Source organism: Mustelus asterias, chromosome 16, assembly GCF_964213995.1.
Source record: "Mustelus asterias chromosome 16, sMusAst1.hap1.1, whole genome shotgun sequence".
Lineage (NCBI taxonomy): Eukaryota > Metazoa > Chordata > Chondrichthyes > Carcharhiniformes > Triakidae > Mustelus > Mustelus asterias.
The window spans coordinates 31,509,908-31,581,996 of record NC_135816.1 but is presented as its reverse complement, the minus strand read 5'-3'; positions in this window follow the sequence as shown (position 1 = coordinate 31,581,996).

The following is a 72,089-nucleotide window of genomic DNA, read 5'->3' as shown; positions in this document are numbered from 1 at the left end:
GTTGATGGAGGAGAACCGGTGGATGCGGTGTTTTTGGATTTCCAAAAGGCGTTTGATAAGGTGCCCCATAAAAGGCTGCTGAAGAAGATTAGGGCACACGGAGTTGGGGGTAGTGTGTTAAAGTGGATTGGGGACTGGCTATCCGACAGGAAGCAAAGAGTCGGAATAAATGGGTGTTTTTCCGGTTGGAGGAAGGTAACTAGTGGCGTGCCGCAGGGATCGGTACTCGGGCCGCAACTATTTACCATTTATATAGATGATCTGGAGGAGGGGACGGAGTGTAGGGTAACGAAGTTTGCAGACGACACAAAGATAAGTGGAAAAGTGAATCGTGTGGAGGACGGAGAAGATCTGCAGAGAGATTTGGACAGGCTGAGTGAGTGGGCGAGGATATGGCAAATGGAGTATAACGTTGATAAATGCGAGGTTATACACTTTGGAGGAAATAATAACAAATGGGATTACTATCTCAATGGAAACAAATTAAACCATGCTACCGTGCAAAGGGACCTGGGGGTCCTTGTGCATGAGACGCAAAAGCCCAGTCTGCAGGTACAACAGGTGATCAAGAAGGCAAATGGGATGTTGGCCTACATTGCGAGGGGGATAGAATATAAAAGCAGGGATGTCTTGATGCACCTGTACAGGGCATTGGTGAGGCCGCAGCTGGAATACTGTGTGCAGTATTGGTCCCCTTATATGAGGAAGGATATATTGGCATTGGAGGGAGTGCAGAGAAGGTTCACCAGGTTGATACCGGAGATGAGGGGTTTGGATTATGAGGAGAGGCTGAGGAGATTGGGTTTGTACTCGTTGGAGTTTAGAAGGATGAAGGGGGATCTTATGGAGACTTCTAAGATAATGCGGGGGCTGGATAGGGTGGAGGCGGAGAGATTCTTTCCACTTAGTAAGGAAGTTAACACTAGAGGACACAGCCTCAAAATAAAGGGGGGTTGGTTTAAGACAGAGTTGAGGAGGAACTTCTTCTCCCAGAGGGTGGTGAATCTCTGGAATTCTCTGCCCACTGAGGTGGTGGAGGCTACCTCGCTGAATATGTTTAAAGCGCTGATGGATGGATTCCTGATCGGTAAGGGAATTAAGGGTTATGGGGATCAGGCGGGTAAGTGGTACTGATCCACGTCAGATCAGCCATGATCTTATTGAATGGCGGGGCAGGCTCGAGGGGCTAGATGGCCTACTCCTGCTCCTATTTCTTATGTTCTTATGTTCTTATGCATATCACAGGACGTTGTGGGAGGCTAGGGAGGAAATTGCGGGTCCCCTAGCCGAGATATTTGAATCATCGATAGCCACGGGTGAGGTGCCTGAAGATTGGAGAGTGGCAAGTGTTGTGCCTTTGTTTAAAAAGGGCTGCAGGGAAAAGCCTGGGAACTACAGGCCAGTGAGCCTCACATCTGTGGTGGGTAAATTGTTGGAAGGTGTTTTGAGAGACAGGATCTACAGGCATTTAGAGATGCAAGGACTGATTAGGGACAGTCAGCATGGCTTTGTGAGTGGAAAATCATGTCTCACAAATTTAATTGAGTTTTTTGCAGGGGTAACCAAGAAGGTAGATGAGGGCAGTGCAGTTGATGTTGTCTACATGGACTTTGACAAGGTACCGCATGATAGCTTGTTGAATAAAGTTAAATCTCATGGGATCCACGCTGAGGTATCTAAATGGATACAAAGTTGGCTTCTTGACAGAAGCCACAGGTTGGTTGTCAAGAATTGTTTTTCAAACTGGAGGCCTGTGACCAGCGGTGTGCCTCAGGGATCGGTGCTGGGCCCACTGTTATTTGTCATTTATATTAATGATTTGGATGAGAATATAGGGGGCATGGTTAGTAAGTTTGCAGATGACACCAAGATTGGTGGCATAGTGGACAGTGAAGAAAGTTATCTCCAATTGCAACGGGATCTTGATCAATTGGGCCAGTGGGCTGACGAATGGCAGATGGAGTTTAATTTAGACAAATGCGAGGTAATGCATTTTGGTAGATTGAAGCAGGGCAGGACTTACTCAGTTAATGGTAGGGCGTTGGGGAGAGTTACAGAACAAAGAGATCTAGGGGTACATGTTCATTGCTCCTTGAAAGTGGAGTCACAAGTGGACAGAGTGATGAAGAAGGCATTCGGCATGCTTGGTTTCATCAGTCAGAACATTGAATACAGGAGTTGGGACATCTTGTTGAAGTTGTACAAGTCATTAGTAAGGCTACACTTGGAATACTGTGTGCAATTCTGGTCACCCTATTATAGAAAGGATATTATTAAACTAGAAAGAGTGCAGAAAAAATTTACTGGGATGCTACCGGGACTTGATGGATTGTGTTATAAGGAGAGTTATTGTGTTATAAGGTTCGATTCCCGGCTTGGGTCACTGTCTGTGTGGAGTTTGCACATTCTCCTCGTGTCTGCGTGGGTTTCCTCCGGGTGCTCCGGTTTCCTCCCACAGTCCAAAGATGTGCGGGTTAGGTTGATTGACCAAGCTAAAATTGCCCTTAATGTCCTGGGATGCGTAGGTTAGAGGGATTAGTGGGTAAATATGTGGGGATGTGGGGGTAGGGCCTGGGTGGGATTGTGGTCGGTGCAGACTCGATGGGCCGAATGGCCTCTTTCTGTGCTGTAGGGATTCTAAGATTCTAGGAGAGGCTGAATAGACTGGGGCTTGTTTCTCTGGAGCATAGGAGGCTGAGGGATGACCTTATAGAGGTCTATAAAATAATGAGGGGCATAGACAGGGTAGATAGTCAATATCTTTTCCCAAAGGTAGGGGAGGCTAAAACTAGAGGGCTTAGGTTTAAGCTAGAGGGCTGATAGCCAAGTTCCGCACACACGAGGACGGCCTCAACCGGGATATTGGGTTCATGTCACACTATTTGTAACCCCCACAGAGTTTCACTGGCTGTCTTGTCTGGAGACAATACACATCTTTTTAGCCTGTCTTGATGCTCTCTCCACTCACGTTGTTTTGTTTCTTAAAGACTTGATTAGTTGTAAGTATTCGCATTCCAACAATTATTCATGTAAATTGAGTTTGTGTCTTTATATGCTCTGTTTGTGAACAGAATTCCCACTCACCTGAAGAAGGGGCTTGCAGCTCCGAAAGCTTGTGTGGCTTTTGCTACCAAATAAACCTGTTGGACTTTAACCTGGTGTTGTTAAACTTCTTACTGTGTAGAACCCACACTGAGCATTGGTGAATAGATTATTACTGACATCTTCTGTCACTCTGCTGATGATCAAGGGTAGACTGATGGGGCAGAAATTGCCTGGATTGGATTTGTCCTGCTTTTTGTGAACAGAAATTCCTGCCCACATTGTTGGGTAGATTTTCTAAAATACATTTGTGGAAGATGGGTGTCGCTGGCTGGCCAACATTTATTGCCCATATCTAGTTCCCCTTGACTGAGTGGCTTGCTAGGCCATTTCAGAGAGCAGTTAAGAGTCAACCACATTGCTGTGGGATCTGGAGTCACATGTAGGACAGACAAGGAAGGATGGCAGATTTCTTTCCCTAAAGGACATTAGTATACCAGATGAGTTTTTCTGACAATGAACCACGGTTTCACTATCATCAATAGATTCTTAATTCCAGATATTTTTTGTTGAATTCAAATTCTACCAGCTGCCGTGGCGGGATTGAAAACCAGGCCCCCAGAATATTAGTTGAGTTTCTGGATTAATTATCTGGCAATAATACCACTGGGCCACTGCCTCCCCTATTAATGCCAGATGCCAGTATTGGGGCTGAATGGTCTATTCCTTTTATGATTTTCCTAAGAAATGGACCCCACATGTTGGCCCAGGTCTAGGGTATGGTTTGGACTCTCCAAGACAGATCTTTTAGGGTTGCTGCCCAAGGATTTTCAGCCCTTTCTCCCGGATATTGCCTGGCCACCACCTCTCCTGTCTCTTCTCCAATTCTACTCATGGATTCAGTCAAGAAACTTGTTCCATGTTGCAGTTGGGATCAGAGTTCTTTTTCCATACATAATAAAGATCCCATCATATTATTAAGAAGAAAAGCAGTGGCTTTTTCTGAAAACACATTTGCCCATTGTCATATAATGATTCTGAGACTGTGCTGTATGCAAATTGGATGCCGTGTTTCCTACATTACAACAGTGGTACTTCAAAAATAATTAATTTGTAAAGTATCTCAGGGTGTCTTAAGACGCTGCCATTAAAGTTCTCTCTTTATTTCTTTTAATTTGTTGATGGGATGTGAGCATCATTGGAAAGGCCAGCATTGATTGTCTATATGTAATTGCCCTTGAGGAGGTGATGGCGAGCTGCCTTCTTGAGCTGCTGCAGTTCATGGGATCCACTCACGGTGTTGTTAGGGAGGGAGTTCCAGGATATTGACCCAGAAACGATGAACAAAGAACAGTACAGCACAGGAAACAGGCCCTTCGGCCCTCCAAGCCTGTGCCGCTCCTTGGTCCAACTAGACCAATCGTTTGTATCCCTCCATTCCCAGGCTGCTCATGTGACTATCCAGGTAAGTCTTAAACGATGTCAGCGTGCCTGCCTCCACCACCCTACTTGGCAGCGCATTCCAGGCCCCCACCACCCTCTGTGTAAAAAACATCCCTCTAATATCTGAGTTATACTTCGCCCCTCTCACCTTGAGCCTGTGACCCCTCGTGAACGTCACTTCTGATCTGGGAAAAAGCTTCCCACCGTTCACCCTTTAATCGCATATTTCCATGGATGGGTTGGAGGGGAACTTGGTGTTCCCATGCATCTTTACCCTTTTGTGTCCTGCAGGTAGCGATTGCAGGTTTGGAGGTTATTCTGGAGGAAGTTTTGGGGAGTTTCTGCATTTCAGCTTGTAGATGTTATATGCAGCTGCTATGGTACACCAGGGGTGGAGGGACTGAATGTTTAAGATGGTAGATGGGGTACTGATCAAGTGGACTGCTTTGCCCTGGATTGTGTCAAGCTTCTTGAGTGTTGTTGGAGCCACATTCATCCAGGCGAGTGGAGAGTATTCCATCACACTTCTGACCTTATGGATGGTGGACAGGCTTTGGGGAGTCAGGAGATAACTTATTTGCCACAGAATTTCCAGCTTTTGACTTGTTCTTGTAGCCACAGTATTTATATGGCTGGTCCAGTTGAGACTCTGGTCAGCGATGACCCCCATGATGTTGATGGTGGGAAATTCAATGATAGTAATGTCATGGATAAAAGTCATGGGGTGGTGGTAAAATTCTCTCTTGTTGGATATGGTCATTGCTTGACATTTGTCAGGCATGACTGTTACTCAGCGCTTACCAGTTCAAAGCTGAATGTTGTCCAGGTCCTGCAGCATACAAGCACAGACTTCTTCATTATCTGAGGAGTTTAGAATGGAACGGAACATTGTAATGTCATCTTTGAACATCCCCACTTCTGACCTAATAATGGAGGGAAGATAACGAAGCAGCTGCAGATGGTTGAGACGAGGACACTATCCTGAAAAACTTCTGCAGTGTTCTGGGACTGGGATAATTGGACTCTAAAAATGACACGGTTTTTCCTTTGTGCTATTATATGATTTCAACCAGTGAAGAGTTTTTTCTCTGCTTTTCTTTGTCTTCAATTTTACTGGAGTTCGTTGATGTCACACTTGGTCAAATGCTGCTAGCTGTCAAAGGCAGTCACTCTCATCTCTCACCTCTGGAATAGAATTCTTTTGTTCGTGTTCGTACCAAGGCTGCAATGAGTTCTGGAACTCAAGGATCCTGGCATGACCCAAACCTGGCATCAGTGGGTAGGTTATTGATGAGTAATGATGGAGGGTGTCTTCAATGTGAAGACAGGATGTTGTCTGCACAAGGACCGTGCAGTTGTCATTCTGCCTTTGCTGTCATGGACAGCATGGACAGGTGTGGCTTTTGCTACCAAATAAACCTGTTGGACTTTAACCTGGTGTTGTTAAACTTCTTACTGTGTTTACCCCAGTCCAACGCCGGCATCTCCACATCATGGACAGCTGCACCAGAGCAGGCAGATTAATGATGACACGGTGAAGTAGGTCTTTACATTGTGTTGACTCTTTCACACCTACTGTGAGCGTAGTCCAGGAGATCTGTCCCTCAAGGATCAACCAGCTCAGTCAGTACTGATGTGACTGGGCCATTCCAGACGATGGACACTGAAGACCCCAACACAGAGTACATTCTGTGTCCTTGCTATCTTCAGCGTTTCTTCCAAGTGGTGTTAAACATGAGGGAGTACCAATTTATCAGCTGAGGAAGCACGATTGATGGTAATCAGCAGGAGCTTTCCTTGCCATGAGACTTCATGAGGTGCTGCCTCAATATTGAGGACTCCTATGGCCACTCCCTATTGATTGCCTATCACTGTGCCATCACCTCTGGTGGATCTGTCCTGCTGATGGGGTAGGCAAATCCAGTATTGGTTGTGGAGCAGTGTGGAACATTGACAGAGAGGTATGATTCAGTGAGTCTGACTTAGACAGACTGTTGCGTGACCAATATGTGGAACTGCTCTCCCAATTTAGATAAAAGTCCCCAGATACAAATGAGGAGGACTTTTTCGGGTTGACTGGTCTGGTTGAGGTTTTGTCATGTCCTGTGCTGGGTCATGAGCATCATATTATTCTTCTTGGACTTCTGTATATCAGTCTGATAGTTTGGTGGGCCATTTCAGAGGGCACTTCGAAGAGCGTCTGGAGTCAGATGTAGACCAGACAGAGTAAGGATGGTAGATTTTATTCCTAAATGACATTAGTAAACCAGGTGGGTTTTTGATGATATTCCAGTATTAGGCCACTCATCTGCAATTGAAGACGAACAGTTGAACTTTGCTATCTGTTTTTATTAATTCACTTATGAAGAAAGCATGGACTCACCCCATTCTCAGTATTTGATCCATCTAAATCTTGAATTACATTTCTGGAGAGCCACAATTAATTCTTTCTTGGAACATTATCTCCTTCTACAGTTGTTATCACTGGTGATCATCAGTCTATCAAGTTAGCAATTTCCTCAAATGATATCATAATGTTGCAACTCTTTGACATTTGTTGCATCTTAGATGACAGGTTAGATAGCTATCTTCTTCACTGTGGCTGCATTTGCACTATACACAGATACTATCTGGTTCAGTGAAATTCTCTCCTTGTGAGATTACTTCAATTCTCTCCTACCCAAGACTTTGACAAAATGTCTTACACATTGTTAGCTTGTCTCTGCTTGTTGCTTGACATTTTATCACCACCAAGTGGCCTCCCATTTGGAGGGTTGTATCAAGGGCCCATCTGATTCAATTTGCAGTTTTTGTAACAGCAATACCAGGCCTAATCCAGATCTCAGGGCCACGTTATTCTCCTGACACAAGTTCACAAGTTAAGTTCAGTCACCAACTTTTGCACAAACAATCCCATAGTTTCTGCCGTTATCTGACTGGTGAAAAAGAGTGGTTGAGAAATGTTTGCATCACTGGGCTATATTGCTCCCATCAAAGCTCTGCAATCCTGTCACACCCAGTCATGAAGGGTGGTGGACAATTAAACAACTCACTGGAGGAAGAGGCTGCACAATATCTGCATCCCAAACAATAGGCATGCCCAGTCCATTAGTCAAAAAAGAAAAGGCTGAAGCACCTACTAGCAGTTTATCCAGAAGTGCCAAAGGTTCATCCATCTTGGCCTTCTCTTGAGGACCCCAGCATCAGAGATGTCAGTCTTCAGCCAATTTGATTCGCTCCACGTGGTATCAAGAAATGGCTGAAGGCACTAGCTACTAAAAAGCTCTGGACCCCGAAAACATTCCAGCAATAGTACCGAAGGTTTGTGCTCCAGAACTAGCTGTTCCCTGAGCCAAGCTGTTCCAGTACAGCTACAATACTGACATCTACCTGGCAATGTGGAAAATTGCCCAGGTACATCTTGTCCACAAAAAAAGGACAAATCCAACTCAGCCAATTACCTGCTCCATCAGTCTATTGTCAATCATCAGCAAAGTGATGGAAAGTGCTGTCAAACAGCATTGACTGAGCAATAACCTGCAGTATGTCCAGTCAGGGTTCTACCAAGGCCCTCAGCTCCTGACCTCATTACAGCTTTGATCCAAACATGGTCAAAAGAGCTGAACTCCAGAGCTGAGGTGAGAGTATCTGCCCTTAACATCAAGGTAGCATTTGACCAAGTGCAGCATAAAGGATCCCGAGCAAATTTGATGTAATGGGAAACCTCCCTCCGTTACCATGGACCCTATTACAATCCACCTCCACATGCCTTCCCTCCTCTCTGAGCCAACTGTCCCCATGCCCACCTTAACCCTGTCCCTTCCCGTTATCCGAGTCACCTGTCCTGTCTCCCTCTATGACCCACCCGGATGAAACCTTCACTTACCGGATTCTTACCCTGAACCAGTCCCCTTACCACTTCCCACCCTCACCGTCTGACTGTGACAGTTTCCACTTGTCATCGGTAACCTGAGTTCACCCCCCCCCCCCAAAGATTCCATACCATCCTCTCAGTAGAATGTCCAGGAGGGATGCGGGGGCGAGGGGGGGGGGTGGGGGTGGTGCACCATGGCTTCTGTGTCAAAGGAGCCCTGTTGTTGAACAGTGTTTGCCAGGTTGTCTGCTTCCCTTGCTGCTTTCACCCAGCACTCTTCATGGCTGCTTTCCCAGAGTAACAAAGAGGTCTCGCATCCGTACCACCATCTTTAACCAGGTGTGGATTAGAAGGCATTGGATCAGCAAACGCTGCTGATAAAACTAGAACCTCCCCATTAAATTGCAGTGAGCACCATGTGAATTCATGGTAAGTGCCTGATTAGTGATTCTAATTGAAGTCCTGTCACATCTTGGTGACAAAACCAACTTGGAATTTTCCCTTCCCTGATAAAATTGGATTCATTAAGAGTTTTAACAACACCAGGTTAAAGTCCAACAGGTTTATTTTGCAAACGGGAGGCGCTCCAAATGGGAGGCCACTTGGTGGTGATAAAATGTCAAGCAACAAGCAGAGACAAGCAAACAATGTGTAAGACGTTTTGTCAAAGTCTTGGGTAGGAGAGAATTGAAGTAATCTCACAAGGAGAGAATTTCACTGAACCAGATAGTATCTGTGTATAGTGCAAATGCAGCCACAGTGAAGAAGATAGCTATCCAACCTGTCATCTAAGATGCAACAAATGTCAAAGAGTCGCAACATTATATAATTTGAGCAGATATCCACTCCATCTGACGAAGGGGCAGCGCTCCGAAAGCTAATGGCATCTGCTACCAAATAAACCTGTTGGACTTTAACCTGGTGTTGTTAAAACTCTTACTGTGTTTACCCCAGTCCAACGCCGTCATCTCCACATCAAAATTGGATTCAACAGGTTTCCGGGAAAGCTCATCCCACCGCTGCCATTTCTTCCCCAATGTCTCCCAACTTGCTTGTTTGGGCTTCATGAAATTCAGTCCAATATCTGCAATCTATATAACTTGTACCTGTGTATGAGAATAAGGGGAGGTCACGTGGTGCAGTGGGTCCCTGTCTCTGAGCCAGAGGCTGCAGGTTCCACCCCAGGACTTGGTGGCCGAGTAAGGTGCATTTGTAATGGGGCAAAACAGGTTAATCATCAACCTGCAAAATCCTTCCAATGGCAGGCGGTAAGAGTAGTAGAGATTCCTGGTCAGCCATGTGATGGAAAGAAAGTTAGAGCCTCATAGCTCCAGGTTACAATATGTATGTAAAAAGTGTATGTTGCCACATCAACTTCCTGAGTCAACTGCAACATATAGGAATGTATGTAGGGATGTACGGTGGCACTGTGGTTAGCACTGCTGCCTCACAGCTCCAGAGACCTGGGTTCGATTCCCGGCTTGGGTCACTGTCTGTGCGGAGTCTGCACGTTCTCCCCGTATCTGCGTGGGTTTGCTCTGGTTTTCTCCCACACTCCAACGATGTTCAGGTTAGGTTGATTGGCCAAGCTTAATTGCCCCTTAGTGCCCTGGGATGTATAGGTTAGACGGATTAGCAGGGTAAATATGTGCGGTTGTGGGGATAGGGCCTGGGGTAGGATTGTTGTCGATGCAGACTCGATGGGCCGAATGGCCTCCTTCTGCACTGTAGGGGTTGTATGATTCTATTGGAATGTAACCATTACACCTTTGGAGCTAATCAGAAATGTTATTTGTTAAAAACAAGCCTATTGATGTTAGAATACAAAGGATACTTGGATTATTTTTTACTGTATTTATTTATTTTAATGTTCCAAATGTTGTTGGGGGTGTCATTTATTCATGATCGGTACTGGATGGAGAAAATTGCAGAATAATCCCACTCAGAAATAAAGCAGCTTGCTGAAGCAGGGCTGGAATGATGATTCAGAAGAAGTTAACAATCTGAACCCACAGCAGACGATCTGACAGGTTACTTGATGCAACCATATTTGAAGATGGTTTCTCCATCCAGTCAGGAATGGACAGAGTCTAAGAAAAATGGGACAAGAGGAATCACGGGTATCTATTAGAAGGGATCTAGCTCTACCAAACCTTTCCGAAGAAAACTGATTTGATTTAGAATGACAGCTATGACTTGAGGGCGTTGGATCTTCACAACAGATGGGGGTTGCCGACAGCCTTAGTGTAACTAGGCAGAGCAACCTTAAGATCACTCCTTAATTTCAAAATGCTTTGTACATCCATAAGAAAAGGAGTATGAAACGAGGCAATTTTATCAGCTTTTCAGTAAATGTTCCAGCTGATCTCCATTTGCTGGATTTAGTTTTACTTTGTTGCACAAGGTTATTCTGCCCTGGTGGCATAATTACTCAACCAAAGATTGAGATAGGCAGCAATTAATCTTGCAACCTTTGCAAATTCCCAAGGAACAGAAAGTTAACATAACACTACCAATGCTGATATTTGCACTGATCCCTGGTGTTTCAAGCAATTGTTCATCTAACGTAGCGAAAGAAATGTTATCAGCCAGAAGTGAAGATTGTCTCAGCATTTACTGTACATAAGAACATTTTCATACCGATTTACCATTTGGTTTCTCTAATCATTCACAGAGTCATCATAGAGGAGGCCATTCAACCCATTGAATCTGTGCTGGCTCTCCGGGTGACTAAGCCAGTTATATGGATGCTGGGCGGCACGGTAGCACAGTGGTTAGCACTGCCTCACCGCACCAGGGACCCAGATTCAATTCTGGTCTCGGGTGACTGTCTGTGTGGGTTTTCTCCGGGTGCTCCGGTTTCCTCCCACAGTCCAAAGATATGCGGGTTAGGTGGATTGGCCATGCTAAATTGACCCTAGTGTCGGGGGGGTGTTAGCAGGGTAAATAAGTGGGGTTACGGGAATTGGAGGGGGATTGTGGCCAGTGCAGACTCGATGGGCTGAAGGGCCTCATTCGCATTGTAGGGATTCTATGATACCCACCCTCCCGTTCTTCCCCTCTAGATCCTGGTCCAGGTTTTCCTCTTTCAGGTGTTTAACCGGTTCTGTTCTAAAAGTTATTTTTGAATCTGTATCCACCATCACTTCGTGCAGTGTTGAGTAAAGATGTTGTTTTTTATTCGTGTCGCCTCTGGTTCATCTGCCAGTTGCTATAATTCTGTGCCCAGCACTCATCAACCTTTCAGCCATTGTAAGCAACAGGCAGGATAATCAGGCTCCACCGGGATCAGGAATGGAGGTGGACGGGGCCCTAGAATACTGCACTGGGCCACATGCCCGTTTTCCTCACCCCATTTCCAATGCTGCTCATTTTAAGCAAAAGGCAGGTTCAGGACTCAGCAAAAGCTGCCCGTCCCCACAAGGCAGGCAGTCACTTAGGACTGTAAGAGTTAACGGTACATGATTTAGGCTAACTATGATTTTCCAGTTAGCCTCCAGTTTCCCGACATGATGAGGGGCAGCTCAACTCTCACAGAATCGCAGAATCCCTACAGTGCAGAAGGAGGCTATTCGGCCCATCGAGCCTGCACCAACTCTCCGACAGAGCCATCTTACCCAGGCTCCCCACCTTATCCCCATAACCTTATACATTTACCCCATGAATCCCCCTAACCTACACATCTTGGGACACTAAGGGGCAATTTAGCATGGCCAATCAACCTAGCCTGTGCATCTTTGCACTGTGGGAGGAAACTGGAACATCTGGAGGAAATCCACGGAGACACAGGAAAACGTGCAAACTCCAGACAGACCGTGACCCAAGGCCGGATTTGAACCCGGGTCCCTGGTGCTGTGTGGCAGCAGTGCTAGCCACTGTGACATCAGTGTTTATGGACTGTTTCTCAGAAATACAGTTTATTCATAAAATTCATGAAGGTACACTACATGACTGTTCAAATTGCACAAGATACAAGTACTGTATGTTATTAATGTTGGAACCATGTTTCAATGGAGCGCATGCTTTAAGGTTGTAATTGAGAGCAGCTGCCAACAATTAGGGAAAGATTAGGGAATTATTTCAAGTGTATAAAAATTAGTTTGGGGGAATTGAGAAGAATCTGTGTCTTTACTCCGTAGTCTTGGGAATAAACCTGGATTAAGGAAAAGCCTGGCTTCAGTTGCATCCTTTGCTCAATTTATGGACAATGGCTTTAACACTATTCCCTATGTTGATAAGTAGAGTTACTTTTTTGCAAAATTTGTGACATATCAAACAAATAGCCTGAGGGGTTGTACCCAGTTTCCAGCCCCTTGGTGTACTATGGCTGAAAAGCCTTTCCCCATTGGGCTTTTGTGGTGCCTGCCCCAAGCTTTAATGCATCCTTCAGCCTGTCGTCCTGGACCTTGGAATGTGCCAGTTTGCCTGGTTGTGGGCAACTCATTGCACTGGAAGGTCTGCAGGCTTCATGCAGACCAACAAGCGACTTTGGAGTTGAGGGTCTTCCAGCCACAGATGATATGGGGAGATGATGGCACAATGATGATGTCACTGGAGTAGCAATCCAGAAGATCAGGATCATGCTCGGAAGGGCACAGAGGATCCCAAAAGGAGGAAAGGAGGTTAAACCCCTGCCCTTTCCAACACCAGCCCATGCAGCTAAAGCTACTCTCTTTGCTCCTCCTATTTCTCTTTTCACATGCCTTCTGTATCATAATATTCAGCCTGATTTCTCCCTGGTGTTATCCTTGACTGATTGCCATTGACTTTGGGAGAGTAACAAAAATTGAATATCGATGTCCCTAATTTAAAAATTTCTCTCCGTGTTGTGTTTCTTTAGTTCAGTTGTCCTGGTCCCTCCATGCCAACACTACAGTTAAGAAATAAAAGCAAATTACTGCGGATGCTGGAATCTGAAACCAAAAGAGAAAACGTTGGAAAATCTCAGCAGGTCTGGCAGCATCTGTAAGGAGAGAAAAGAGCTGACGTTTTGAGTCCAGATGACCCTTCATCAAAGCTTTGACAAAGGATCATCTGGACTCAAAACGTCAGCTCTTTTCTCTCTTTACAGATGCTGCCAGACCTGCTGAGATTTTCCAGCGTTTTCTCTTTTGGCTATAGTTAAGAAAGCCCACCAATGCCCCAACTTTCTCAGAAGACTAAGGAAATTTGGCATGTCAGCTACGACTCTCGCCAACCTTTACAGATGCACGATAGAAAGCATCCTTTCTGGTTGTATCACAGCTTGGTATGGTTCCTGCTCTGTCCAAGACCACAAGGAACTACAAAAGGTCGTGAATGTAGCTCAATCCATCACGCAAACCAGCCTCCCATCCATTGCCTCTGTCCACACTTCCCGCTGCCTCGGCAAAGCAGCCAGCATAATTAAGGACCCCAAGCACCCCGGACATTCTCTCTTCCACCTTCTTCCGTTGGGAAAAAGATACAAAAATCTGAGGTCACGTACCAATCGACTCAAGAACAGCTTCTTCCCTGCTGCCATTAGATTTTTGAATGGACCTACCTCGCATTAAGTTGATCTTTCTCTACACCCTAGCTATGACTGTAACACTACATTCTGCACTCTCTAGTTTCCTTCTCTATGAATGATATGCTCTGTCTGTATAGCACGCAAGAAACAATACTTTTCACTGTATACTAATACATATAACAATAATAAATCAAATCAAAATTCATTCTTTTAAGAAAGGTGTCCTGACACTAGCATCTGCAACTGCATCCCGGGAATACAGAAAATAAAGCCATTTAAGAGAATGCATCAGGATAGCAACATACGTAAGCATCTAGGAAAACAGTCACCAAGGTTTGGAAATGATTAACCCATATACAGTAACCCATATACAGTAACTAGGCGATTAATCAATGATAGTAACTGATGGGTGACATGGGTTAGAACTGCTGCCTCACAGCACCAGAGACCCAGGTTCAATTACGGACTTGAGTGACTGTGGAGTTTGCATGTTCTCCTTGTGTCTGCGTGGGTTTCCTCCGGGTGCTCTGGTTTCCTCCCACACTCCAAAGATGTGCAGGCTAGGCTGATTGGCCATGCTAAATTGCTCCTTAGTGTCAGGGGGACTAGCAGGGTAAATACATGGGGATGGCAGCTGGGTGGGATTGTTGTCGGTGCAAGCTCAATGGGCCGAATGGCCTCTTTCTGCACTGTAGGGTTCTATGATATAAAACACTTCTGATGTGCTGGCCGTGATTTGGCCTAACTGTCATTAGCCTGGTGACAAGTTGCATTCCATCCTAGACCTACCAAATTCTGAGAAAGACTCAGGAGCAGGGAGTGACTTTGTTTTAAAGAATGGCTGCATCAATATTTTCTAATGACAGGGTCGGCTTAGAAAGTCAACGAGGGGAATAGAATTGTTTACCTCTTTCTTGAACTAGATCAAAGCTGCTGTATTTTTGATTGTTTTTAGCAATGATCTGTTACTGCTTGCTTGAGCAAATGGCTCAATCTGTGAAGAGATGTGTGATAGATTTTATACAATGGAAGTGGCTGATTTTAATGTTTTCTGAAGTAACAGGGGTATGTAGTTGGAAATCATACACGTTAATTTAGAGACAATAAACAGGTCAATAGTTTGACCTGGGTTCGCTATCCTGGGTTACTTTGCACATACATAGAACATAGAACAGTACAGCACAGAACAGGCCCTTCGGCCCACGATGTTGTGCCGAGCTTTATCTGAAACCAAGATCAAGCTATCTCACTCCCTATCATCCTGGTGTGCTCCATGTGCCTATCCAATAACCGCTTAAATGTTCCTAAAGTGTCTGACTCCACTATCACTGCAGGCAGTCCATTCCACATCCCAACCACTCTCTGCGTAAAGAACCTACCTCTGATATCCTTCCTATATCTCCCACCACGAACCCTATAGTTATGCCCCCTTGTAATAGCTCCATCCACCTGAGGAAATAGTCTTTGAACATTCACTCTATTTATCCCCTTCATCATTTTATAAACCTCTATTAAGTCTCCCCTCAGCCTCCTCTGCTCCAGAGAGAACAGCCCTAGCTCCCTCAACGTTTCCTCATAAGACCTACCCTCCAAACCAGGCAGCATCCTGGTAAATCTCCTCTGCACTCTTTCCAGCGCTTCCACATCCTTCTTATAGTGAGGTGACCAGAACTGCACACAATATTCCAAATGTGGTCTCACCAAGGTCCTTTACAGTTGCAGCATAACCCCACGGCTCTTAAACTCCAACCCCCTGTTAATAAAAGCTAACACACTATAGGCCTTCTTCACAGCTCTATCCACTTGAGTGGCAACCTTTAGAGATCTGTGGATATGGATCCCAAGATCTCTCTGTTCCTCCACAGTCTTCAGAACCCTACCTTTGACCCCGTAATCCACATTTAAATTAGTCCTACCAAAATGAATCGCCTCACATTTATCAGGGTTAAACTCCATTTGCCATTTTTCAGCCCAGCTTTGCATCCTATCTATGTCTCTTTGCAGCTTACAACAGCCCTCCACCTCATCCACTACTCCACCAACATACAAAGGCCAATTTTTCTCCCTGATAAAATACCCCTTATTTTGGGCACAAAGTTCAATAAAAGGGACAGAGGCCTGATTCACCAGCTCCATGTCCCTTTTTATATAATGCTAATGTTCCCCGGGTTTCCTTGTGTGGGGCAGGGGTGAGCTTAGCCTGCTTGGTAATAGGGTACAGAGCTGCTGGACAATGTCAGTGAGGTGGAAAGGATGTTTCCGTCTCCCTCATTCTCCAGTAAGAATGCTTGCTGGCCAACCCAATGTAAGGTAACCCAGAAAGCAGGGAGCTGCTTCCTGCTCTTCCAGGAGTAGGTCAAGGACTTCAAGGTATGTCAACTTGTACGATCTCCCAGCCAAACTGGGAGCTTCTGGCTGCAGAACTCCCATCAGCAGCACAAGTCAACAACTCCTCACACACTGCTTATTGTGTTGCTAAGTTTGTTTGAAAGCTCTGTTACAATTGTACACAGGGTGGCACGGTGGCACAGTGGTTAGCACTGCTGCCTCACAGCACCAAGGACCCGGGTTCAATTCCGGCCTTTGGAGACTGTCTGTGCGGAGCTTGCATGCGCCTGCGTGGGATTCCTCCGGGTGCTCTGGTTTCCTCCCACAGTCCAAAGATATGCAGATTAGGTGGATTGGCCATGCTAAATTGCCCCTTAGTGTCAGGAGGATTAGCGAGTTAAATATGTGGAGTTATGGGGATAGGGCCTTGGTGAGAGTTGTTGCAGGCTCGACAGACTGAATGGCCTCCTTCTGCACTGTAGAGATTCTATCATTAAAATCATAATTTATGATGCTTTTTTGCCACATTTTTAAAATTCATTTCTCCCAATAGATCTCTTTCATTGCCCAGTTGGGAAGGTGAATACTAGTGAGCTGCTTCACAGATTTGCCAGTGTCAGTCTTTAGTTCACTTTTCCAACTATCTTCTTGGCTTTTTCTCTGGATCTCCTGCTGATACTTTACAGCTGAGATAATGGCACTTAAATTGTCACACCTTCCTAAAGATATTGCTGTTATTTTTTAAATCACCTGTCATTAGCTGGTGATTTTTATTTTACTTTTTCACATGACGCCAATGTCGATGGCCAGGCCACCATTTGTTGCCCATCCCTAATTGCCCTTCAGAAGGTGATGGTGAGCTGCCCCCTTCAACTGCTGTAGTTAATGTGTTGTAGGTACACCCACAGTGCTGTTAGGGAGGGAGGGAGTGCCAGGATTTTGGCCCAGCGACAGTGAAGGAACGGAAATCTATTTCCAAGTCAGGATGTTGTGTGGCTTGAGGAGACCTTGGATGTGGTGGTGTTCTCATGTCCAAAGTCCAAAGATGTGGAGGTTAGGTGGGTTGGCCATGCTAAATTGATCGTTAGTGTCAGGGGGATTAGCTGGGCAGATAAGTGGGGTTACGGGGATAAGGCCTGGGTGGGATTGTGGTTGGTGCAGACTCGATGGGCTAAATAGCTTCTTTCTGCACTGTAGGGATTCTATGATTTTATGATGTGTTGGCTACCCTTGTCCTTCTAGGTGGTAGAGATTGTGAGTTTGGAAGGTGTAGTTGAAGGCCCGTTGGTGAATTACAGCAGCAGATTGCATATATAATATAAACTGCTGTCACTGTGCTTCAATGATAGTAGGAGTGAATGTTTAAGGTGTTGATTGGGCTGCGGCGGAGGGGGGAGCGGGTGGGGAGTGGGAGGTGGTGTGCAGTCAAATGGACTGCTTTGTCCTGGATGATGTTGAGCTTCTTGTGTGTTGTTTGATCTGCACTCTTCCAGGCAAGTGGAGTGTATTCCGCCACATTCCTGACTTGTGCCTTGTAGATGGTGAACAGGCTTTGGGGAGTTAGGAGGTCAGTTACTCGCTGCAGTATTCCAAGCCTCTGACCTGCTCTTATAGCCACTGTGTTTATGTGGTAAGTCCAGTTGAGTTTCTGGTCAATGGTAACCCCAAGGATGTTGACAGTGGGGGATTCAGCCTCTGACCTGCTCTTGTAGCAGCGGCCAATTAAGTGGCTGGTGCTGCTGTCCAATGAAGGACGTCAGCCTGCTGCTAAGAGCTGCTGGCCCAATCAGAGAATTGGCTGCACATCCGACTGGAGAAGCCTCAGTGTTAGCGATGGCTATTGCTGAGCAGTGGTTGCAGAGAGAGGGTGCCTCACTGGCCACGCACCTTCAAAGAGGGATAAGATGTGTTCGGAGATGCTGGAGCTTTGCAGGCAAGCCCTGGTGTTTGGGATGGGGTGGGAGGAGGCTTGCATTACATCTATGATGAGGTTGCCATGGGGGCAGATATTGCAGCCGGGAAGGCGCTTCATGGACATTAACTTTCCTGAAAAGAAGGTCTCCCCCTTCACCCCCCCCCCAGTGCCTGCTGGAAGGCCGCCAAGTTTCAGTGGACCATGTGGCACGAGGCCATTCCTGGTGCGGGAAAATGCTATTGGTCATGTCTGCTGAACAGCTGAGCAGCCAATTTGGCAACTTTCTCACTGCTGGCAAAATGGCACAGCACCAGAAGACCACGGGCATCCCCCCAGCCGCCAAATGTATTCCTGCACCATTTTACCAGCCTTCCTGCCTTGCAGCCTGTCCTCGTAAGGCCCTAGAAATTTCTGGATAATTGTTGCCTGAATAAGTGCTGCCCACCATGCCACCTCCAGAAGTTGTGTTAAGTAAGTAAGTTAAAGAATTCTACCATGCTGTTAGTGGGACCGCAAAATTGTTCAAAGCGGGTGGAGCCAACTGCTATATAATGAAAAGAAACTGGGCTAGCACGTGCAAATATCAATGCAATTATATCAAATGTTACGCTCTTGCAAACAGAAGCAGTGCCACTTTCCATCTCTCCCTTCTCATGAGCTCAATTTTTTCTTCCAATGCAGAATTTTCTTTTAAACTTCTGTTCGTTCAGGAACTCATTACTTTATTTATTCCTGAAATAGTTGATCAAAATATTTGCAATCCAAGCCCAGACAACTTTGTCTGGTTCTCATTTATCAGTGTTTAACATGGCATTGGGGCTTGATTCCCTGTGAAGTTAATGAATATTCTTCTGGCTGTATTGCCAGAAGAGTAGGGCGTCATGATGGCATAGTGGTTAACACTGCTGCCTCACAGTGTGTGAAGGATCCGGGTTCGATTCCTGTCTTGGGTCACTGTCTGTGTGGAGCTTGCACATTCTCCCCACGTTTGCGTGGGTTTCCTCCAGGTGCTCTGGTTTCCTCCCACAGTCCAAAGAGGTGCGGGTTAGATGGATTGGCCATGCTAAATTGCTCCTTAGTGTCGGGGGACTAGCAGGGTAAATACAAGGTGTTATGGGGATAGGGCCTGGGTGGGTGTGTGGTCTGTGCAGACTCGGTGGGCCAAATGGCCTCCTTCTGCACTGTAGGGATTCTATGTTTCTCCTTTTCACGTGCCTGATGCCATGACAGGCGGGGGAGGCACTCTCTGGAAGAGAGAGATCTTTATAAGCTTTGTGACACTGCCCACAAATGGTGCTTACATTACAGTAACATGTCCAGCGGGTTACAGGTTGCCATCAGCATACATCCGAATGGAGTTTGAGCAGCAGTAGTATTGTGCTGGATTATTTTCCTGATATTTGAATAATAGCCAAATATTTTAGAAGGACTATCCTCCAGTCTGTGAAGTGAGAAATATTGAAGAAGTAGGGAGATGATGGAAACCTCAAGCCACAAATGAGAAACGTCACAAGACCTGTAAAGTAAATGAAAAGGGGGGAAGATAATCAGATTGACTGGCAGAGGCGAAGCAAACCTGGCTTAGTGTGGCATAAAAATGAATGAAGAATAAGCAGGAAAAAAGAATGGCGGCAAGGGGAAAGTACTGTAATGAAGAGGAGGGATGCGGCTCAGTTAAGATTAAATCTTAGAGGGCTTAGAGATCAAATTGAGGCATACAAGATGATAAAAGGTATGGACGTGGAGTGGATACTTCCTCTTCTGGGGGATTCTAGGACGAGAGGTCAGAGTCTTAGGATAAGGGGTAACAAATTTAAAACAGAGTTGAGGAGAAACTACTTCTCCTGAAGGGTTGTGAATCTGTGGAATTCACTATCCCAAAGCGCGGTGGATGTTGGGACAGTGAGTAAATTTAAGGAGGAGTTAGACAGATTTTTAATTGGTAATGGGTTGAAGGGTTATGGGGAGAAGGCAGGAAAATGGGGATGAGGAACATGTCAGCCATGATCGAATGACGGTGTGGACTCGATGGGCCGAATGTCCTAATTCTGCTCCTATATCTTATCAACTTATGCACAGTATGTGATAGAAATGACGAAAATAGAAAGAGTGAAAAATGGAAGCGAGGAGAGATACAGAGCAAAACAATCTTTATAGAAACAGCTTTGACGTATTCAAATTATATCGGATAAATTTCATACAAAACATTATTTTGTACCTGCAAAGATCATAAAAATTCAGCCTTGGTTCAGGATTACTCTGACATTCACAGCAACAGATAGGAGGAGATGGCATTTTATCAGCGCAGAAGGGAAATAAAGGGCTATAAACATGATGTTTTTCCTTTGAGGTTAGTGGGGTGCTTTATAAGCATAAGCATGGGGGCGGCACAGTGGCATAGTGGCTAGCACTGCTGTCTCACAGCGCCAGGGAGCTGGGTTCGATTCCTGGCTTGGGTTACTGTCTGTGTGGAGTTTGCACATTCTCCCCATGTCTGTGTGGGTTTCCTCGGGGTGATCTGGTTTCCTCCCACAGTCCAAAGATGTGCGGGTTATGCGGATTGGCCGTGCTAAATGGCCCCTTAGTGTCCAGGGGACTAGCTAGGGTAAATGCATGGAGTTATCGGGATAGGGCCTGGGTGGGATTGTGGTCGGTGCAGATTCGATGGGCCAAATGGCCTCCTTCTACACGATGGGATTCTATGATTGGCATCACCAATCAGCGTGTAGCTATATGTGGAAATGGATTGCGGAAAGTCAGCTACCTTTTGGGAATTCTGTCGTCAATTATTCATTCTGGATCAGGAGAAACAAAGAGACACTTTATTAGTTTGAAAATTTGTGCACAAATGCTTCAGCAGCTTGGTTGGGCAGTCAGATTCTCCGTGCATTTAGTGGCTGCAATTCAACAGTGTGATTGCACTAAGCAATGTGCATTAACCTGAGAAATATAATCCAACAGTCTCCTTTTTACATGAGTTATTTAGTCAAGTGATTCCTTTTTCATCCTGTATCATGCAGTGTTCTCTGTCTGTAGCGCAGATATGCAACTTGGTCATTTTGCCAGTCTGCTCTTGAGATGGAGGAATGTGGCCAGTGGTGACTCAAGTTGTGAGTCCACTATCTTTTACCCGCCTAGTAACAGAGTAGGTGAGCTTGTGCTTAATCGTAAGACTGAACCTGTGTCCACAGTACATTGTGCTGGGATACCAATATTGCACCTTCTGAACCTCAGGCGGGTAATTCCATAATGTAGGTCAATGACAGGTATTGGGTCCATTCATTCCTTTGAACAGACGAGGGGACAGCACTGATATGGGGTTTTAAATGAATTTCTTTTATTTAATAGAAGTTAATAAAATTACCATGACAGAAGCGAAAAGGAAAAGCTCTTAAGCAAGCCAGTCCCTGTACTGTACTGGACTGAACAGGGTCTTGAAACTGAACACTGAAAACTCACACTAATATCCACAATATATCTCAACCTTTATCTCATTATTGTAAGTGTCCTTCGCAGGTTGTCTCTGTCTCGAAAAACAATTCTTGCAGCTGCTATTGTTTGCCTGCTGTTGGTTGTGTACCCTTCAGGAATGCAGTCAATGTTTGGCTAACCCAGCATGCCTTCTGAGTTTTAAAATGTAGTCAAGTTAGTAGTGTTAGTTGACCCTTACAGTCTAACATTCAAATGTAATTGCATAGGCAGCAATATCTTAAAATGAAGTCTGCATAGATGAAGTCTTGTAAGAAGTCTCACAACACCAGGTTAAAGTCCATGGAGATGCCGGCGTTGGACTGGGGTAAGCACAGTAAGAAGTCTCACAACACCAGGTTAAAGTCCATGGAGATGCCGGCATTGGACTGGGGTAAGCACAGTAAGAAGTCTCACAACACCAGGTTAAAGTCCATTAATAAAGTTGTTGTGAGACTTCTTACTGTGCTTACCCCAGTCCAACGCCGGCATCTCCACTAGATGAAGTCTTTGCATAGACTGAAGCAAACACGGCTAAGCATACATAGGATTTCTCAACAGGATACCAGGTTTGCAAATCAAGTTGGAAGATAATGTGAGGTCATTGAAAATTCAATTAGAACAAACAAATTTATTGAAAGTTCAAGCAAAAGTGAAAATTCCATTCCATTTCTTTTCCCATAGCTAGTAATTCCTGGAACAGGTCACTAGTCTGTCGGCGGAGGCTTATCACTTGAGGTGTGCCACTCCCACATCAAGCGTGGCTGTCTAGGAGTCTCTCCCACTCTTACCGCCAGCCATTGGCGTGTTTGGAAAGATTTGCAGGTTGACACTCAACCTGTTTGGCCACATTATGAACGCACCTTCCTTGACCATCAAGTCCTGGGGTGGGACCTGGCTTCAGAAGCAGGGACGCTACACGTCGCACCACAAGGCCCCCTAGAAACTAAAATAGAAACCCCCCAAATGCACTGAAAAAAATTATTAGGGAAGATATGAGGTAAGTATACTTGAAGAACATTTTAATGACGGCAAAATGCTTTGATACATGCTGAAGTTGTGAAAGATATTATATAAATAAAGATATTTTATTTGTGGTGCAATGCACAATTCTCTGGAGACCAACCTGGCTGCATTTGAACAGTTTTCAAAACCCACGGGTCCCTATTTTAAAGTAGTGGGTGGACACCATACATCTGATCCCTGGGGAATCTGGCGATACTAAAGCCAGGTCGATCTTCATCTGAGTTCTGTCTGAACCTAACCCAAGTACACAAACTTGGCTTTTTCCACCTCAAGGCTAGCTGTAGTTGTGCTGAGATGGTGATGGGTAGTGTATTGTGGGATGGTGTTGAAGAGGCAGCGACGGGGTGGGAAAAACAAACCTCAACGGAGTCCTCCTCCTGACTGAGTGCCTTGAATATGACCTCGTCATAGCAAACATCTTGTTCCGCCAGAGGAGCAAGTACAAGGTCTCATGGCAACACCCCCGCCCCAAGCATTGGCACTAAGAGACAATGTCTATGCCCGAGTGAGGGAACCACAAAGATGTTCACACCACCCATGCCATGACTGGAGCCAACAACTGCTGGACCAACCACCAACTAATTTGCTCTACTGTCTCCATTGATCTGGCCCCAAACCGGCAGAGGAAGGGAAAACTCTGCCACAGTCGTATCAATAACACGGGAGTTATTGATCTGAGAAGAAAGATCTACTCAACCGCGCCTCATAACTAACCTGGTGATGACCAATGAGCCAGAGCGCCACAGTGCCTGGTCCGCACGAAATGCCACCATAATCAGCACCTGCGTGGAGGTTATTGCTTACATAACATGGTGCTACACAAATGTAAGTTGTAGCTGTTGTTTGCTAAACCTGTTTGTGTTGGGTATAGTGTGAAGAACAAGAGCCAAATGCGATGTATCATGTAAGTGGCAGAACAATGTATTTCAATCTTCCTCTTGCCATCAAATTAGATACTTGTAAACAAACAACAATTGTTTGATAAATACTTTTATGAAGGTGGTGTCCTTGTCAGATTATAATCATTGTCATTGATCTTTTTATAGAAAAGGAAGTGGTTAAATTAACCCCTGAGAGTTTGAATTTCGTTTGCGAGCAAAACAACATAACAATGATGGGGGAACATATGGATGACACGGCACGTTGGCGTACTACTGACTTGAATCACAGAGTGGTTGCACCCGGCTTTGGGCCCACGGTTCCTGATCTCAGCTGGGCTGGGGAACTGAGTCCCGGTGTGAGAAGGGACCAATCAGAGGTTGAGTGCACCAGCAGTGGACGTGACACGTCTCCTTCCATTGCTGCCACCCTGAGATTGTACAGCGGCTCAGGCAGAGGTGTGTGGACAAGATTACCTTCCTGTCTTTCAGCTGATGAGTGACACAGTTTGGAAGGATAGTCTAAGTTTAAGTGAGAAAGAGAAAAGAAACTTCATTGAAAGAAAACTATCCACGCGTAAAATTTGAATTGTGTTCAAAGTAGAGTGTGATGTACTGGACTGCTCTCTGCTGCATTTCTTCGCAGTTTTCCTAGAATTGTGGAATCCCTGCAGTGCAGAAAGACGCCATTTGGCCCATCGAGTCTGTACCGACCACAATCCCACCCAGGCCTTATTCCCGTAACCCCAGGTATTTACCCTGCTAAACCCCCTGACACTAGGGTCAATTGACAATGGCCAATCAACCTAACCCGCACAACTTGGGACTGTGGGAGGAAACCAGAGCACCCGGAGGAAACCCACGCAGACACGGGGAGAACGTGCAAACTCCATACAAACAGTGACCCGAGACCAGAATTGAACCTGGCTCCCTGGCACTGTGTGGCAGCAGTGCCAACAACTGTGCCACCAACATTATTTTTAATCATTTGTTTATTTAATTATTTATTTTCCCTGCAAAGCTGGCTGGTGATTTTGATGCAATTTTGAGGGCTCAGTAGAATTATTGTGGTCATTACGGGCAGATGACTGACCCGCACGTAGGAGGGAGGCTGGTCACGGGTCAAGAACCTATTTTTAGTTGATGCCAGCTGTGGCTCTTAACTCAAGCTCAACATCAGTATTCTGCTTCTGTGTTCCCCAGCGGTTTAGAGAGGGGGGGGGGGGGGGAGGTGGGAGGTGGGGGGATGGGGTGTGGGAGGTGAGGGGGGGGGGGTAGAAGGGATGATACGCCAAATCTGTCAAAGGAAGGATTTCTATTTAAAGGCATCCTGAAGCATCCACAAAAATAGAAAAGAGACCTGGGACACTCAGACTCTGGAGGCCCTATCACAGGATCTGAGGGACTGAACTCAGGTGATTTTTGAGAAGAATGGGAGGAGGAGGAGGCGAGGCTTAAGCAGGGGTGGATAGACAGATGACGAAGGAATAGTGAGTCCCTCAAACCTGGTGACAGAACCATAGAAACCCTACAGTGCAGAAGGCGGCCATTCGACCCATCGAGTCTGCACCAACTACAATCCCACCCAAGCCCTATTTCTGTAACCCCACATATTTACTCTGTTAATCCCCCTGACACTAGGGTCAATTTAGAATGGCCAATCAACATAACCCGTGCATCTTTGGACCGTGGGAGGAAACCGGAGCACTGGAGGAAACCCACGCAGACACAGGGAGAATGTGCAAACTCCACACAGACAGTGACCCAAGCCAGGAATTGAACCCAGATCCCTGACGCTGTGAGGCAGCCATGCTAACCACTGTGCCAACGTGCCGCCCATGCACCATACACTTTCTGGAAACCTATGCACTGGTTGTTAAAGCCAGAAATCTGGATTTAATCCAGAGTTAATGGAGAATTTAAATCTTTTAAGTACTTAAATTCCACCTTTCATCTTGACTGTAAACCCACCAGGGTTAAACCTGGAAGTGGACAGGATCAAATTTGATTCCCAACCTGAAGTCACTTCTTGGGACTTTTAAGCTCTGGCTGCCCCAACCTGCAGTGGTGAAAATGCCTTTTATATAACTTGCATTCTAATATATTTGTAAAAGAATGTGTTTATGGCGACACAATACGTAGCAATCTTTGTTCTATGAAATGTAAAAGTAATGGGTTATGGATGGAGAAAGAATGGCTACAACAATAATTTAACAACAATATTGGCAATAGTGGCTTTAAAATGGCTATTCTGGCTGAGAGCTAAGCATGCTGGGAATTTTGGTCAATTTATAGATTAAAACCAGATGCAGGTTGTAAAGTTGCTCTGATCTGGGAGCTGTGATCTGAAGCTTCCTGTGTTGGCTCAGATAAGGGAAGTTGTTTACATTAACTGAGACAGTGTGGCTTTGATTTTTATGGCTGCTATGTATGGAACATGTCAAATGAACTAAGTGCAATGTCATCATTCAAAAATAATTTCACTGGATGTTCGAGCCATGTGATCGATTTCTGGTTACACAATTGGCTGGATGACAGAAAATCTTCCGGAAGCGAGTGGAGAATTGTGGATAAAGAGACATGCAGTCCTTTGTTTGGCAGCGATAATTTGAAGAGACCAACCATCGCAACAAGACCTGTACCCTGAAGGATGCTTCAGAGAATAAGAAGATAGATTCTTCATCGAGGATATTTCTTGGCCAAGGTTTTCCTAAACTCGGTAGTATTTATTTTCAGTTAAATAGTTAAAGTTGATGTTTAGTTAAAGTTGATGTTCAGTTAAAGTGCAGTTTAAGAGTTAAAGTCCAGTTGAAAGTTGATGTTCAGTTAAAGTTCAGTAAAGAGTTAATGAGTGGCAACTGCTTATGCTTGAGATGGTACTGGAAGTGTTAAATAAAGGAATTCTTGAATTACTGTCTTTGTTTGTCTCATGAAACTGGAATGCTTGGAAGGTGTTTAAATTAAAGCTGTGGAACAGGAGGGCTGAGGTGGGCAAGGACTGAGGATAGCAAAGAAGAGAAAGACAGGAGAGGAAAATGAAAAAAATGGCAGAGGAGAAGAAGAGAAATACAAACACTGCAAGAAGGAAAAAGCAGTCAGAACCAAAAAGCAGCAGTACGTAGGTGAGTGAATCTGGGGAGAAGCAATGTGGGAATGAGTTCCCCTTACACAGCCAAAGACCTTCCATCTAATTCTGTTGATCTTTTGCTGGGCCTGAGGCCGGGTTGAATGGAAGTTTTCTCGGAGTTTGGGCCTGCTACCTCACTGGGCTGAATTCTCAGGGCCCTCCGAAGGCAGCAATGGAAGTGGGAGGGTCGCCTGAAAATATCGGAGCCAGTGGTGTGTCAGGCTCAAGACACTGTTCCCAATGCCAGCAATAATCATCAGGGCTCGGGGGAGGGTGGGGCGGTAATCCTCTACTTCTCCCAATTGAGGCCAATTAAATCACCAAGAAAGCTTTGTTAAGAGCTGGTTTTTCGGCCGACAGGTCAAAAGAATATAAAAACAAAGAGAGGCCTAGGCCATTCAGCCTCTCGAACCTGCTCTGCCATTTAATAACATCATGGCTGATCTGACAGCTTCAAATCTGCATCCCGCCTACCCCCAATAACCTATCACTCCCTTAATACAAGCAGGAGCGTGTCAGCACACCCCTGGCATTGCTCAGACAGAGGATCAGAGGGTAAGGCAACAGAGACAAAACATATGTCAAAGAACAAAGAACAATACAGCACAGGAACAGGCCCTTCAGCCCTCCAAGCCTGCACCGATCATGTGTTCCTAACTGGACCATCCGTTTGTATCCCTCTATTCCCAGTCTGTTCATGTGGCTATCTAGATAAGTCTTAAATGATCCTAGCATGTCTGCCTCAACCACCTTGCTTGGTAGTGTATTCCAGGCCCCCACCACCCTCTGTGTAAAAAATGTCCCCCGCATATCTGTATTGAACCTTGCCCCCCTTACCTTGAACTTGTGACCCCTTGTGTTTGTCATTTCTAACCTGGGAAAAAGCTTCCAACTGTTCACCCTATCTATGCCCTTCATAATTTTATAAACTTCTATTAGGTTGCCCCTCAACCTCCGTCTTTCCAGGGAGAACAACCCTAGTTTACTCAATCTCTCCTCATAGCTAATACCCTCCATACCAGGCAACATCCTGGTAAAGCTTTTCTGCACTCTCTCCAAAGCCTCCACGTCCTTCTGGTAGTGTGGCGACCAGAACTGGACGCAGTATTCCAAATGTGGCCGAACCAACGTTCTATATAACTGCAACATCATATGCCATCATATACTCTATGCCCCGTCCAATAAAGGCAAGCATGCCATATGCCTTCTTCACAACCTTTTCCACCTGTGCTGCCACCTTTAAGGATCTGTGTACTTGCACACCCAGATCCCTCTATGTGTCTATACTCCTGATGGTTCTGCCATTTATTGTATAGCACCCCCCTGCATTAGATCTACCAAAATGCATCACTTCACATTTATCTGGATTAAATTCCATCTGCCATTTCTCCGCCCAATTTTCCAGCCTATCTATATCCTGCTGTATTCTCTGACAATGTTCATCACTATCCGCAACTCCAGCAATCTTTGTGTCATCCGCAAACTTACTAATCAGACCAGCTATGTCTTCTTCCAAATCATTTATATATATCACAACAGCAGAGGTCCCAGTACAGAGCCCTGCGGAACACCACTAGTCACAGACCTCCAATCAGAAAAAAACCCCTCCACTGCTACCCTCTGTCTTCTATGGCCAAGCCAGTTCTGTACCCATCTAGCTAATTCACCTTTGATCCCGTGAGATTTAACCTTTTGCACCAGCCTGCCATGAGGGACCTTGTCAAATGCTTTACTAAAATCCATGTAGATGACATCCATGGCCCTTCCCTCGTCAATCATTTTTGTCACCTCCTCAAAAAACTCAACCAAATTTGTGAGGCATGACCTCCCTCATACAAAACCATGTTGTCTATTGCTAATGAGATTATTCAGTTCTAAATGTGTATAGATCCTATCTCTAAGAATCTTCTCCCACAATTTCCCTACCATGGACGTCAAGCTCACTGGCCTATAATTATCCGGGTTATCCTTGCTACCCTTCTTAAATAATGGGACCACATTTGCTATCCTCCAATCCTCTGGGATCTCACCTGTGTCCAATGAAGAAACAAAGATTTCTGTTACAGTCCCAGCAATTTCATCTCTTGTCTCTCTCAGTAATTTTCCTCTCCTTGTCTACCTTAATGCTTCCTAAAACACCTAACACTTCCTCCCTTGTAATTGAGATTTGTTCTAACGGGTCTACACATCCCTCTTAGACACTACCAATCAACATGTCCCTCTCCTTTGTGAATACTGATGCAAAGTATTCATTTAGGATCTCACCTACTTCCTTGGGTTCTAAGCATAATTCCCCTCCTTTGTTCTTAAGAGGTCCTTGTTGAACCGTTGGAGAAAATCTCCATTACAAAGGAGGAAGTGTTAGGTTTGTTAGAGAATATAAAGACTGACAAATCCCCAGGGCCTGATGGAATCTATCCAAGGCTGCTCAGGGAGACGAGAGGTGAAATCGTTGGGCCTCTGACGCAAATCTTTGTCTCGTCACTGGACACAGGTGAGGTCCCAGAGGATTGGAGGATAGCCAATGTGGTCCCGTTATTTAAGAAGGGTAGGAAGGATAACCCGGGTAATTATAGGCCGGTGAGCTTGACGTCCGTGGTGGGGAAGTTGTTGGAGAAGATTCTTAAAGATAGGATGTATGCGCATTTAGAAAGGAATAAACTCATTAACGATAGTCAACATGGTTTTGTGAGAGGGAGGTCATGCCTCACTAACCTGGTGGTGTTTTTTGAAGAAGTGACCAAAATGGTTGACGAAGGAAGGGCCGTGGATGTTGTCTATATGGACTTTAGTAAAGCATTTGACAAAGTCCCTCATGGTAGGCTAGTGAAAAAGGTTGGATCCCATGGGATAAAGGGGGAGGTGGCTAGATGGGTGGAGAACTGGCTTGGTCATAGAAGACAGAGGGTGGTAGTGGAAGGGTCTTTTTCCCGCTGGAGGCCTGTGACTAGTGGTGTACCGCAGGGCTCTCTATTGGGACCTCTGCTGTTTGTGATTTATATAAATGATCTGGAAGAAGGAGTAACTGGGGTGATCAGTAAGTTTGCGGACGACACAAAACTGGCAGGACTTGCAGATAGTGAGGAACATTGTCAGAGGCTACAGAAGGATATAGATAGGCTGGAAATTTGGGCAAGGAAATGGCAGATGGAGTTCAATCCTGATAAATGCGAAGTGATGCATTTTGGTGGGAATAATGTAGGGAGGAGCTACACGATAAATGGAAGAACCATAAAGGGTGTAGAGACGCAGAGGGACCTGGGTGTGCAAGTCCACAGATCTTTGAAGGTGACGTCACAGGTGGAGAAGGTGGTGAAGAAGGCATATGGCATGCTTGCCTTTATAGGACGGGGCATAGAGTATAAAAGTTGGGGTCTGATGTTGCAGATGTATAGAACGTTGGTTCGGCCGCATTTGGAATACTGCGTCCAGTTCTGGTCGCCACACTACCAGAAGCACGTGGAGGCTTTGGAGAGAGTACAGAGGAGGTTTACCAGGATGTTGCCTGGTATGGAGGGGCTTGGTTATGAGGAGAGATTGGGGAAACTGGGGTTGTTCTCCTTGGAAAGACGGAGGATGAGGGGAGACTTAATAGAGGTGTATAAAATTATGAAAGGCATAGATAGGGTGAACGGTGGGAAGCTTTTCCCCGGGTCGGTGGTGACGTTCACGAGGGGTCATAGGTTCAAGGTGAAGGGGGGGAGGTTTAACACAGATATCAGAAGGACATATTTCACACAGAGGGTCGTGGGGGCCTGGAATGTGTTGCCGGGCAAGGTGGTGGAGGCGGACACACTGGGAACGTTTAAGACTTATCTAGACAGCTATATGAACGGAGTGGGAATGGAGGGATACAAAAGAGTGGTCTAGTTTGGACCAGGGAGCGGCGCGGGCTAATTGTTCCTTGTTTCTCGTTTCAAGGCTTCATTCTATGATCATCTTGCTGGTGCCAGTACAGAGTGAGGCTGCGGATAGTTGGGAACCTGTCTCGGGGGCAGGGAATTCATATGGTGTTCGTGGAAGTGGAAATGACTAGGGTTGGGAAGCATTTTCCGATCAGGGCCATTGTGATCTCCTGGACTCGTTTCGATCGCCTCAGGGGGTTGGAGAGGAATTTCCCAGATTTTTTTTTCCCCATATTGGCCCTGGGGTTTTTCACTCTGGGTTTTCGCCTCTCCCTGGAGATCACATGGTCTGGAATGGGGGGGTGGGGGTGAGTTAATAGGTTGTAATGAACAAAGCATCGTAGCTGTGAGGGACAGCTCGGTGGATAGGATATTGGTATGTAGATAGGCTGGAAAATTGGGCGGGGATCCTGGATTCAGGATTCAATCCTGGACCGGGGAGCGGCGCGGGCTTGGAGGGCCGAAGGGCCTGTTCCTGTGCTGTATTGTTCTTTGTTCTTTGTTTTTGTTCTTTGTCCCACTCTTTCTCTGACAACCCTCTTGTTCCTAACGTATGTATAAAATGCCTTGGGATTCTCCTTAATCCTGTCTGCCAAGGACATTTCGTGACCCCTCTTTGCCCTTCTAACTCCCTGTTTGAGTTCTTTTCTACTTTCTCTGTATTCCTCCAGTGCTTCATCTGTTTTTAGCTGCCTGGACCTTATGTATGCCTCTTTTTTCTTTTTGATTAGACCCACAATTTCTCTGGTTATCCACGGCTCTCGAATCCTACCTTTCCTGTCCTTCCTTTTTACAGGCAAATGCCTGTTCTGCACTCCTATCAACTGCTCCTTAAAAGACTCCCACATGCCAGATGTGGATTTACCCTCGAACAGCCTCTCCCAATCAACAGGCACCAAATCCTGCCTAATCCGGCTGTAGTTAGTCTTCCCCCAATTCAGCACCTTACCCATAGGACAACACTCATCCTTTTCCATGACTATCCGAAAGTTTACAGAATTGTGGTCGCTGTTCGCCACATGTTCCCCCACTGAAACTTTGATGACCTGACCGGGCTCATTCCCCAGTACGAGGTCCAGTATAGCCCCCTCTCTCGTTGGACTATCAACATATTGTTCCAACGAACCTTGCTGGACACATTTTACAAATTCCTCCCTGTCCGGACCCCCAGCCCTAAGGGATTTCCAGTCTATGTGAGGGAAATTAAAGTCTCCCACTACAACAACCCTATTTTTTCTGCACCTGTCCAGAATCTCCTTACATATCCATTCCTCAACTTCCCGAGGGCTGTTTGGAGGCCTGTAGTATACCCCCAGCATAGTGACTGCGCCCTTCCTGCTTCTGATATCTGTCAGCATCTCTCCGGCAAGAGAGAATGAAATGTAATGAGCTTTCATTGAGTACAGGGCTTCAATGGCCTCCTTAACGTAACAGTGGATGCAAAGTGTAAGGTGTTGTAAATATCCCTAGTTCCACCCTGGAAGGAATCAAACTAATAAAACTTCATTACCACAATGGCCTTTATAGCCACTGGAAATGGTGTCTTGTCTTGTTCCAAAGTCGCAGTTGTGACTGTAGCAGCTGACAGATTTCAGTGCAGGTGTCTCATGCTTTGCTCCGAACTGAAGTTCAGGTAAAAAAAAACTGTTCCCCAAACAATCTGGGTGGAAACAGCCTTCTGTTGAATGCCCTCCCACTCCTGTTTCCCTCTCTCCTCCCTCTTTAAGCAGCTTGTCCTGCTCTGCATGGCCCCTGTTCATTCCACAACTCATGCTGTATTGCAAGGTGTAAGGTGCCTGCTGATGCACCAAACCTGGGAGAAACTGATTTGAGCAAAGGCTTTAAGGTCAACAAGCTGCTCTTCCGCACCTGTCACATGCATTCCCTGTAGACTTTTGCATCTTGAAACAACTGCAGAACGCCATAGAATTGAAGCAACAGGAATCAAGGCTGTGATTACAGTCACAGTGATCAACCAGCAACTAACCCGTCATTTGCTCATGATTGTTTTGAAAAATAAAAGTTGATGCATTGTCCTTCCCATTCGTTAATGTGTGTTCAGTTGTGTGATGATGAGACTAGATGTCATAGAATCCCCACAGTGCAGAGGGATGCCATTCGGCCCATCGAGTCTGCACCAATAACAATCCCACCCAGGCCCCATCGCTGTGACCCCACATATTTACCCCACTAATCCCTCTAACCTATGCATCCTGGGACACTAAGGGGCAATATAGCATGGCCAATCAACCTAGCCCACACACCTTTGGAGTGTGGGAGGAAACCGGAGCACTCAGAGGAAATCCACGCAGACACGGGAAGAATATGCAAACTCCACACAGACAGCGACCCAAGCTGGGATTCAAACCTGGGTCCCTGGAGCTGTGAGGCAGCAGTGCTAACCACTGTGCCACCATACCGCCCATCTCAGCTGGGATATTGGACATCAAAAGGGTACCACTGCCATAAAATCAATGTTGCACATCGATTGACCTGCTCTGCATACTCCTGGTGGCTAGTTCACTGTGCCCTCACCAATTCAGCATCTACCACAATTCACTTCAAAAGTGCCCGCACACTGTGGATTTTGACACTCTAAGGTTGCTCATTGGGCAGGATTTTCCACCCTTTCTCACGGCGTGTTTTGAGGCGGCAGAGCCAGCCCGCCATTGGCTGGTGGCGGGATCTTCTGATCCTGCTGCTTTCAACAGGACTCCCGTTGTTTGCACTCTACACCACTGGGAAACCCACGGAAAATCCCGCTGGCAGGAATGGCCAGAAAATCCCACCCAATGCATCCAACTAATCGATGCAAATGGTCCCAATTTCCAGTCCATGAGATTCATCTGTCAGAGTTGAACATTTGGAATGAGATTTTTTTGAAACTGAGAGCAATAACTGAAACATGGAAAGTACAGATGATGGTTCAAGAATAGTTCACATTGCATTAATGGAAATAAAGTCAAATATAGTAAAAAGACAATGGGGAAAGAACAACAGATAAAGCAGAAACTGCATCTCATTTAGGAATTTTTAAAAGTATATATTTCACTCATGTAATATTACAGCAGCGAAAGTCCCTGACATTTGAATAGAATTATTACAGTAATACTGTTTCTTTTCATTTCAACTAAAATGTTATGAAAAAAAAACCTCCACCACAGCAACACAGATTTCGCTGGGGCAGCTAGCCTTCTGAGTGTTCAGTATTACAAAGCATCATCTTAAAGTCTATTTAAATTGGAGGAGCTATTTCCTGAATCAATTTCCCATTGGCAATTCCGGATCCTGTAATGATATCTGCTGATTCACCTTATATGGCAGATGTGCCTATGTGAGCCTTTGACATTGGCTGCACAAGTTCCCATTCAAGCCAAAAGGAAGCCAAGATTGTTTGCTGGCTGTTCAGGCATGGGCACCAGTGAGGTAAGTTTTGTTTTATTCATTTGTGTGACATGGGGCGTCACTGGCTGGGTCAGAATTTATTGCCCATCCCTAGTTGCCTAAGGGAGTTGAATCAACTACGTTGCTGTGACTCTGGAGTCACATGCAGGCCAGACCAGGTAGGGATTGCAGATTTCCTTCCCTAAAAGAAAATCAATAAACCAGATGGGGTTTTCCTAACAATCCACAATGGTTTCATAGTCATCACAGTCATTAGGGCGGCACGGTAGCACAGTGGTTAGCACTGCTGCTTCACAGCTCCAGAAACCTGGGTTCGATTCCCGGCTTGGGTCACTGTCTGTGTGGAGTTTGCACATTCTCCTCGTGTCTGCGTGGGTTTTCTCCGGGTGCTCCGGTTTCCTCCCACAGTCCAAAGATGTGTGGGTTAGGTTGATCGGCTATGCTAAAAAATTGCCCCTTAGTGTCCTGCGGATGTGTAGGTTAGAGGGACTAGTGGGTGGGATATGGGGGTAGGGCCTGGGTGGGATTGTGGTTGGTGCAGACTCGATGGGCCAAATGGCCTCTTTCTGTACTGTAGGGTTTCTATGATTCTAGTAGATTCTTAATTAATTCCAGATATTTTTGATTGAATTCAAATTCCACCATCTGCTGTGGCAGGATTTGAACCCAGGTTCCCACAACAATAGCTGAGTTCCTAGATTAATAGTCTAGTGATAATACCACTCGGCCATCACCTCCCCAAAAATTACTGACAGCCGTGTCCTTGAATACCTCTATCCCAACAGCTTCATTTACTGGTTCTTCTGGCGTGAGACAGGTTTCTGATGGCAACTAGACTGTTCTGCTGTGTCAGTACCTGGGGTGTACTGTGGGCAGAAATCTGTAAATACAAATGGGCCACTGGATCACTAAAGTCTTTTGTGTGCAGGTCAATGAGACAGAGAATCCCTGGTTTTAACCTGGGACAGGGAGTGAACCGACAGCCAAATCTCTCTGACCCGGGTAGCCTGGCCCTAATCTCATTTGCAGGTGGGAATAGAAATTGGATGGGGCTCATTTCACTTTGACTGTTCGCTTTTCCACTCGATTCACTGACTCAACAGGAAAGCCGTCCGCTTTTGGAGAGAATTCTCTCGTGAGCCTGTATTCCTTTCTGTCCAATTTTGCAGTTTTATTGCGGGGAAAAGAAAATAGCCCAAGAATATATCACAGGCGAATCCATAGCTTTACTGAAGGTTGGTGTTGGAGGAGGTCAGAGTAATTAGAAAAAGGATCCTGAAATTTAAACTGTACCAGGCATGAAAAAAAAAAGATTGTGGCAATTGTCAGCTCCTGGACCTGCACCTCTGGGGCATGGATCCAGCTAATAAGAACATAAGAACATAAGAAATAGGAGCAGGAGTAGGCCATCTAGCCCCTCGAGCCTGCCCCGCCATTCAATAAGATCATGGCTGATCTGACGTGGATCAGTACCACTTACCCGCCTGATCCCCATAACCCTTAATTCCCTTACCGATCAGGAATCCATCCATCCGCGCTTTAAACATATTCAGCGAGGTAGCCTCCACCACCTCAGTGGGCAGAGAATTCCAGAGATTCACCACCCTCTGGGAGAAGAAGTTCCTCCTCAACTCTGTCTTAAACCGACCCCCCTTTATTTTGAGGCTGTGTCCTCTAGTTTTAACTTCCTTACTAAGTGGAAAGAATCTCTCCGCCTCCACCCTATCCAGCCCCCGCATTATCTTATAAGTCTCCATAAGATCCCCCCTCATCCTTCTAAACTCCAACGAGTACAAACCCAATCTCCTCAGCCTCTCCTCATAATCCAAACCCCTCATCTCCGGTATCAACCTGGTGAACCTTCTCTGCACTCCCTCCAATGCCAATATATCCTTCCTCATATAAGGGGACCAATACTGCACACAGTATTCCAGCTGCGGCCTCACCAATGCCCTGTACAGGTGCATCAAGACATCCCTGCTTTTATATTCTATCCCCTTCGCAATATAGGCCAACATCCCATTTGCCTTCTTGATCACCTGTTGTACCTGCAGACTGGGCTTTTGCGTCTCATGCACAAGGACCCCCAGGTCCCTTTGCACGGTAGCATGTTTTAATTTGTTTCCATTGAGATAGTAATCCCATTTGTTATTATTTCCTCCAAAGTGTATAACCTCGCATTTCTCAACGTTATACTCCATTTGCCATATCCTCGCCCACTCACTCAGCCTGTCCAAATCATAATGAATTGCATCTACTTCACAAGAGTAACAGGTGAGTTCAGCTTCTCACTTCTCAATCTCTCTTAAAGGAGTGAAACAAAAATTGTATCCACAATGCGAATTTAGTGTATCATGATGAAAATCTCTTTTAATCATTATACACTAAATTTGCATTGTAGATAGAAAGATACATTGTAGAAAGAGGCAAGCTGGCAGCTCAGGGCTGCTTTTATAATCCATGGTTCACAATAGAAAACAATCTCATTAAATTCTGATCCCAGTCATGTCAATCAGGCACTGCTCTACTCAGTGAGTTCGCTGTTGGGCAGCTCCTCTGATCTGCTCAGTTACAATTGTACTTAATAACCTCATAGACATTCAATAAGTGAGACTCAACAGTGAATTTGTTTGAATGGTGATTTATTTCCATTCTACCCACACACTCTTAGAATTGTTCCCTGCTGCTTCTGGTAGAGTTAGATTACTGGCAGATATTTGGTCCCACTCTCCACCCGTGCCCCAGCCCCACTGCCCACCCCTACTTACTGACATTCCAGCAGTCTTCACCCACAATGCGGAGTTCTCCAGGGCTAGCTCTGGCATTCCCTATGGGCGGATCCGTACATGCTGTTATCGTGGAGAAGGAGGTAGAGCAATATAAAAAGGAGAAGAGGAGATTCAGGTGGCATTTGTTGCAAGGAGTGTAAAAGCACATCTTATCACTGAAATCTTCCTCCTTGGTACACTGTCTACCTTTGACACCATTGGCACACCTCCTTCTCCTCTACTTTCAAATAAAGGGGCATGATCTCAATCGACTACCCTTCCGAAACCTGACACCACATTGGCCCTCCTTATTCCTATATCAGCATACAAAGTTTTTATCAGTCTGGTTAAGTCAGCTAAGCACCCTTTCCTGTGTACCTGTAACCTCCAACAATAGCAAAGTGCCATCTCAATATACAACCTATTTTACTACTGTAAGTTCCAATATGGACACAATCAACCTGGTCTTTCAGGTGGCTTCACCTATGCACCTCCACATGTCTGTTTTTGTTTTATTTTTTCCTGGTATTCTCAATATTCTGGGAGGTGTTGTCTCCTCATGGTCTCCAATAGGGTCATTCAAATCTGACTCCTAACAGGCTATCAGCTTAATCTCTTGTCTTGGATGGTGCATGAAATGCAGAGACTAAAAGTGGGGGCAAGAATCTTAGAAAGATACATAGAAAATAGAAGCAAGAGTCGGCCATTTGGCCCTTTGAGCCGACTCTGCCATTCATTATGATCATGGCTAATCTTCAAATTAAAAACCCTGATCCCTCCTTCCCCATATCCCTTGATCCTTTATCCCCAAGAGCTACATCTAATTCCTTCTTGAAATTACACAACATTTTGGTCTCAACTACTTTCTGTTGTAGTGAGTTCCACACATTCACCACTCTCTGAGTAGAGAAATATCACCCCACCTCAGTCCTAAAAGGTTTACTCCTCATCCTCAAACTATGACCCCTATTGAGAACATTCTTTCTGAGTCTAATCCTGTTAGAATTTTATAAATTTCTATGAGATCCCCTCTCACTCTTCTAAACTCCAATGAACATAATCCTAACCAACTTAGTCTCTTCTCATATGATAGTCTTGCCATCCCAGGAATCAGCCTGGTAAACCTGCACTGCACTCCCTCTATAGCAAGAGCATCCTTCTTCAGATAAGGACACCAAAACTGCACAAAATACTCCAGGTGTGGTCTCACCAATGCCCTATACAATTGCACTCAATTGCAATTCCTGTACTCATTCTCTCGCTTTGAAGGCCAACATAGTATTTGCTTTCTTTACATGCCTGCTGTACCTGTGCACTTACTTTCAGTAACTGATGCAAAAGGACACCAAGGTCTCGCTGAGTATTCACCTCTGAATTTACACCCATTCACATAATATAATCTGCCTTCTTGTTTTTTGCTACCAAATTGGATAACTTCATATTTATCCACATCATGTTGCATCTGCCATGCATATGCCCACACACTCAGCCTGTCCAAGTCATGCTGAAGCATAGAAACATAGAAAATTACAGCACAAAACAGGCCCTTCGGCCCCACAAGTTGTGCTGAACATATCCCTACCTTTTAGGCCTACCTATAACCCTCCATCCTATTAAGTCCCATGTACTCATCCAGAAGTCTCTTAAAAGATCCTATTGAGTTTGCCTCCACCACCACTGACGGCAGCCGATTCCACTCGCCCACCACCCTCTGTGTGAAAAACTTCCCCCTAACATTTCCCCTGTACCTACACCCCAGCACCTTAAACCTGTGTCCTCTCGTAGCAGCCATTTCCACCCTGGGAAAAAGCCTCTGAGAGTCCACCCGATCTATGTCTCTCAACATCTTATATACCACTATTAGGTCTCCCCTCATCCTACGTCTCTCCAAGGAGAAAAGACCGAGCTCCCTCAGCCTATCCTCATAAGGCATGCCACTCAATCCAGGCAACATCCTTGTAAATCTCCTCTGCACCCTTTCAATCTTTGCATCTTTGCATCTTCCTCACAGCTCAGCCTCCCAACCAATGCATTTAGTTCTCTGATCCAAATCATTAATAAATAATGTGAATAGTTGGGGTCCCAACACTGATCCCTGCGGTATCTCACTAGTCACTGCCTGCCAATCGGTAAAAGACCCATTTAAGCCAACTCTTTGCTTCCTGTCTGTTAACCAGCTTTCTCTCCATTTTAAGGCAATACTCGCAATGAATGATATTTAAACCATCTGGTAAATGACTTGAAGCATATAAGCCAATTTTTAAAAAACAGGAGAAATAGTCAACAAGAATTAGCAGATGATGAATGTAGACACTCGTAAAATGTTGGTTCTCCTCAAAAATAGCCCTGCCACAACTAGAAGGAGATAACAACAATGAAATAAACATTTCTCATTTCAGTGATTTGAGCTTCACTAAAGGCAATCATTAGATTTTTCATTCTTTTGGACTCTAAAGCCATGATTTTAAAAAAGTTATTTGTATTGGAAACCAATTACATCATTGTGTCTGTATTGTTCATAATCATTCCAAAGTAACCATAGCAACAATGGACCTTGAATAATTGCTGAGAATCTATGACAAATGTATATTGTAGTAGTGAAGGAAACTATGGTGTTAGAGAAAATGTCATGAACTGTTTCCAAGTCCCTCTGTTCACACAATACGTGCTGCTGCCACCTCACTAACATGAAGTAATACCTGGCAAAACGGAGCTTCAGGAGTTTCTGTTGCTGAAGTTAATAAAGCTTAAGTACACATCATAAAATAACTAATTAGTGATTTGTATTTTCTTGACCTAGACCACATGGCAGGCAGTCTCACCTTTTACTGTAATTCATTGTTCTATAAATGTGTAAATCTCTTATTGTTTCCAAACATCCTACAACAGGGACACTTGTAAACAATTTCAATAAATGCTAATGATTCATTCTTACAACGATTATGTCTGTGGGTGTATGAGAAAGGGCCAATCAAATTATAAACAATTGGTTCTTCAGAATGGTGCATTGTTTTACACCAAAGGCCTCAACTCAGGGGGCAACATTTGTGGCAGTGTCAACTCATTTCCAATTTTAACTCAGCGTGTGCAAAAACAATTAACCAAACATTTTTCCACCATCTACGTACAAAATGTCAATTTAGAGATCGGATAGCCCCATAGATTAAGGCCGTATAGGCTTTGGGTTTGAGTCCAGTCAAGCCTGATGGGATCCTTTTTCTTCTAACTGCACAAATATGTCCATGGGTGGAAGGGAGAGTTGCAATGAATGATACCAATTGCTGTGATGTTTGCTAATGCAGCCTTGCTTTATTCCAAAGATCTGGGATAGAAATCTGTTTGTGTACACATTGATTTCCCAGGGGCAGGCAGTGCTGTGGACGCCTCGGTGCAAAATTCTGCGTAAGCCACTAGAAAGGGTGCTGGGTGAATGAATTTCTCCTCTCTGGACGTCTCACGTTCTCTGTAGTCAATTCTTTTATGATTCAACCCCAGCGTGTACAAATTGAATAAACCATCTCTGAACGCTATAAAAGTTTGTGGTATAAAATTGCCAATAATAATAGTTTTACTCAGGTGGTCTCCAAAATTGGTCAGTGTGTGAAATGGGGAAAAATAAAAGCGCATTGGTGCGATAAGGAATGATTTCTAAAGTTCAGTACAAGACATAAGGCCAGATATATTGCAGGGGTTAAGCCAGTAAAAACTGTTCTGATTACTCATTCCTTCCAGAATGTGTATTTGGAAGTAAAATAAGGCATGTAATACATCCACATGAATATGGGTGAAAAATTATAATTATTTGAAAATAATTTGAAAGATGTATTTCCTATCATTTGCAAATTAGCATCAGTGCCTTTGTGCCCCCTGTGTCTGCAATGGATAGCAGAAGGCGAAGTGGGGTGGGGGGACACAGTGGGGGGACCGGGTGGTTAAAATTCCTCTTTTTAGGCAGTCCCCTGGGTGACTTGCTTCCACTCCGGTTCAATGGTTTCTCAGATGGCGGATAAATCCAATGTGACATCTGTAGACTCTGCCACATGCAGGGCAGGTGGTATATGAAGGACTCAGTACTTGGGTTGTCTCAGGGTTTGTGCGCTCTCTCTATGTGGTGATTGTCTCTTTCAGGGCAACACACTGTGACACCTTGAATTCACCTCTGTAAAATATCCACCAAAGTTTCTCAATGCGTTCTGTGCTTTCCAGATGAGCATTCTCCATTTTGGTTGGGGAACCAAGGGGCTGCCTTGAGTTGGTGGAAATGTTTGACTATCCAGGGATGTTTTGAGGATGTTTCTAAAGTATTTCTGCTGTCCTCAGGGGAGTTTTCTGTCTCGATTGAGTTCTGAGTAGAACAGTTGCTTTGGGTGTCAGGCATGTCCCGCCCAGCGGAGTTGGTGTTAAGTGATTAGCGACTCGATGATGGACATGTTGGATTGGGAGAAGACTCAGTTGTTGGACCACTTTTCCTGCCACTGGATTTGGAGAGGGTTAAAATTAATGCCCCAAAGAACCTATGCAAGGTAGTTAATTGTCAAGGATACAACACTTTGGAATGTCCTTCTTTGCACAGAAACTACAGACCATGTTTTGCTGAGACAGACCTTCACTGTCTGATCTGATGAATCTCGTGACACTGTCAGAGTGGGTTCGGATCTCTGCCTAAAAATTGCGAATAACTTGGTTCATTAGCTAAAGTGAGTGGTGCAACCCTATGACAAAAGTCGGGTATCTTAGCATATCGTTGCAACAGCATGGTTAAACTATTCGTATGTGTACCAAGATGTGGAGATGCCGGCGTTGTTCTGGATTGAACACAATACGAAGTCTCACAACACCAGGTTATAATCCAACAGTTTATTTGGAATCATGAGCTTTCGGAGTCCCTGATGAAGGAGCAGTGCTCCGAAAGCTCGTGATTCCAAATAAATCTGTTGGACTTTAACCTGGTGCTGCGAGACTTCATATTGTATATACCGAGATATTCTTATCCCAAAGGTGACAGAGGTACTTAAACTAAAAAAGGTGCAGTAGTAATATCTATTAATCAATAATCAAATAATAAGCTCAACTGGCTCTAACCCCTTCCCATTCATTCCCTTCATACACAACTTCATGGCCTGAATTTTTCCAATGGCGATGTCTCGCTTCCTGCATCTGACAAGTGATTCGGAGTCCCCAGAAACCATTTCACACTCAATTGAGTTTTAACCTGCTGCTGATGGGAATTCTGCCCCTCCCAGTAACTGTTGTTAGGTACAGTTGGGGCTGTCATCATTTATTTTGAAGGGAACTTTAATGCAACAATGTATTAGACCAAATAATAAGTTTTTGTTTGTCTTAACAGAGTGGTCACAATTATGGAATCAGTGTAAAGGGGATGTAAATGCTAAATAATCCAAACAAATTTCATTCCTATATTTGAATAAGTGTTTGCCCGGGATATTTTTCTCCATGGGATGGGGGTTTTGTTTCAACTGAATTGAAATTTTGCGTTTGTATCTTGATGACACGTTTGTATGCAACAGGGGGTGGCTATACCACAAAGATCTTTTTGTCTTCTTGACCCTTTTCAATAGCACCACATCTGCACAAATTTCTACAGAAACTTTCCCTTATTTTACCCCATTTTTCAGATTTGCAACAATGAATTTTTCACGCCCCCCCCGCCCCCCAACAAAAATGAACGTTCACACAGGAAATTCCTTCCCCACAATGTGGTCGAAAGTCTCCAGGGGAAAAGCTTCCTGTGTGAAGACACTTTCAACTGTTCTGCAACTGCAGCTACAAACTTCAAAGTAGCAGCAAACTGCTCGACTCTGAATGGCACTGTCATCCAAGTGGTCAAGCAGTCAGAAGCTAACTATAACGATGGTGCGCAGTGCAAAATAATCCACAATATGCAGGAACTTATTAGTATTCATCAAGACATGGAAATATTGGCGAAATGAACATTTTCGCTCACCCCAATGATAACACTTACATAAAATTACAAACTTTGCCATTGAATGTTTAAACTTGCCAGCTCACATTTCAGTTTTGTAAGTCTACTGCCTAATCAAGGGTCCCCATTAGCAGCAGAGCCAGGTACTGAAAGACCAGAAAAAGAACTTCTGCCTTTCAGTTCTACACCTTCTTTTCATTTGTAGCTATGGATAATGGTTCTCTCCACCTACTATTTCAAGTCAAAATGGTGGTGGTGGTGGTGGGGGAGGGGGGGGGGGGAGGTGGGGGAGAGTGGAGGAAGCTTCGTGTCAGCAGCGTACAACAAGATTTGAAAATGCCCATTGCTTTTTTTTTTGTCTTTATTTCTCAGAATGAGAGATGGGAAGATCTAGTAAATGACAGCTTGTTTTTTTCAGTATAACGAAACAGGGGGATTTCTGGTACATTTTAAACTTTTGACTTTAATGGGCACAGTGTGGTTAGGGTCTTTTTTCTGAAGTGCAAACTGAAAGCGTGAGGAGTGGGTGGTCAAAGAGAACCTCACCCACAGCACTATGATTTTCCAGAGCTCACTATTTGCTGCTGCTAAGTTCTGCCACTGCCTGATAACTTAACGGATCTCTTGTTGTTTGCCAGGTAACATGTGTCATGTCACAAAGTCACGTTTCATGGCACAATATAAAAGAAGATCATTTGTTTTTTTTCTGTTTATTGCTGTCGCTGGGTCTTGTTTTCTGTTAGTTCTTGGCATTTTGGGAAAGGCAAAATGTGTCCTCTTGCACCGTGCCTTTTCCAAATGGTTTTGATCAGTATAATAAGGGAAATAAATAATTCAAGTTCTGAAAATAAAATAAAAAGTGATGGTAGTCACTCGGCCTGATGACTGGTTAATACTGTGAGTGTTCACTTCCCACAGGGGCACAAGAATTAGTTTGTTAGATTTTTAAAAATGATGGATTTTCAAGATATCAAGATGAGCGGTACTTATTCTTGGGAATGAAGCAGTTCTTATTTTAGCTTATCCAATCTTTATAGCTAAAATTCTCAATTTCTGGCAATATTCTCATAAATCTCCTCTGCACCATCTCCAGTGCGATTACATCCTTCCTATAATGTGCTGATCAGAATTGTATGCAGTATTCTAGCTGTGGCCTGACTAGCATTTTGTACACTTCTAACATAACTGCCATGCTCTTATGTTTTACGCTTTGGCTAATAGAAAAGTATAGTTTCTTAAATGCTTTATCTACCTGTCTGGTTACCTTCAGGAATTTATGGATATAGACTCCAAAGCCCATCTATTGCTCTGCTATCCTAACTTTCATTTTGTAATCCTGTGACTGATAAATGCAAAAATAAAGCTCTAATCTCTCACCAGATAAAGGGTTTAACAAATGCAAGAAGACCCTATAACAATAGATCAAACACATCATTTTCAAAATTCCAGCTTTAGTTTTTACCTTTTTTGCTTGTCTATGGACACATACCAACAGCCCTTCAGTCTTTTACGCAGGGCAATGTGTGTATCGATCAGAATTCAAATAGCCCATCAGTCCCAGATAACAAGATGAGGGTGCCATGAAGCTCCCTATTTGAATTAGTTGATCTTAGCAGAGGCTCGATTGAGACGGTTAAAGTTGACCTCAGTGTCACTCGGCAAGAAAGAGGAAAAATCAGCAATGTTTTCTGTTTTTAATCAGTATCCAAAGAGACTTTATAGAAAAGTGTGCAGATGTCTGCTGAAGACAAAGTCAAGCTAAGCTATGATATCTCTACAATGTCAGGCAATTAACACTCTCTGTTAAAGCTTGCAAACAAAAAGTTTCCTGAGGATGCTGATATCCATGGAACCATGGCCCAATATGAATCTCTGTCTAGGGGACAGGAGGGAAAGAGGAAAGAATTGCATTTACATAGTGCTTTTCACGGCAACTGGATGTCTCAAATCATTTTATAGCCACTGAAATAGAGTAAAGTTTGGAAGTACTTTCCACAATACTGCAGTCACAATGGTTTCACGACAGCACTTGGCATGCCTTGGTATATCAAATCTCGTAGGATCTAATTTTTGTTAGTTAAAGGGATCAAGAGATTTGGAACTAAGGCAGTTCAATGGATTTGAGGTACAGATGATCCAATTAAAAAGTGGAACAGGCTTGAAGGGCTGAATGGCAAACTCCTGTTGACATTTTTACAGAAACTGTGGTGCCATTTTAAAAGGGTTTATTGGCTTCACAGAAAGAAACAATTGTATTATCATGTCCTGTAATATCATCGCAGAAAAATGAAGCATGGCTCTTTAAGGTTTCCCTCTTAAATAACAAACAGGCTTCTCCACTGAGACAGAGCTTTTTAAATGTGTGACATTGAAATTGTAGCCACAGGGCACTAGATTTTGAAATTCAACATTCCTGTTTAATCACAGTGATTAGTCTAATTGTATGAGCTTCTCTCTGTTATGTTGCTCTCTTTTCATAGACCTATGATTTGCCTGAGTTCCTTAGGCAATACTTTTTGGCAGACTTCTTCAGGATTATGGCTGGAGCCCGACCATGATGTAACACATGGTGAGGAAGTATCATTCTGCACATAGTCTGGGATGCTACCGTGTAACCAAACAGGAGGAAAGGTTGATAGTCATCAAATGAATGGTAATTTTGAAAATAAAGTTTTGAACTTTTCAGCTTAAGGTGTTCAGCGCGAGCATTCACGTCTTTCCTGAAGTGCAGGATCCCTAGAACACCTGCTTCTGAAGGCAGGAAAGGCAGAAAGATGTTCTTCATCCAGTGGGGCCGGTGCGTTCCCAGACATGTTAGTTACAATTTTTGCTTTGCAGTATTGTTTAGCTATAATTTCAAGGACCATTAAATGTGCCAAGCCAGAAGTATAGTTCGTGAAGCTACTAAGATTGGAGGAGCGACGTCTCAGGAGTTGTGTATGATTTTTCTAAATTATTTATTCATGGAATATTGCCATTGTTGGCCAGGCAGCTTTATTGCCCATTCATAATTTATCTTGAGAAGATGGTGGTAAGCTGCCCTTCTTGAACTGCTGCAGAAGCTGTGGTGCAGGCACCTCTATAGTGCTTTAAGAAAGGAAGTCCCAGAACATTAATCCAGCAGCAGTGAAGGGATGGCAATGCATTTCCAAGCCAGGGTGGTGGGTGACTTGAAAGGGGATCTGAAGGTCATGGTTTTCTCACACTTTTTAAATGTAATGTATTTTGTATAACTTGGGCGGAGGCATAGGAGGGATGCACAAGATGTTTAATTATTTTGGACCAAGTACGCAGCAGAATTATTATTTGAGCTGCAGCTGGAGATAAAGGAAAGGTAGTTTTTTGACCTTCTCGGAGTTTGGAATGTGTTGATGAAGAAGCCTTGGCAAGTTGCTGCGATGCATCCCATTGATAGTCCGCACTGCAGTTATGGTACACCAGTGGCGGAGGGGAGCGAATGTTTAACGTGGTGGTCAAATGGGCTGTCTGTCCTGGATGATGTCGAGTCAGTTGAGTGTTGCTGGGACTGTCTCCTCGACTGTGACTCATACTGGACTGTGGCTCTATGGATATCAGCCACAGTATTTATGTGACTGGTCCAGTTGTTTTTCTGTCACTGAAGACCCCCAGGCTGCTGATGGTGGGGGACTCAGCAATGGTAATGTCACTGAATATCAGGGGGAGAGGATTACATTTTCTTGTTGGAGATGGTCGTTGCCTGCTATTTGTGTTTGTTTTGATTTGATTTATTATTGTCACATGTATTAGTATACAATGAAAAGTATTGTTTCTTGTGTGCTATACAGACAGAGCATACTGTTCATAGAGAAGAAAAGAAGAGAGTGCAGAATGTAGTGTGGCAATCATAGCTAGGGTGTAGAGAAAGATCAACTTAGTGCGAGGTAGGTACATTCAAAAGTCTGATGGCAGCAGGGAAGAAGCTGTTCTTAAGTCGGTTGGTACGTGACCTCAGACCTTTGTATCTTTTTCCCCACCGAAAAAAGGTGGAAGAGAGAATGTCCAGAGTGCGTGGGGTTCTTAATTATGCTGGCTGCTTTTCCGAGGCAGCGGGAAGTGTAGAAAGGGTGGGAGGCTGGTTTGAGTGATGGATTGGGCTTCGTTCACAACCCTCTGTAGTTTCTTGCAGTCTTGGATAGAGCAGGAGCCATACCAAGCTGTGTTACAACTTGGTATGGCTCCTTTTCTACCTTTTCTACCTATAGCCCTGGAACCTGTGTGTAGTATATCTGAGTGTGTGAACATTTGTTGCTGAATGTGAATATGGCCTTGGTCAACATCAGCACTAATGTCCTTTTTTGTTTGATTTAACCTTTATTGAAGCACCTTAGAATGCATTTCTGCATTTAAATGCTATATTTATCCAAGTTGTTGCTTGTGATTAATACTGTGGTACATGATCCATCCTTAACTTTTTCATTTCTGCATGGCCTTTAATATCTTTGATTATTCCATTCTCTTCTCTACCCTTCCTCCATAGTTCATCTCTGTGGCAGTACCCTCTCATGGTTCCAATCTTACATGCTTCAATGTAGCCAGCACATCTACAGCCCTTCCTCCTCCCATTTCTGCATGTTACCTCTAGCAGGTCCAATGGCCTGAGCAAGCCACTCAGTTCAAGGGCAATTAGGGATGGGTAACAAATGTTGGCCTTGCCAGTGATGCCCGCACTTCATGAAAAAATAGACTAAGAAAAAGAACCCAAACTGAGCGTCAGTGAGCAGGTTATTGGTGAGTAAGCACTGCTTTAAAAACACTGCCAAAGATACTTTCCATCATGTTGTTGATCATTGAGAGTAGACAGATGGGGTAGTAATTGGTCAGATTGGATTTGTTCTGCTTTTGGTGGATGGGAGGATTTTTGTCTTTGCCTTGTAGATGTCAGAGTTGTAGCTGTACAGATACAGTGTCACTTTTTTTTTGGGGTGAGGAAGGGGGTTTGCGGGGGGTTGCATTGAATCAAATTACCTGAATACTGCCTTCTGCAACGTTGCGGATTTCAGGTGGAGGTCAGGATGGATGATCCAGCCGGCAGTTTCTGGCTGAAGGTCGCAAATGCTTTCAACCTTATCTCTTGCACTCACAAGCTGGGCTCTGCCATCTGTGAAAAAGGGGATGTTGTTGGAGCCTCCTTTTCCCATTAATTTTGTAGTTGTCCACCACTTTTCACAACCAGGTCTGGCAGCTCTGCGAAACTTTGATCTGATCCATTGGTTGTGAGATCACTCAGCGTGCTGCTTTCATTGTTTAGCATGTGTGCTGTTCTGTGTTGTAGCTTCACCAGGGTTTTTATGTTATTTTTACGTACGCTTGGTGCTTGGACATGGACAACACTGGCATTTATTCCCCATCCTTACACCGAGGGGCTGTCTAGGCCACTTGAGGCGACAGTTAAGAGATGTACAACTCGAGTCACATCGAAACCAGATAAAGTAAAGATGGTAGGTCTCATTCTCTTAGGGGGAATAATTTCAAAGGTGACTCATTGTAGGAATAATATACAATAACATATATATATGATAACAGCCTAACAAAACTGCAATTCATGTCTGCTCACTGCTCCTCCCTGACTCCAACTAAGGTTCTTTCCCAACCCAGGATGTAAGGCCTTGCTCCTGATTGGCTCAACTCCCCACATTGCCTCTCCATAGGGTCTGGCCCGATCCTGTAGCATCACCCCCCCGTAGAGGCCACTCCTTCTTCCCTAACTCCTGAGTCCACCTATGAATGAAAGAAAAGGAACATCACTAAACATAGGTACACACATCAGACAAGACATCAGAGACATCCCAGGAAAAACAGTCTCATCACACATTCTGTTGGTTAGGAGACTTCCGGAATCTGGAGAAACATCTCAATTCAGTACTAGGTCCTTCCGTGAGTAAAAAATCTGGGCAGGCAGATGAAAAAGGCAAACGTTTTACGACAATCCAGCAGCTTGGGATTTGAACTCATTCTCTGATCCTTTAGTCCAGATTACTGGGCAGCATGGTGGTACAGCGGTTAGCGCTGCTGTCTCACAGCGCCAGTGATCCAGGTTCGATTCCAGCCTTGGGTGACTGTGTGGAGTTTGCACATTCTCCTCGTGTCTGCATGGGTTTCCTCCCACAGTCCAAAGATGTGCAGGTTAGGTGGATTGCCCATGCTGAATTGCCCCTTAGTGTCCCAAGATGTGTAGGTTAGGGCGATTAGTGGGGTAAATGTGTGGAGTTACAGCTTAGATGAGCTTTCGGAGAGTCAGTGCAGGCTCGATTGGCCGGATGGCCTCCTTCTGCACTGTAGAGATGCTATATTTACTAGTCCTAGAACAGCCATTATGTTACCATACTATTTCTCAGCTCTATTCACCAAAATATGAAGGAAATATATAAGCACAAAAGGCAGCACAGTGAAAAGACACAAAGCTGACCTCTAATGTGAGGGATCTGGGTTATGAGGAAAGACAGAAGAATTGTGGGCTTTTTGACCAAGGGAATGTGAGATGTGCTTTGGGAAAGGATGACAAACAAGGTAGACATGAGACCAGAAAAGGACATTGGAATGTTATTTCAGATTAAATTATGTCAGAGGTCACAAGTTCAAAGGAGTAACAGTAAATTTAAAACTGTAGTCAAGAAGTTCTCATTCATTAAGAGAGTGATTAGAAAATGGATTTCGGGAAAAATACAACGGAGGTAAACCTCTTGAAATTCTGAAGGAAGGAATTGGATGCTTGATGCGCATCAATTGGACACGAGGCACAAAGCTTTGGTAAAAGAAGGCTTTTATTAACTACCAATGGAACTATCAGAACTTTAACACACTATCCCAGACTGAAGAGGTCCCGCCCGAGCAGGGGGTCTTATACCTCTCCCAGGAGGCGGAGCCCGACTGGGATGTGCCACAACAGTTACAACCACAGGTGTATCAATCCCACCCTAGCCCAACAACAACATTAGAACAATCCCACAGTGGGAACCAACGATGGTTCACCACAATGCTGCTACGGGTTTTTTAGTATTTTTCTGGGCGGATAAATCAAGATGGGATAAATTGCCCTTCTTATCGATAAGTATCTTGTGATCTGATCATAACAAGACAATGAACTGAGATTAGCAGCAGGTGCTGCCTGCCACTTTGCATAAAGTTCATAGTTCTGGTGCAAGATAACGGGTTGGATATAGTTTCACTTAAAAAAGCTGAATGTTGGCTGCTCCAGATTAAGTCAAGCTTTGTTCCTACCTGAAACACAAGAACTGTTGCCGTTGTACCTTAACATCCAGGCCCAGACTAAAAGTCCACAAGGAATACTAGGAGCAAAGCTTTTTAACTGTGGATCCCTCTCTCAAATAGTGTCACTGGCTGTGACTCTGACCCTCCTGGATATATAATCGAAGTAAGAGGTCTCACAACACCAGGTTAAAGTCCAACAGGTTTATTTGTTAGCAAATACCATAAGCTTTCGGAGCACTGCTCCTTCGTCAGATGGAGTGGAAAGGTTTCCACTCCATCTGACGAAGGAGCAGTGCTCCGAAAGCTTATGGTATTTGCTACCAAATAAACTTGTTGGACTTTAACCTGGTGTTGTGAGACTTCTTACTGTGCTCACCCCAGTCCAACGCCGGCATCTCCACATCATATATAATCGAACACAAGAATTAACCGTTACTAACTTATCCAGAGTTTCTGGAGCATATGCTAAGCCAGGTTTGCTGGAGCACATAATAAAATTTGTTGCCACTTAGTTTCCTGGTACAATTGCTGCAAATTATTGTGTGCCCAGCAATTATAATCGCTAAGATGAGAATATGGAATTTATCACCTCAAATCTCACCCTCTCCACCCACCCCCTCTGCCAAACCAAAAGGTTTAAATTTCTGGAAACTGCACCCTCCCAACATGAGTCTTAAAATCTTCTTCTCTGCAAAAGCTTCAATTTATCTTTTTTCATTTTCTCACTGAGGGGTGGCACGGTGGCACAGTGGTTAACACAGCTGCCTCACAGTGCCAAGGACCCGGGGTTCGATTCCCGGCTTGGATCACTGTGCGGAGTCTATACCTATTCCCCGTGTCTGTGTGAGTTTCCTCCGAGTGCTCCGCTTTCCTCCCACATCCAAAAGACGTGCTGGTTAGGTGGATTGGCCATGCTAAATTCTCCCTCAGTGTACCCACACAGGCGTCGGAGTGTGGCAACTAGGGGACTTTCACAGTGACTTCACTGCAGTGTTAATGTAAGCCTACTTGTGACACTAATAAATAAACTTAAACTTAATTTCTTGGCTGCTTCATGTGACATCATGGGGGGCGATTTTCACCATGGTACTATATTACCTTCACCCGTGTCCTCTGAGTGAACCTATAACTTTCTAATCTTGTGTGGCCTACTACTTGGTCTAGGTGCTCCCCCAGGATGCACATCGGAGGTGGAGGGGTCAAGCAGTGATCCACGCCCCGTTGCCTGTGATGCCCTCGGTAGCCGTCCCCTGGAGGGACGGGCTGACTTGTGGATGACACTGATGTTTCTGTGCCACCCTGTTCAGCCAGCTAGCCCGGTGATGCCCCGGTGTGAGGAAAGGGGGCTATTGGAAAGTCTCGGGACGTCCGGAGTCTCCTGGATGGAAGGCACCGGCATGGGCTCCAGCCCTTCCTCTCCCTTGGAGTGCCCAGAGGCCCCGGGAACACTCCATGTGATGCCTGGGAGCTTGAGTTCTGAATGTGTGTTGTCTCAAAATGTTGGAGATGGGAAAAATCCCGCTCATGAGCTCACTATCGAGTTGGGATATATAGCCAGGGTCAATGAGCTGGAAAACAAAGCAGCTCCCTGACGCGACCAAAGGTGTATTTTATTCCTTTTATAAGATTTATTTCCTTTGGTTCAAGTTCAAAAAACATTATTTGGCGACCAAAAGGTTTTACGTTAGGTGAGTTGAAACAAAAGCGCTATGAAGCAAGTGATAAGTAAGTCTTTATGCTTTCCCCATCGCTGATTGTATTATAACCTGAGCAAGGATTGGGACAAAGACTGGAACAATGAGCTTTCCAGATGGGTAAAGATGTGGCTTGGTTTGGTTCCACTCTGGAATCCCAGCCTTCCTTCACTTTACTAATCACAGCAAATATGGGAAAAAATATCAACTGTGGCACTTTGATCCTAGTCGTTATCCAGTAATTTCTGTTATTCACAGTTTAAAGATCAAAAAACTTACCAAAATTATGAATTAAAGGAATGAATTTGTTGCCTGTGTTCCATTTAGATCGCTCTAATTTTAATCGGAATTCCATCCACTAGATGGTATTATTTTGATAATAAGCTATAAGCGTGTAAAAAAGAAATGGTCAAGGACTGCGTTAAATGAGCTTTGTTCTCTCTCCCTTACTAAAGCCGCACTGCCTCCTCACCGTAGGACATGACATAATAATTCAACAGGCAACAATGGTGCTGGACATCGAGCCAGCGAATTACGCCACACTGCGCTCTTGCAACATTTCTTTTCGCTTGTCACCTGCGATTCTCTTGACCTGAGCGCAGGACGTTGACCTGGAACCTGAAAGGACCAGTTTAGTTAAACCATGAGGCTGTAGAGAGCGGCCAATCAGAACCTCTCTTTATCCCTACTTGGCATTCAACAGTAAATCATTTGACTGGCTCTAGTATATAAGTATTGAGAAAAAAACACAAGCGCCATAAATCCTATTTTATGTCAAAATATAATTTACTCTTGAGACTGATTACAAAAGAAAGTACAAGGTGTGCCTGTCCTTACTACAGATCACATGATTGTAGTGGCAAATAATTCACCACCTCCAAATTTTAGTTTGTGTAACCCTTTCATTGGATATTTCCTTGCAATCTTGTCCCCTTCACTTACGGTGGCAGAAAGGACATTTGATGAGGACTCGTCTACTGAGGTAGTTTGGGCTGAGGTTAGAAACAGGAAAGGAGAGGTCACCCTGTTGAGAGTTTTTTATAGACCTCCGAAAAGTTCCAAAGATGGAGAGGAGAAGATTGCAAAGATGATTCTGGATAGGAGCGAAAGTAACAGGGTAGTTGTACTGGGGGACTTTAACTTTACAAATATTGACTGGAAAAGCTATAGTTCGAGTACTTTAGAGGGGTCGGTTTTTGTCCAGTGTGTGCAGGAAGGCTTCCTGACGCAGTATGTAGATAGAGCAACAAGAGGCGAGGCCACATTGGATTTGGTACTGGGTAATGAACCAGGCCAGGTGTTAGATTTGTAGGTAGGTGAGCACTTTGGTGACAGTGACCACAATTCGATTACGTTTACTTTAGCAATGGAAAAGGATAGGTATATACCAAAGGGCAAGAGTTATAGCTGGGGGAAAGGAAATTATGATGCGATTAGGTGAGATTTAGCTGGCATAGGTTGGGGAAGGAAACTGCAGGGGATGGGCACAATTGTAATGTGGAACTTGTTCAAGGAACAGCTACTACGCATCCTTGATAAATATGTACCTGTCAGGCAGGGAGGAAGCAGACGTGTGAGGGAACCGTGGTTTACTAAGGAGGTTGAACCTCTTGTGAAGAGGAAGAAGGAGACTTATGTTCAGATGAGACATGAAGGCTCAGTTAGGGTGCTTGAGAGTTACAAGTTAGCCAGGAAGGACCTAAAGAAAGAGTTAAGAAGAGCCAGGAGGGGACATGATAAGTCTTTGGCGGGTAGGATCAAAGAAAGTACGGCGTACTGGCCTTCATTAATCGAGGGATTGAGTTTAGGAGTCGGGAGATAATGCTGCAGCTTTATAGGACCCTGGTTAGACCCCACTTGGAGTACTGCGCGCAGTTCTGGTCACCTCATTACAGGAAAGATGTTGAAGCCATTGAAAGGGTGCAGAGGAGATTTACAAGGATGTTGCCTGGATTGGGGGGCATGCCTTATGAGGATAGGTTGAGGGAGCTTGGTCTCTTCTCCCTGGAGAGACGAAGGATGAGAGGTGACCTGATAGAGGTTTACAAGATGTTGAGAGGTCTGGATAGGGTAGACTCCCAGAGGCTATTTCCAAGGGCTGAAATGGTTGCTACGAGAGGACACAGGTTTAAGGTGCTGGGGGGTAGGTACAGAGGAGATGTCAGGGGTAAGTTTTTCACTCAGAGGGTGGTGGGTGAGTGGAATCGGCTGACGTCGGTGGTGGTGGAGGCAAACTCGTTGGGGTCTTTTAAGAGACTTCTGGATGAGTACATGGGATTTAATGGGATTGAGGGCTATAGATAGGCCTAGAGGTGGGGATGTGATCGGCGCAACTTGTGGGCCGAAGGGCCTGTTTGTGCTGTGGCTTTCTATGTTCTATGTTCTATGTAAAACCCTAAAGCTTTCTATAGGTATGTCAGGAGTAAAAGGATGACTAGGGTAAGATTAGGGCCAGTCAAGGACAGGAGTGGGAAGTTGTGCGTGGAGTCTGAAGAGATAGGAGAGGCACTAAATGAATATTTTTTGTCGGTATTCGCACTGGAGAGGGACAGTGTTGTTGAGGGGAGTACTGAGATGCAGGCTGTTGGACTGGATGGGATTGATGTTCATAAGGAGGAGGTGTTAGCAATTCTGGAAAGGGTAAAAATAGATAAGTCCCCTGGGCCGGATGGGATTTATCCTAGGATTCTTTGGGAGGCTAGAGAGGAGATTGCAGAGCCTTTGGCTTTGATCTTTGTGTCGTCATTGTCTACAGGAACAGTGCCAGAAGACTGGAGGATAGCAAATGTAGTCCCCTTGTTGAAGAAGGGGAATAGGGACAACCCTGGTAATTATAGACCGGTGAGCCTTACTTCTGTTGTGGGCAAAGTATTGGAAAGGATTATAAGAGATAGGATTTATAATCACCTAGAAAGGAATAATTTGATTAGGAATAGTCAGCACGGTTTTGTGAAGGGTAGGTCGTGCCTCACAAACCTTATTGAGTTCTTTGAGAAGGTGACCAAAGAGGTGGATGAGGGTAAAGCGGTTGATGTGGTGTATATGGATTTCAGCAAAGCGTTTGATAAGGTTCCCCATGGTAAGCTTTTGCAGAAAATACGGACACATGGGATTGAGGATGATTTAGTCGTTTGGATCAGGAATTGGCTAGCTGTAAGAAAACACAGGGTGGTGGTTGATGGGAAATATTCATCCTGGAGTTCAGTTACTAGTGGTGTACCGCAAGGATCTGTTTTGGGGCCACTGCTGTTTGTCATTTTTATTAATGACTTGGATGAGGGCGTGGAAGGATGGATTAGTAAATTTGCGGATGACACTAATGTCGGTGGAGTTGAAGACAGTGCGGAGGGAAGTGACAGGTTACAGAGGGACATAGATAAGCTGCAGAGCTGGGCTGAGAGGTGGCAAATGGAGTTTAATGCGGAAAAGCGTGAGGTGATTCACTTTGGAAGGAGTAACAGGAATACAGAGTACTGGGCTAATGGTAAGATACTTGGTAGTGTGGATGAACAGAGGGATCTGGGTGTCCATGTGCATAGATCCCTGAAAGTTGGCACCCAGGTTGATAGGGTTGTTAAGAAGGCGTACGGTGTGTTAGCTTTTATTGGTAGAGGGATTGAGTTTCGGATGCCAGAAGGTCATGCTGCAACTGTACAAAACTCTGGTGCGGCCGCATTTGGAGTATTGCGTACAGTTCTGGTCGCCGTATTATAGGAAAGATGTGGAAGTGTTGGAAAGGGTGCAGAGGAGATTTACCAGGATGTTGCCTGGTATGGTGGGAAAATCATATGAGGAAAGGCTGAGGGGCTTGAGGTTGTTTTCATTAGAGAGAAGAAGGTTAAGAGGTGACTTAATAGAGGCATACAAGATGATCAGAGGATTAGATAGGGTGGATAGTGAGAGCCTTTTTCCTCGGATGGTGTTGGCTAGCACGAGGGGACATAGCTTTAAATTGAGGGGTGAGAGATATAGGACAGATGTTAGAGGTAGGTTCTTTACTCAGAGAGTAGTAAGGGCGTGGAATGCCCTGCCTGCAGCAGTGGTGGACTCGTCAACGTTGAGAGCGTTCAAGTGGCTATTGGATAAACATATGGATGATATTGGAATAGTGTAGATTAGAGGGGCTTTAGATTGGTACCACTGGTCGGCGCAACATCGAGGGGCGAAGGGCCTGTACTGCACTGTAATGTTCTATGTTCTATGTTCTATGTTCACTATAAATTGAAATTTTTATTGCATAACAAATAGGTCTAGACAAGTGTCTTACCAATAACTTGGGATGTCACCTCAAGAAGAAGGCTTACCATAGGCCACCAGGAGAAGGCCAATAAATCGATGTCTCGGTTAAAGAGGCCTCAATATTTGGGATAATTTTAAAAGAACATCATTTTTGGAAACCTATTCAAAAAGCGAGTTTTGGATACTTGTTGGTCACCATTGGAAAATATTGTCAAGAGAAGGAGACTCAAGGGATTATTGCTAGAATTATTGCTAGACTGTTTATCCAGAAACTCAGCCAATCTTCTGGGGACCCGGGTTTGAATCCCACCATGGTAGATGATGGAACTTGAATTCAGTGAAATAAAATATCCTAGAATTAAGAGTCTACTGATGACCATGAAACCATTATCAATTGTCGGAAAAACCCATCTGGTTCACTAATGTCCTTTAGGAAGGAAAATCTGACGTCCTTACCTGATCTGGTCTACATGTGACTCCAGAGCCACAGCAACGTGGTTGACTCTCAACTGCCCTATGAACAAGGGCAACTAGGGATGGGCAATAAATGCTGGCCAGCCAGCGATGCCCATATCACACGAATGAATAAAAAAAATCACGGTTCCTTTTAAATGATTTTTTCCCCTTTGCTTTTAGAGGCTTTGTTGCTTGTACCTGGTTCAATAGGTGCTGGCAACACTTCAGTCCTCAGCCTCACCTGCATGGTAATTCTTGCTATATCTAGATGGGAAAGAATGACCCAGGAAATTAGCGAAGCATTGATTTTGGCATAGCTGCTGGTGACCATTCACTAATGTAGCAGAGTGGTCATCCAATTTAAATATTGGGAGTGAGTTTCATTGGCACTTGGAGCATAAAGCACTGGATGATGTACCTACACCAGATGGACTACGGTGGTTCAAGAAGGCACCTCACCACACCTTCTCGGGGTAATTAGAGTTGAGCAATAAATGCTGGCCTCGTCACCGATGCCCTCGAATGAATTCACAAAAATCTTGACTACTCTTTTGCAAAGAAATGGCCAGTCATTGTAGCCTATGGTGCTTTATCGCTAAGGCCTGCCAAAAATATGAGCTACAGCCCAGACCTGTAAGGATAGACAGGCCTATTGCAACCAATCGAAAGGCAGATATTTTAGAAATCATTGGTTAGTCTTCAGCTGAAGTACTGTGACTAATTCTTCACCTTAGGAAGGATAGCAAAGTTCGGAGAAGGTGGCAAGATTTACTAGAATTACATTGGAGATGAGGGGCTGCAGCTATGTGGAGAGACAAGAAATGTTGGATTTTTTCCTTAAAGCAGAAAAAGGTCCAATAAGGTTTAATAGAGTAAAAATCGTGAAGGGTTTGCTGGAACAAAGAAAGAGAAATTATTTTCCCTAGCAGGATGGTAGGTATCTAGATTTTAAAATATTTATTCATGGTATATGGCCAGCATTTATTGCCCATCCCTAATTGTCCCTGGGAAGGTGGCGGTGAGCTGCTTTCCTGAACTAATGCAGTCCATGTGGTGTAGGTGCACCCACGGTGCTGAAAGGGAGGAAGTTCCAAGATTTTGACCCAACATCAGTGATATATTTCCAAGTTAGGATGGTGTTCGACTTGGAGGGGAACTTGCAGGTGCAGGTGATCACATGCACCTTCTGCCCTTGTCCTCCTAGGTGAAAGAGTTTATGAGTTTGGAAGGTACTATTGAATGAGCCTTGGTGAGTTGTTGCAGTGCATTTTATAGATAGTATACACTGTTACTACTGTGTCTGTGGTGGGAAGAGTGAATCTTTAAGGTGGGGAGTGCCAAACATATGGGCTGCTTTGTCCTGGATGGTGTTGAGCTCCTTGAGTGTTGTTGGGGTTGCACTCATCCAGACAAGTGGAGTTTTCCATCATACTCCTGACTTGTGCCTTGTAGTTGATGGACAGGCTTAGCGAAGGTAGGAGGTGAGTTACAGCCCACAGAACTTCCAATCTCTGACCTGCTCTTGTAGCCATTGTATTTATATGGCTGGTCCAGTTCAGTTTCTTGTCAGTGGTAACCCTTGTGGTGTTGCTGGTCTATCTTTGTATACATACAAAGAGTGAGAATAGCCACAATCAGCCGAATGGCCTCCTTGCATGTTGTATGATTCTATGGATGGAATTTCCCATCCCTGCCACCGGTGCAAATCACGGCAGGCGTGGGCACTTAATTTGGCAGGAGGCAAAAGATCTGTTCTACCGACTTTCAAGATGGGTTTCCCAATGGAAAATGTTGGGAGCCCCAATTGCATTCATTAGCATCTCATGCATGTTAATTAAAAGGTCACCCTGCTGAAATGCGTCCTCTAACTTCAGTTCCCCACCAGCGAGAACTTAGATGGGTCAATTTTACTACCGTATCTTGTTATGAAACTCCACAAACAAATAAAAGTATTTATTAAAGGGGAAGAAAGATAACAGAGGCATAGAGTCATAGAGGTTTACAGCATGGAAACAAGCCCTTTGGCCCAACTTGTCCATGCTGCCCAGTTTTTACCACTGAGCTAGTCCCAATTGCCCACATTTGGCCCATATCCCTCTATACCCATCTTACCCATGTAACTGTCTAAATGCTTTTTAATTAAACACTACAAAGAACAATCTTATACTTCTGTAAATTAACAGTAAGCACTTGGTCCCTCAAGGACTGAAACTCCCAAGATTATCTGTTTCCCTGTACCTAAACTCTGCTGAGACCCCAAACAACAGTGAGAGTCTGGTAGGTGAAGGTCACGGAGTTTTAATGTAAAATTTTGAGGTTTTCTAAGGTTGCCTGTCCCTGCTAGAGTTATACCACCAAGGGCAAATTTCAATTTCCTTCTGACCAAAAAGAGGTCAGAATTTGGGAAAGATGAAGGATTGAGTAAATTCACTGTGGAGTCTTAAGGACATTGATGCTCTTCTGGAACTCCTTGAGGTGAAAGTAGTAAAATTTGGCCAGAATTGGGATTAAACTGAGAAACTTGTTGATTTATACATCAGTACCATGTCATGCAATGGCTCCCAATTTTCTGGAGAGTTGCCCTGTACTCTGACCATGACTCCAGCATGGGTCCACTGGAATCCACCGGAGAATGGCAGGGAACCAGTTATGCTGGATCCCTGCTGACTTGAGTTTTTCCAGTTGACCTTATTGCACCCCTGTGTACCCTTTGCAAGACCTGTCACCTCAAGGGTGTTGAGCTGGGATGGGTGTTACCTGTTCTAGGAATTATCACATCCCAGACTCAGTAGAAACCCAACAGATTACTGGACGACTGGCATGCTGAGTTATAGAGTCATAGAGTCATAGAGGTTTACAGCATGGAAACAGGCCCTTCGGCCCAACTTGTCTATGCCGCCCTTTTTTTTTAAACCACTAAGTTAGTCCCAGTTGTCCGCATTTGGCCCATATCCCTCTATACCCATCTTACCCATGTAACTGTCTAAGTGCTTTTTAAAAGACAAAATTCTACCTATCTCTGGCAGCTTGTTCCAGACACTCACCACCCTCTGTATGAAAGAATTGCCCCTCTGGACCCTTTTGTATCTCCCCCCTCTCCCCTTAAACCTATGCCCTCTAGTTTTAGACTCCCCTACCTTTGGGAAAAGATATTGACTATCTAGCTGATCTATGCCCCTCATTATTTTATAGACCTCTATAAGATCACCCCTCAGCCTCCTATGCTCCAGAGAAAAAGTCCTAGTTTATCCAGCCTCTCCTTGTAACTCAAACCGTCAATTCCCGGTAGCATCTTAGTAAATCTCTTCTGCACTCTTTCTAGTTTAATAATATCCTTTCTGTAATAGGGTGACCAGAACTGTGCACAGTATTCCAAGTGTGGCCTTACCAATGTCTTGTACACCTTCAACAAGATGTCCCAACTCCTGTATTCAATGGTCTGACCAATGAAAGCAAGCATGCCGAATGCCTTCTTCACCACTCTGTCCACCTGTGACTCCACTTTCAAGGAGCTATGAACCTGTACCCCCAGATCTCTTTGTTCTGTAACTCCCCAATGCCCTACCATTAACTGAGTAAGTCCTGCCCTGATTCAATCTACCAAAATGCATCACCTCACATTTATCTAAATTAAACTCCATCTGCCATTCATCAGCCCACTGGCCCAATTGATCAAGATCCCCTTTGCAATCTGAGATAACCTTCTTCGCTATCCACTGTGGGTGGAGCTCCTGGCACAAATGAGGCCTTGCTAAAATGCAAATGGCCAAACCATCCCCAAATAAGAGAATTGTTGGACCAGGTTCTTGCGCAAGGGCAGAGGGGAAAATAATCTGCTCACAAAGGGGTGGCCTGAGCAACTCTCACCTGAATACAGAAGAAGTTCTGGATTTACCAACTGCATGCTTTCCACCACTGGGGTTTTCCTTGTGTCATATCTGTGTCTCTTGTAGGTGAAATGATAGAGAACAAATGCAATGATTAGTCAAAAATTCCATTGCTGTTGTTTTACTGTCGGTGACTACCAGGGTAGGAGTAGACTGAACTGAAGTCTTCTTTCTATCCAATAATTCTCATTGACTCTCTAAACTCTGGCGGGATTAGAGATGTGAACTCACTCTCAGGGATTGTGGTCAGGGAATCGATGCATTTCATAGAATCAGAGAATCCTGCAGTGTAGAAGGAGAGCATTCGGCCCATTGAGTCTGCACCAACCACAATCCCACCCAGTCCCTATCCCCATAACCCCAAATATTTACCCTAGCTAGCCCCCCTGACACTAAAGGGTAACTTAGCATGGCCAATCCACCTAACCGGCAAATCGTTGGACTGTGGGAGAAAACTGGGGCACCCGGAGGAAACCCATGCAGACACGGGGAGAATGTGCAAACTCCACAAAGACAGTGACCCAAGCTGGGAATTGAACTCGGGTCCCTGGCACTGTGAGGCAGCAGTGCTAACCACTGTGCTGACGTGCCGCCCTAACTTATCACTGTGCCTTCAAGATTGTTGGTTTGTTAAACGGTAAAACTTAACACTTGTGGCAATTTGTACATTTTTTACACATTATGTTAAGTTAAACCTGACATTGCACAGGCCTGATGTTCAAGTCATCTTGCCTGCTGCTCTCCCCGGGGACACGTACTAGGTGGCTATCGTCAGGGGCTCTGTATAAATTGTGCCTCAGGTATATGCATTCAGGCACAGGGTTTTTCTCTGCAGCATTTCTAAGCCTGCTTTCCCTCCCATTTCGTTGATTACTGGTCACATCCCTTTAATTTTGTCAGTAGCCGTTCAAGGGCTCCCGGTGTGGGCATTTCCCATTCCTCCCCACCCTGCCCCTTTGACGAGCTTCCAATGTTTCCTGGAGTTCACTATAAATAAACATGGGGTCAGCTATCGGAAATCTTGGGGTACTGACTCTGCTGAAAACTGACAAGTATTGACAAAGAGCTAGGGACAGACACAAAGACAGAAGGAGTAAGAGACAATGAAAGTCATGTAGAGTTATAGACAGAAAGAGACATGTAGAGGGAGACAGAGATACAGTTAGAAATAGGCAGGTAGAAAGACAAAGGGAGCCAGAGACAGAGAGATATTTCCATCACGAGGAAAATGATTTGTATAGCAAAAAAGAGGCACAAGGAAGAGGGAGAAACAAAGGAAAACAGAGGAAGCAGGAAGAATTAAATAATGAAATTCTCTTTTTTTTCTTCATTCTGACACCCTTTCAGAGCCATGGGTAATTTGAATAGGTTTGAGGTGAGTTTATTATTGAGGATAAATATCAGCTCAGTGGCAATGGTCAAAAGGGAGGAAAAATTAAATATAATTTACTGGGATTTTAGGGCATCCATCCACAGATTATCAATGGGGGAGCAATGGGAACAGCATTTCAGGTGCTTTTTGTGACTTATATCAGTCCCTGTGTTACACTATCAGACACTAATATCATCCACTGCTGTAACTTTATTTTGTCGATTTTGTTAACAATGTGGATTGAATCTGATAAATTAACCTTCCAAAACACATGTGGCATTTTACTTCATGATACACAATTAATTAAAGTAGTATTGCTTTCTGTGTAAGGGGTTTTGCTCCAGCCTTTTCCTTTGCTATACTTACAAATATGGGACGATAGCAGCATTCAAATAAGAATGTTAGAGAAATCTCATCATGCTACATTCACAGCACCCACATTCAGCCTTTTTGGGCTCTTTCCTCCTCCCAGGGTGAGTAACAATCTACCCATTCACACAGCGACCATTTTGTTCTAGCACAGAAAGATTCATATAAAAGAGTGCAAAGTCACCTGGGCTGGACTCATTCACATGCATTGAAAATAATGAACGAGGTCCACTTGCCTCATTGCTATCAGCCTGAAGGTTAATCCCAGAAGGGGTATTTGTGCAGGCTATGGCAGAGATCAGAACACTTGTGGAATCAGGCGAGCATTCCTGACTCAGCTGGATCCATGGGAAGGTTTTTAACAACAATCAGCATTAAAAAACTTACCTTCCATTGCAGGCTGCAGCAGGCAATACAGAATTCTGGGTGGGCTAGGACTGATGCTAAATCTACTCATAGCTGCCCCATTATGTGCGAGGTATTCAGAAGCAGATGCTAGGCCCTTCATTTACATATTTAAGGGACGCAGTTCTGTTTTCAGCACCTGCTACAGAAGCCTGAAAAAATATTCCGACCCAATTCCAGCTCAGGCGCTTTTCTTTGGTGGTGGGGGAGGGAGGGGGGGCAAGATGATTGTCCCCGAATACGGCTCACATTCTTCCCCATTTTGTGCAATGAATTGGGTACAGCAAGCTCCAATTTCTACATGTTTCAGCTTGTGACCTATGGATGTGGCCACTGAACGCACATCTGTTGGGTACAAGTTTGTAGTGTAGTTAACATCAGCTTTCTGTTATGCGTATTTATTTATTTCGGTATTGGAGCATACTTGCTTGATGAACGGCGCAGCGGGTTTCAGACTGTGCACTGAGGCTACTTGTGATATTTGTTTTTTTCACGGTTTGTTGAGTTTACGATGTGAGTTGAAGTCTTCTGTGCCTTTATGTCCTGGTATCTGTATGATGTGGTTTGGTGCTATGCTTACCACCTGCAAGGGTTTTTATAAGAAATGTTTTCTCACAAAGTGGTTGGCGAGACATGCACCTGCTCTGCATCTGCGCTGGCGAGTGCTATGTTTGTTTGTTTTTTCTTATTTGCTCTAGTTTCTTGACATCCAGTGGTTAGGCCTCATTAATGTCCATATTGCGGTAGGCTTGTGTTTCTGTCAATTCAAAGGAAAAGGTGTGACCTATCTGCTTTCAATGCTATCTCTTTTTCTCATCCTTTTATATAACTTGTGAGCCATTATGGAGGAAGACAGGAAGTTCTGTTCTTTGTTTTCATTTGCATGGCCCTTATTGCATGTATCCCTCTGACATTTAATCTGCTCATTGCCATCCTTTTGACATTCGGCCAAATATTGGGTACACATCCTATGTGCTCCATTCATCTTTCCATCAATATCTTATCATCTTGCCGTCAATCTCTTGGCTCTGGGTGGCCTCTTGTTACAAAGTGAGGCATGCGTAAGTTCAGGACAAATGTTAAGCATAGAACAGGGTGAGTGACTACTCAGTTTTCTTTCCATATAGTTCTCCATTATTTGTTGCCATACTAATTTTCTCTGGGTCTTTCAGTTATTGAGAGTCCTTGGTCATGTTTTTAAATATCTCTACATACCATGGCACATATTGGCACAAATAGTATTCTGTTCCATTTATTTTGCGTCTATACTTTATGGCTGGAATTCTTCAACTTTGCCCGCAGCTGGGATTCTCCGGTCCCGCTGCAGTGAATGGAGATTTGGCTGAGCGCCAAATGGAGTGGGCCGTGTGAGACCGGAGAATCCCGGCCTATGCTTCCAGTGACTTCCAGCATTAATGTATCCAACTCTGGCGTGTGCCTCTCCCATATATTAGGTTCCACTTTCCTCAATGTGGTGACCTTGTGCTAACTTTTGTTACTTGTTTATTTTTTGAATGGGTGTTTCTGAATCATTTAGCGCTGCAACCCATTGTTCCTACGGAGCTTTGGTACAAGCTGTGATGCCAATTCAGTGTGGTGGATTTAAGTGGACACATTCTTGCTGAGAAAAAGGTTTGCCCATCACTTTAATCATGAAAGTGTTACTTAAAACTTCATCCTGTAAGGTTATGTTGGTTATGTCTTCTACTGTTAGTTTCTTTCTCTGCCAGTTTTTTTGCCGACTAACCACATGTTGCAAAGATTGTCCTTTTTATTGCATTGTTCACATCTGTTCAACATGCAATGAATGTCGCAAATAATGTTCTTCTAGGGTTAAGCATAAATGGAAGTGAATTGGGCAGCACGGTAGCACAGTGGTTAGCACTGCTGCCTCACAGCGCCAGGGACCTAGGTCCGATTCCCGGCTTGGGTCACTGTCTGTGTGGCATTTGCACGTTCTCCCCGTGTCTGCGTGGGTTTCCTCTGGCTGCTCTGGTTTCCTCCCACAGTCCAAAAGATGTGCGGGTTAGGTGGATTGGACATGTTAAATTGCCCCTTAGTGTCAGGGGGGCTAGCTAGGGTAAATGCATGGGGTTATGGCGTTAGGGCCTGGGTGGGATTGTGGTCGGTGCAGGCTCGATGGGTCCATAAGCCTCCTTCTGCACTGTAGGGTTCAATGAATTAGAATGGTGTCTTGGAGTCCTTTCGTTGGGTAAGAATTACACTTGGATCAGGTCGGTATTCTGATAGATTCCACCTTTAATTTTCAGATAAATCAGTTGCCGAGACTTTACAAAAGTGTAAGATATTTAACGACCACTACAACTTTATAAAATATTTCTCAGCACCATGTTGCCCGACAGCATTGTGGATATTTGGGAATCAGCAATCTGCATTGAGCTGCTTTTCCTCTGACTTTTCCACCAACCTGAAGCTAATGAGAGGAGGAGGAATCTTGATCGATTGGGCCAGTGGGCTGATGAATGGCAGTTGGAGTTTAATTTAGATAAATGCATTTTGGTAGATCAATCCAGGGCAGGACTTACTCAGTTAATGGTAGGGCGTTGAGGAGAGTTATGGAACAAAGAGAACGAGGGGTACATGTTCATAGCTCCTTGAAAGTGGAATCACAGGTGGACAGAGTGGTGAAGAAGGCATTCGGCATGCTTGGTTACATCGGTCAGAACATTGAATACAGGAGTTGGGACGTCTTGTTGAAGTTGTACAAGACATTGGTAAGGCCACACTTGGAATACTGTGTGCAATTCTGATCATCCTATTATAGAAAGGATATTATTAAACTAGAAAGAGTGCAGAAAAGATTTACTAGGATGCTACCGGGACTTGATGGTTTGAATTATAAGGAGAGGCTGGATAGACTGGGACTTTTTTCCCTGGAGCTTAGTGGTGATTAAGATTGTTTAAGAAGGGGAACAGAGACTTCCCCGGGAATTATAGACCGGTGAGTCTCACTTCTGTTGTCGGCAAGATGTTGGAAAAAATTATAAGGGATAGGATTTATAGTTATTTGGAGAGTAATGAATTGATAGGTGATAGTCAGCATGGTTTTGTGGCAGGTAGGTCGTGCCTTACTAACCTTATTGAGTTTTTTGAGAAAGTGACCAAGGAGGTGGATGGGGGCAAGGCAGTGGACGTGGTATATATGGATTTTAGTAAGGCGTTTGATAAGGTTCACCATGGTAGGCTTCTGCAGAAAATGCAGATGTATGGGATTGGGGGTGATCTAGGAAATTGGATCAGGAATTGGCTAGCGGATAGGAAACAGAGGGTGGTGGTTGATAGTAAATATTCATCATGGAGTGCGGTTACAAGTGGTGTACCTCAGGGATCTGTTTTGGGGCCACTGCTGTTTGTAATATTTATTAATGATCTGGATGAGGGTATAGTTGGGTGGATTAGCAAATTTGCTGATGACACCAAAGTCGGTGGTGTGGTAGACAGTGAGGAAGGGTGTCGTAGTTTGCAGGAAGACTTAGACAGGTTGCAAAGTTGGGCCGAGAGGTGGCGGATGGAGTTTAATGCGGAGAAGTGTGAGGTAATTCACTTTGGTAGGAATAACAGATGTGTTGAGTATAGGGCTAACGGGAGGACTTTGAATAGTGTGGAGGAGCAGAGGGATCTAGGTGTATGTGTGCATAGATCCCTGAAAGTTGGGAATCAAGTAGATAAGGTTGTTAAGAAGGCATATGGTGTCTTGGCGTTTATTGGTAGGGGGATTGAATTTAGGAGTCGTAGCGTTATGTTGCAACTGTACACAACTCTGGTGCGGCCGCACTTGGAGTACTGTGTGCAGTTCTGGTCCCCACATTACAGGAAGGATGTGGAGGCTTTGGAGAGGGTGCAGAGGAGGTTTACCAGGATGTTGCCTGGTATGGAGGGGAGATCCTATGAGGAGAGGCTGAGGGATTTGGGATTGTTTTCGCTGGAAAGGCGGCGGCTAAGAGGGGATCTTATTGAAACATATAAGATGATTAGAGGTTTAGATAGGGTGGATAGTGATAGCCTTTTTCCTCTGATGGAGAAATCCAGCACGAGGGGGCATGGCTTTAAATTGAGGGGGGGTAGTTATAGAACCGATGTCAGGGGTAGGTTCTTTACCCAGAGGGTGGTGAGGGATTGGAATGCCCTGCCAGCATCAGTAGTAAATGCGCCTAGTTTGGGGGCATTTAAGAGATCCGTAGATAGGTTCATGGACGAAAAGAAATTGGTTTAGGTTGGAGGGTCACAGTTTTTTTTTTTAACTGGTCGGTGCAACATCGTGGGCCGAAGGGCCTGTTCTGCGCTGTAATGTTCTATGTTCTATGATCTTATGGAGATCTATAAAATATTGAGGGGCACAGATAAGGTAGATAGTCAACATCTTTTCCCAAAGGTAAGGGAGTCTAAAACCAGAGGGCATAGGTTTAAGATGAGAGGGGAGAGATATAAAAGTGCCCAGAGGAGCAATTCTTTCACACAGAGGGTGGTGTGTGCCTGGAATGAGCTGCCAGAGATAGTAGTAGTGGCAGGTACAATTTTGTCTTTTAAAAAGCATTTAGACAGTTACATGGGTACGATGGATATAGAGGAATATGGGCTAAATGCGGGCAACTGGGACTAGTTTGGTGGTTATAAAAGGGCGGCATTGACAAGTTGGGCTGAAGGGCCTGTTTTCATGCTGTAAACCTCTATGACTCTATGACTCTACAACACCATGGCATCGGCACTCAATAGCATGGCCTGAATTTTGCAATACAGGTGCCACTCAGACCTGCATGGTGAGAGTTTGGGGCATATTCCACTGTGAGCTGTTTGTACACAAATTTCCAAGATCACCTCCAGGTACAACGTAGATGGATGTCGGGACGTAGTCCTGGTGGGAGTGGAAAATTGTGTGTAAGGGATATTTCAGAATATGCAGGAAAGATTGCTTAGAGCTTTAAAAAGCATTGAATTCTGAACTAATCTGTGGCCTTTGCTGAGATTGAAAAAGTTGATCGACAAACATGAATGGAAAGGAAACTCAGCCTTGGACCTGTTAGTAAATAAAAATGCAATACAATTCCCGAATTCCTCTTGAATAACTTCTGAATTAGGAGTGGTCTGCATGAGATGATTATGATGAAGGTGGTCCTGTTTGTGACTTCACTGCATTATCCTCAGTGTGGTTTGCGAGAAACTGCAGATGGATTGGAGATCACAGTTCATTGACACTATCATTGGCTCTTGATGCTGTGCAAGGTAGCTTCAGGTGTCCAAGCAACAAATGGCTCAGCTGGGGAGGTGATGGCCTAGTGGTATTATCGCTAGTCTATTAATCCAGAAACTCAGCTAACGTTCTGGGGACCGAGGTTCAAATCTCCCCACTGCAGATGATGGAATTTGAATTCGGTATGGTAGCCTAGTGGTTAGCACTGCTGCTTCACAGCTCCAGGGATCTGGGTTCGATTCCCAGCTTGGGTCACTGTCTGTGTGGAGTTTGCACATTCTCCTCGTGTCTGCGTGGGTTTCCTCCGGGTGCTCCGGTTTCCTCCCACAGTCCAAAGATGTGCGGGTTAGGTTGATTGGCCATGCTAAAATTGCACCTTAGTGTCCTGAGATGCGTGGGTAAGAGGGATTAGTGGGTAAATGTGTGGGGATATGGGAGTAGGGCCTGGATGGGATTGTGGTCGGTGCAGACTCTGTGGGCCGAATGGCCTTTTTCTGCACTGTAGGGTTTCTATGATTTCTATGAATTCAATAGAAAGAAATATCTGGAATGGGGCGGCAGGGTGGCACAGTGGTTAGCACTGCTGTCTCACAGAGCCAGGGACCCGGGTTCAATTCCCATCTTGAGTCACTGTCAGTGTGGAGTTCTCCCCATGCCTGTGTGGGTTTCCTCCGGGTGCTTCGGTTTCCTCCTACAGTCCAAAGATGTGTGGGTTAGGTGGATTGGCCAAGCTAAATTGCCCCTTAGTGTCAAAGGGATAGCAGGGTAAATAAGTGGGGTTATGGGGATAGGACCTAGGAGGGGTTGTGATCGGGGCAGACTCAATGGGCCAAATGGCCTCTTTTTGTACTGTGGGGATTCTATGATTCTCTGAATTAAGAAGATACTGATGACCATGAAACCATTGTCAATAAAGTGTAGTTTGGTCTTGCCTCAGCTAAGCATGAGGAGACCTATTCCTAAAATTTCTTCTTACTGCTGTTCCATAAGAGTGATGCATACTTAGAGGCATCGTTAAGGAAAATGTAGTTGCCTTAGCAACAAAATCATAATTGACATATATTAACAGGTTTTTAGACTTTTTGGAGGCTCTTTGTCCCAAAATTATTGGGGATCAGTCTGCTTGAAAGTACTTTCCCAACTTGTGACAACCAGTCTCAAGTGTTGCTGCCTCGCAGCAACTTAATGGAGAGGCAATGGCCTAGTGATATTATTGCTAATTTATCAATCCAGAATCTCAGCTAATGTTCTGGGGACCCAGGTTCCAATCCCGTCACATCAGATGGTAGAATTTGAATTCAATTAAACGGATCTGGAATCAAGAATCTACTGATGGCCATGAAACCTTTGTCAATTGTTGGAAAGACCCCTCCTTTGTCCTTTAAGGGAGGAAATCTGCCATCCTTACCTGGTCTGGCCTATCTGTGACTCCAGAGCCACCGCAATGTGGTTGACTCTCAACCGCCCTCCAAGGGCAACTCGGGATGGACAATAAATACTGGCAAGCCAGTGATGCCCATGTCCCATGAATGAAGAAGAAAAATGTTGTTAATTCAGTTTTCTGTTGATCTGGCCACAGAAGGACGATTCATTATAATTAGGACCAGCCTGGAGCTCCAATCCCTCATCCACAATTCACACACCTATAAATGCATCTCTTCTGGCTTTGACTTGAATGTGTGACTCTCATTCCAATAGCCTTGAACCTACACATCACAGCCCAATTCAAAATGTCAAACTAATCATGAATCGACAGAACAGAGGGCCCGTTAATCTATATAACTCAAAATGGATGATGCAAATGTGAGCAATAAACCTGTGTTGGAAGACCCGAGAATGAAGATTGATTTTGCCCATTACAGTCCTATACAATATAAATGATTGGGCAGAAAGCCAATCTACTGAAATTGTGCACAGTGGTACAAAATAGAAAGTGATTTAGTCCATCAGGGTACAATAGTGAATAGGAATTGGATTCTACGTTTGGATCAGATATGTATTTATCTGAAACCAGCTCAGCTATGATCAAAGTAACAATCTGCAGCTTGCTTATTGGCAATGCGATGACCAAGTTTCATATTTACACCATCTTTTTAAAACCTGATTTTCAATCTACTGTTTTGTTACTAAATCATAGCACATCACTATATTCACAGCTGGTAGAAAGAGAGCGGGAATGCAAGCGGGGTTCCTGTACTGGGTTTTCAAGAGATAGTGTGCAAATGTTTTTTTCCATCCAAGTCTCAGCCACACGTAGTACTTAATCTTTATAGCACTTCACTGGTGTATCATAGTCATTCCCAGCTGAAAACAGTGACACCTGACAAATGTCACATTGATCTTTTGAGCCTCTCTAGGTATCTAGTAGGTTGCTTTCTGATCCTAAGGTTTCATCTCTCAAAACATGGTTAACAATATTTGGAGAAGTGATTCCATTTCAGAATAGTATTCCCCAGTCAAAGAAAGTCTTGTGACTTGGCTGCTGAATGAGGAGAGATTTCTGGGAACACTTGGAATACAGTACACTTGGAATAGACTTGCCAAGCAACAGCCTGGCATAGTCGGGAGGTGATGGCCTAGTGGTATTATCGCTAGATTATTAATCCAGAAACTCAGCTAATGTTCTGGGGACCTGGGTTCGAATCCCGCCACAGCAGATGGTGGAATTTGAATTCAATAAAAATTATCCAGAATTAAGAATCTACTGCTGAACATGAAACCATTGTCAATTGTCGGAAAAACCCATCTGGTCCTTTAGGGAAGGAAATCTGCCGTTCTTACCTGGTCTGGCCTACATGTGACTCCAGAGCCACAGCAATGTGGTTGACTCTCAACTGCCCTCGGGCAACTAGGGATGGACGATAAATGTTGGCCAGCCAGCGATGCCCATGTCCCTCGAATGAATAAAAAAAAAGTCATACTCACCGAATCATGCTTTACTGACAATGTCCCAGACACTGCCAGGGTAGACCCACCAACAGGATAGACCCACCAAAGGCAGCACAGTGGCACAATGGTTAGCATTGCTGCCTCACAGCGCCAGGGACCCAGGTTCGATTCCCGGCTTGGGTCACTGTGCGGAGTCTGCACGTTCTCCCTATGACGGCGTGGTTTCCTCCGGGTGTTCCGGTTTCCTCCCACAGTCCGAAAAGATGAGCTGGTTAGGTGCATTGTTAAATTCTCTATGTTAAATGCCATGTTAAACTCTCCCTGAGTATGGTGGAGTATGGCGGCTATGGGATTTTCATAGTAACTTTATTGCGGTGTTAATGTAAGCCTACTTGTGACACTAATAAATAAACTTTAAACTGTATATAGTTATTGACCAGAGTCTGAACTGGAGCAGCCAAACATAGTATGTATGTAGTCTGTGACTACAAGAGCAAGTCAGGCGAGGAATTTTGCAGAAATTAACTCACCCCCGATTCCCCAAACTCTGTCTACCATCTACAAGGCGCAAGTCAGGATGGAATACTGGAATAATGTCGGCTTGCCTGGATGAGTGCAGCACAAACAACACTCAAGAAGCTGAACATCATCCAGGTAATTTTTTAAAAATTGTGTTAATATGGGAGCCTGTTCATTGGCAGGGTACGTGCAGCTCTCTCTTCGGCAGGAGTCAGACATATCGCTGAGGATGAGAGAAGCATCGCTTTGCCCTCACTGCAAGTCACCCTTAGAGCTGCTCAAGACCGTTGGATCAGGAAGTGTGAAGATGGTCCGGCCAGCTTGGCTGCTTTGCCTGCAAGAGAAGGGAGATGGCATGAGTGCATCACAGGGGATAAAGGAGGGGACATTGATTACTCATTTGAGACTTGGAGTCTGACTGATTGTCTTGAGGATTCTCACATTTATCTGCTGCCCCCACTTCACGATTAGTGTAGGCACGCTCTTCCTCCTCCCCTCCAGCACGAGTGCTCTCTCCTCAAATGGCATGAGGGTTCTGAGATCCAGTATTAATCTGGCCTGGTGTGCTTGCTCACACTTGTGGTCGTGTTTGATCTGCAATGACACAGAAAGGGAGAATGTAGGCGGCAGTGTTGACATTTAAGATGCTGATGAGTTGTGGCAGCAAGGGTCTTGAGTGAGAGCTGGAGTGTGGGGAGCATGGCAGCTACTGAGAGGAACATGGTGATTGGGAGAGTGGGGCAGGAGGGCCTCCTTACAGGTGTTGGCAAAGCCCAAAGTGGCTGGGTGAGAGATGTGAGGGGAGATCCTGAAAAAGACTGAATGAGGTTCACTTCCCCTGGCTGAGCACAGAAGATTTGTTCATCTTCTTGCGGCACTACTGCCCCGTCCTCTTTTGCAGCGACCTGGCACTCACCAGGGCTGCCACTGCATCCCAGGCTGGGCTGCTGACCTTGGTGGAAGGCCTTTTCCTGGAGCAGGGATAAAGTGCTTCCTGCTTCTGGTACACACCAATCTGATGAGGGCTCCCCCCAAGAATCGCTGTGTGGCTTTCCAGGCTGCCATTCCCCGCAGTAGCTGTGGAACAAGTGCTGGAGAGCCGCTTACATGGGGCTTCCCAGTTATTGGTGTGATTGGGTGGAGCCGTGGCTATTGGGGGAGGCCTCCGCAGACACGGCATGATTCTCGTGGACATAAAACGTTTGT